The following is a 72089-nucleotide window of genomic DNA, read 5'->3' as shown; positions in this document are numbered from 1 at the left end:
GGTCCCCTGTACTGGAGAGAGCTGTGATAATTTCAGGCTTTCAACAAGGTACTCAGAATCCTACACTGTATTCTGAGGATGAATTGTTTCTGTACTCCAGAGAAACTGCTGTTTTCCCTCAGAGCTGTATAAAAAAGGAAAATGAATGTTGGTGCTGAGGCAGTGATAAAATGCATTGCAGGCAATTAGAGGCAAGAAATACTGAGTTTCCACTACCTTAGAAGCCATACTCATAGAAGAACCCTTACCTTTACATCTGTTTGGAAACTATGTAAACTCACACACACTTTTGAATTCTCAACCTGTCCCCTCCCCAAGGCTCTAATTATTCTGTATCAGGAGCCTCTTAATTCATGCTCTGGGATGAATTTCCATTTATGTGCCTGTGTCAAAGCCTTAGGTTCCTCTATTCAAGAACACAGCTTTGAAAATGATGGGTTTTTCTATCAACTATTTTAATTTTTCTACAAAGCCACATTTCATATTCATCAAAATAAAACATAATCAAAAGTAGTATTTAAAAGTGTCAGTCAACAGACCTAGTGCTGCAAAAGGTTACTCTCTTTTCCATTACAAATTATTCTCCCTCTTTTTCCTATTTCTCACAGAGGAACTCCATGCAGGTATGTAGAATATAATTCTGCTCGAGTTCTTGCATGAAGACTTCACTTTTTTCTTTCTATGTAACATTAGTTGAGTGTCTTATGTCCTCAGTGTGTCTAATGCATTAAAAATCTGAGTATTTAATGTTGTAATTATTATGAAAGCCTAAAGGAAGAAGCCCATTGAATGCACTTCAGATAAGGTTATCAGCTTTACCTTTCCAAATCTATTCTATAATAGAAGCTGATTTCCTAAAGAGTTTTGTCGCACACATATATCTGGCTGAGAGTGGCTCTTGCTCACTAGGGTATGAATAAATTATTTTCATTGCTCTAATGCATCCTTTTTTTCAGTGGGGTCCTTAGTCTTTCCTTTTCCTTAAAAGCATCATTTGGCTGCTGAATCGAAAACTCTGAAAAGAGACAAAAATGAGTGCCCACATTTGAAATGCAACAACCCATTCAGGTCAGAAAAGAGCTGCAGCAAAGTCTGTCCTATCTCTTCTCTAAACCATCAGTATTGGAACTGCTAATCAAGCTAAAGGTGAGGAATAGAATTTTAAGAAATCATTTATTGATATTCAGGGGAATTAGGTATTTTTGATGTTTTCAATAAAGTCACTTATTTTTCTGTACATGCAGGACCTTAATTGTCTCAGGTTTAAGTATTCTTATGTGTTTTTTGGGGGGATGGTTTGTGTGTAGTTACATATTAACCATATTTTCATATTCACTGGCAATGGCTGGAAGTCAATCAGAATGGCTCAGGTGATGCCAGTTCTTGTAAGGAGATTTTTTTAAACTGCAGTGAGGGAAAGGGTCTTTCAAACACACACACAGCCATTGGAGCGAGATGTAGTCCAGAGAGAGGAATAGACCAATGAGAGCCAAAAGAGGGCACAGAGAGCAGTTTGCATTTCCATTCAGACAGTGCAGAAGGGCAAAAGAGAAAACAAAAGTCAGGGGAATCTTCCTGGTAGCCAGCTCAAAATAAGCGAGGCCATCTTGCTGAACATTGGGAGTTTTGGATGAGATTGATTGCTGCAGTAGTGGCCCCTGGAAGGAATAAAACATTGCAGTGCTCAGGGAAGGGGTGACACTGTGGAATAAAGGAGTGAATTGTGCAGCTGCCAAGTCCATCTCTATTAGCAAGGGATCTAAGCCTAGGAAGAGTGGCTGCCATGGGGCTGTGGCTTTGACACAATCTTCAGTTTGCACTTGCATTGATTTTTCTCATTGCTGGAGATGTGAATAGGTCTGTTTAGAAAACTGGGCATGGAGACCTATCTTCTCTAAGGCCTGCCCAGCAGGTCATTTCCCACAGGCCAGAAATTATTCTCCAAAGTGCAATGAAGAAGTATTATTATTATTATGTTCCTCAAAATATCAGAGAATAGTTGCTGGATACCTTGAATGGCGTTTCTTTTTATCTGAAGTTGTACTTACTTAGAAGTCAGTGAAAAATGCTTCATTGATCATGTTCTTAAGTGCCATTCCTCAAACCATTCAGGTTTGAGGTTCATTTTAGGCAGTATTGAGCCCTGAGATAAACATTGAGGTGCTCATGAATAAACAAGCTCCTGGGGAAATGAGCAGCTGAAGGTCTAGTAGTTGCTCATGGCAGCAGGATGCCTGTGAGATGCAGCATAGCATGGACAAAAAACTGAAGAGTTGTTTCCCCTGGAGTTGTGTGCCTGGGCAGAGAGCCGCAGCTCCTGATGGAGAGCACGGGAGTGCTGAGCTTGGCAGGCTGCTGCAGTGAGCTTCCTGGTGCTGCTCTCTCTCTGCTCAGTCACTGATACCTAAATCTTTGCTTCCCAACTTCTATTCAGCATTTACAGGATCCCCCTGGCCCTGGATAACTCCTACTTTACTCAGCAATTGCTAATGCAGAGTGAGGCTGACTTAGGTTATTTCTTGCCCTTTAAGTGAACTTTGGTCCCTGCTATACAAACAGGTTTTAGCAAAGAATTAATTTGGGTTAGTTTGTTCTCCTGTTTAGAAGTGGCTGTTAATATATGTTGTTTTCTTCTGAGGGATCCAGTATGTGCTAGGAGGGGAGGAGAAAGCAAACTTTCATGATTTGGATTTGGGTGTTAAGATTCATGACTTATTCATCTTGCTGGGCCACTGAAGACTGTAATTAAACCTGACAGCACTTTTCAGTGATTAAGTGATAAGCATTACATGACATGCATTAAAATGAATATTTTTATTTCTTATTTTGAGATATTCAGGTCCCAGTATCTCTTAAAAAATAATTAAGAAAATGTGGGTCTTGTGTGATTATTTTCTTCACCTCCCACTCACATGCTTAAAAGAGCAGATAATAGGCTTTCTGCACTTTAGAAATGCTTTAGAAATGGCTTTTTATTCAGGTCAGAGTTAATCTTGCTGTAGTTAAAAATGGATTATCAGACATGGAGCCCTCCCCACCACTGGCTGGGAGTCAGAGCTCATCTGGCAAAACTCACCTTTTTTTTTTCCTTTCTGCTGATCCCTTGGGGTCCTGTTCCTAGCTGTGAGCAGCAGCATGCCAATTTCAATTAACATTTCCTTTAAAACAAATGTTATCATCTGCTTTAGTGCTTGTGACTTTCCATTTGTAACGGGGATAACAGGAGAATGCGGGGGATGGCTTTGTTTGGCTCAGGATGATGTCACTGCTTTGGTGAGCATCATTAACCATTATCCATCCATGGCATTTCTTCAGGTCCCTTATGATTTTTTAAGGTCAAGCCAAGGCCTGGGAATTCTCTGTGTGACATAAGGACAGTTCTTTTCCCATAACAGAATAAAAGCCCAAGTCCACTACTGTTAAAATCTTGGGCTGTTTTCTCATAGTGACCACCAGCCCAAGGCTTTTGGAAAGTGCTTTGCTGTTGCAGGTCTGTAGACATACAGACCTGTGTGAATAAATTATGTTGTTAGATTGCTGATTTTACCAGAGGAGAAGGCAGCAAGAAAGTTTTGCTGAGTTATCCTAAATGGTGTTTTCTCAGGCACAGGAAAAGAGAAATAATTTTGAAAATCATTTTGGGTTAGCAGAAAATACATTTCCCTCTGACAATCCCCATTTAACTCTTTTAAGTCTCAAAAGAAAGCATTTGGATTTTTGTTTTAAAATGCATATGTTTATATGCATTTTAAAACAAAAATCCAAATGCTTTCTTTTCAGAATTTTGACAATTCTGAGGTTTTCAGTGCTTACGTTTCTTACTATGTGGAGTCTTGTTTTTGTCCTTTCCATCTCCCTCCCAACACGGCCCTTGCAATTTTGCCTGTAATTGTTTAGCTCTTCTACTCCTGTCTTTTTTAATGACTCTTTCACTGTACATCTAACACAGAGATGTCTTAAACAGTTGTTGTGTCAGTCCAAATAATTGTATGTGCCCACATGTTAAAAACCTGGGAAAAAAAGACAGAAAAATAATCAGTTCCTGGTCCAAAACAAATAAGTACTGGGCTTCTTCCTTCTTCAATGACAATAAATTTCCAATTCATTTTGGCCTGAAATGAAAGTAATATGTCTGGGGTAGTGAAAAATGGGAAAGCCAAGACTTTGTTCTATTTTTTTTTAAGAACATAAAGAAAATGGGTTGAGGGAGACCACAGGCCCAAAATATACACAGAGAATATTTCAGTCATGTATCGCATTCCAAATAATCCTTTATTAATGGTTCTTGTCAGTTGATAATTTTTCATGGTTATTTATGCTGCCAGAGCTCTATGGAGAGTAGTGAACATCCAGGCAGGTCCATGGTGCTGCATTATGGACAGTGCACCAGATGTTTAAATGTGGTGTTTGAATTATTTCAGAAAGAGAAATTGTGGCTCTGCTGACCAGGAGCTGGGGTTGGATGGTATCCCTGTGCTGCCCTGGAACCTGTTTTAAACAGATGCACTTTCCTGATGCTTTGGAGATTACCTGAGCCTCCATAATAAATAAAACAGAGTGAAAAAAAATTGAAAATAAGACAAAGTGACCAGAATTGAATCCCTCTGAATTCACAGCTGTATGTGGTCAAGGGGTACATTTCTTGTCAGCTGTTGAAAAAGGCTCAAGAGGGCTTAAGAAGCTTTTGAAGTGGTAATGTAGTAAGATGAGCAGGTATTCAGGCACGTTTTTTGAGAAAGCATCACTCTTCAGCTACATCTTAGGCCCTTCTCAGTGTCTCACTGAATTTAATAAATCATTCTTGATATTTTTGCTTTGTATTCTTCTTTTTTTTTTTTTTTTGCAAAATTAGTGTCTATCTCCATTCAAGTATTCCTAATTCATTTATTCTAAATTCCTTTTCAGCTACTTGAGGAAAATTGTATTTTATGTTGCATTTGGAACAAGAAACATAGAGCACTGGGGAGTGAAGGCTGTTATCTTATTCACATGACAAAGGCATATATTATTCATACTGTAATACTCAAACTGCAGGAATTGATAGATGGGGCTTATACACTCTCAAGCAAACTAAACTCTCAAGCAAACTAAAAATATATTTTTTGAAATAAACTGCTTTTTGAGTGGTTAATTCAGAATCAGATGGATTACTGCAAGACATGCCATGTGATTATTTTTACTGTAGGGACTCAAACTACCTACATATATTTTCTCACTGAGACTGCAAAGTCTTAATGCATTTATTTTTCCTTCTGTTCAGGTGATTTAAAATCTGAAAAAGGGACCAGTGGATCAATAATTTAGTGCAGTCAGATGAAAAGTGTCTTAACTTGTTGGTTCAATTGCAGGATATTGCAGGGTCTTACATACTGTACAACTGCATTTAGATTGTATAATCTATATTCACAATAATGTTTAGTGAAAGGAAAATTAGCCTATGCGGAGGAAGTAAACATCTGTGTCTGCTCCTTTTATATTGCATAGAAAGGTCTGATCAGCATAAAATAGTATTGTGGGATTATTCCTCACTCGTCCCTCACCCCGCTGTGTTAAGGTTACAGTGAGAAGAAAAATTTTTTGAGTTAAAAACACAAGGTTCTTAAATTATGACTGTCACAGAGATATTTATGGAAAACAATATCCCAAATCAGTCTAACTCTCCTAAAATATTTTCAGTCAATGACCTTATTAATGATTTAGGAAGAGATTTAGAAGAGGCAGTGCTGCAGTAATGTACCAGGTAGAGTGAAATGAATTTATTTCCTGTGACAGACGTTTTGTCCCATAGTCACAGTGGTGACTTGGTACCTTTGCTAGCAAAGGCTGCTTATATCTTCCTGCATGGTTGAGGCTGTCTGTGTGTTGGAGTTTTTCTTCTTCTTCACAAGCAGACCACTTGTGCGTGTCACAGAGATCAGGTAGTGATGACTTTTTTTTTGATCTGTTAGGAAATTAATTTCAGATTTTTCTTGTTTTTTCTTGGCAGTTACAGAAAAGAGCAATCAAGAACTGGTCAAATTCATATTTTCTAAAAAGTAATTGTTTAAAACCAGTTTTCATTTAACTGTTGGAATATGGTATCCTTAATAACTGACTGTCCAGTTCTAGATCTATTTATAAAAGGAAAACAAGGAGATTATTCCCTTCTCTTCTTAGTTTTATATTAAAATTTCTTCATTTGGAAATGACAGCAAATTTGGAAACACGCTATTCATGTTTCAGGAATGCCCTCCTTGATATCTGCCACTTGCCAGGGTCTTATTGTGGTGGGGTTTGAATAATTTGGTTTTCTGATAAATGGCAAAAGCAATAAGAATGGTTCTCACTGAAACTTCTGTAAACCTGCTTGTTTCAGTGATGGTACATTTAACTACTGGTTTAACACAGATGATATTCATGTGTAACTTCATCAAGCATAGCAGCCAAGGAGATGACAAGTGTGCTGTACAAACCAGTATTGATCTGTTCAGCATTTGGTTTTAAGATCCTGTGCTAACTTCGATTACAGCTGTTAAATTCTCACTCCCCTTTAATCTCTTTTCTCTCAAGTGGAGAGCACCTTTCTTATTTCTTAATTCTCAGAAAACTATCTAGCCCAAAAGATGGAGCTTGTAAAAAATCATAGCATATAGTGTGTTTTCTGAGCATTAAGCTCAGAGATGAACATGACTGAAAATCAATACCGTGCTTGGCCTGCAGCCTTGTCATTTATTGATTTACATGTCGTTTGTCTCCATAGAAAATGCAATTATTGCTTAAATACAATACAGTATTTTTGCTAATAGGATACAAATGTCACCACTGAGTAAAAAAGGTCACACTTGCATGTAAATGATTGTCAACCCAATCCCACGCTTGCTGCTGCTGGTGTTTTGAAGAGGCTGTCAAGAAAGGGGAGGCCTGGGTGTAATTGTGCTGGCATTAATGGGGGCTCAGCTGTTGGTTTAAGTGGCACCAGTGGTCCCAGTTCTCTGGACTTACACAGCTGCTTTGTGCTTCTTTAGGTTTACAGAGCTCAATCAGGTGGGATTGTCTTTTTTTTCTATAACTTTGGAGCTATTGAGAAAAATCCTCACATAGAAGAAATAGAGGACAAAAAAGGAGTAGGATTGCTGAATTTGGTGGAAGAGCTGAATGACCAATGCCATGCAGAGAAACAAACTTTCACCTCTGTTCTAGCAGGATGTGGAATGGCCTTAACTCTTTAACATGATAACATGGTTATCACTTGATAATGTGCCCAGGTCTGGCACACCAGGTTTAGTAGGGGAACTTAGATACTTATGGAACACATGTACCATCTTCTAATAAAGGAGAGCAACCTAATTCACTTTAAAGCTTTGTGTGTCCTGAATGAAATTTCCCTTTGTGAATAAGAAGTATATTGACATTAATAGCAGTACATTTATATAGAGCTTTAGGAATTTGCTCCTGTTTGCACAAAGATCCTTTTCCCCAGTGTGGCTAATTTAAATAATCAGGAATGTCAAGCTTTGTAATTTAATGTACCTATTTTAATATTAATTTAAGTTCTAAAGAACTAGGATTTAATATCCTTGGAGGTCTGTCTGTTGCCCTTGTTGATTAAAGATTCAATATCTATATGTTAAAAAGCACTGAAAGCTGATTTTTTTTTTTTTTTCTTAGCATCATTAACTTCTTAGCTACTTTGCTCTGCAGAACACTCTTGACTACTCAAGCATCAGGAAAATCAGTACTCTTGGTAACCATGACTTTTTCTTTTGGCCAGCTTCCAGGATTCCCTTTGCTAAAATATTTTAGATTGCATCATGAGAGATATTGGGCTTTTTGCTTCTGTCTGCCTTAGCTCAGTCGTATTTCACTGATCCATTGACAGTGTGGTCCATGGTCATGTCCATTTCCAATGGACCTTCAGCCCAATCCTCTTTGTTCATCTGCACCTCCTGGTCATGGTCAGAGCAGGGACAGGATCCCTGCAGGGCAGCAGATCCGAAACCCTCCCAGCAGGCTCAGGAACCTGGGCCTGAGCTCCAGCTGCAGCATTTGCAACGTCAGTGGGGTGCTCTCCTTTCATTTTCTTTCTCAAAGGTATTTGATAGGTGTGCATTTGAGATTTCACTATTGAAATAAGATCTGAACTTCTACATGCAAATAATAACTGTGCAAAATGATAAATTGATGGGCAGTTAATAGAGTCTGCAGATAATTTCAGTGTTCTGACTATCTGGGCCTTTGAGGGTAAGTTTATCAGTATTCAGCAGCCTCTCCTTAGCTTTTTTTATGGTAACAGAGCAGACTCTTCATAAAACCAATTTATTCTATTTTCTATGTTCTTTTTTCTTTTTTCTTTCTATTTTATTTTTTAATGTCTTCATTTTCCACATCAGATTTGAGCTAATTCAAATCAAGGAGCAAGGTGGCTGAGACCCTGAAGTCAGTGATTTCTTATTTTCTTCTCAAGGGTGGTGTTGTTTGAGTGGCTGTGATTCTAATTGCAGCAGTATTGCATGCTGTGAGAGCAGATTCAACCCACACAGGACCCAGCATTTAAAAAAAAAGAAAAAAAGGCCCCAAAACAACAAACAAATAACCCCCCAACACACACACACCTCAGCTGCTTGGTTTTTCCAAAGAAATGCACAGGCACTCCTGTATATATCCTGTAGCACTGATTCAATGGACAAAGGATTTTCTTTTACAAATTTGTTGCCATATTCTGTTTTGAATTCAGTTTCCAAAAGCATGTCAAGTGCTAAGGAAAGTAATTCCATGCAAAAAATATCAAATTCTTTAAGAGATTTTCATGCCAGCTGTTCTTTTTTTCTAATTTTCCTTAAAGAGAACCAGTCTAGAAATACTCTCTCTACCCATTGGCTGCCTGACTGTCGGTAATGTGAAGCTGATTAAAAAAATAAAAATAAAAAATAATTCCTCCTCCCTGCAGGCAGCACATGCACACACACACAGAAACCCCTCAAAACTAAGCAAGTGTGAGCTTTTTTCCAAGGCTTCCTCCACCGGTATCTTCTAATTATTAGTATTTCCATTGCACCTGAATTTATTTAGGGATAAATATCTTTCTCTCTGTGTGCCTTTCCCACAGAGCCTTCTGGTGAGCATAAGCCTTAAAAACCTTAACAAATAGAACCCCATATCCCACACCTATGTATCCTGAAGATCACCCCTCTGTCTCTCTGAATTGATGGCAAAATATGTCCCAAGGAGAAGTCTCTGGTCCCCTTTATTGGGGGAATACACAAATTCACTCTCAGGTTTCAGTGCAGACCAGCCCAGGGTGCAGCTGGGAGCACTGGTTGTACTGGTGGGCTGAACCTGCTGTGTGTTCAGCTCCCACAGGGTGCAAGAATGAGGTATCAAAATTGCAGGTTTTTTTTTTTTTTTCTTGATTTATCAAACAATTTTTTATGTATTTATGTATGTTTGCAGCTCTAATAGGGGTGTTTTAAAAGAAACTCATGCACACGTCTCATAGCTTGTCCTTCATTAGAATAAAAGGCCAAATCAATATAAAACATGTAGTTTTATTGATGGTACAGTTAGATTTAGAAAAAAAATATTTTGCCCCAATGAGATTTTTCTAGTCAGGTGGCACTAAATGTAATTCTTTTTGAGTAAAGTGCAGATTTTGAAATCAGTTCTAATAAGCTGCTGATAGAAATCATCTTCCATGGATCTAATTTCATACCAGTTTGTTTTTCTCAACTGTATGCAAATTCAAATGGAGGAAATAAGCAGAAGGGTAGAAAGCAGGGAATCCTTGCAATATATCTCAAAAACCCCCTTTCTCTTGCCCTTTGTCGTGGTGCCATTGGGCGCAGCTCTTCTCTGACTGTGCGCTCCAGCCCTGTCTGAGCTCCCACCACAGAGCCCCAGGTTTGTCTAAGATAAATTATCCACTGCTGTGTTGAAAACAGAACTTAAAACTATCTGTAGTGTGAAGAACAGGCTCTTACGTCTTAGAGTGCTTGGTGAGAGCTGAGACAGTCACAGAATATTGCAGACAGCTCACAGACATGAAAGATGTGTATTGTTCTCCTTCATTTGAAGCTGTAAGACTCTGCATTTATTTGACTTTATCTTTGTTTCCCATTAACTTAAATTTCCCATTTCATGAAGCTCTAATTTCTATTTCAATTCCTTCTGGTTGTTTATTTTTCCTTCTTGCCTGTCCTCCTACCTACCCTGACTAATTTTCTGTTTTCTAGTGCTTGTGATTTTCCCCCTGCTCCACTGTTGCAGTGTGGAGAACCTGTTACCAAACTGGCCAAGGGGAGAGCATGGGGGAAGGAGCCAGGCCATGAGGCTGAGCCAGTGGTTAAAGAAGTTATTTTGGCTTTGGAGCAGGGGCTCCCTGCCAGTGGCAACTGCTGGTAGATGGCAGTTCAAAATCCAGCTAATGGAGCTAGAAAAGTTGGTTTAAAGCACTGTGCATCTGCTAGTCTCATATCATTCATTTGGGTGTCATGTTTGTGGCTGGCAGTCTTTGATGAAGGTGGAGAGAATACAATCAGCAAATGAAGATGTGCCATCTTTGAACGGCACCACAAAAAAGATTGGGTCTTTGTTCTCTCTCTTTTTAACGGGCATTGGAGGTGTTTGGCTCACATGAAGAAAGGTATTAATGTGCTAAAGAATGCCTGTTTTGTAGAAGAATAACTTTGGCATTTTAAGGGATTTTTTTTCTTGTTTTCATCATATTCCCAAAAGGTTTTTACCTCTTTATAAAAACAATTTGGTAAGTGCCTGGACCTGTTCTTTTTGAACAGCATCAAACACTAGAATAAAACTGAATATCTTCTTTTGGGTACTCCTTTGGCAGCATAAAGCTCTACTATATCAGTATTCCTTCACTATTTCAATGGGGATGTTTGCTTCAGTCCAAGTAATGGAATTTACATGGGGGTAGTAGTGCAGTAGCAGTGAGAAGAATCAGGCCAAGACACTTAATTTGACTCTAGCCAAGCACAGACATTTTTCTACCTTTTGGAGCTTTGTACAAGTTTGTGAGCAATAATTTAGTCCTTACTTAAAAAAAAAAAATGATATGCCACTACTTTGTACAGATTTAATATATATGAGATATACATCAAGGAAAAAATTGTATTAGACAAGTACAACTCTCCAATTTCTCAACACTTAACATAAATAATTGCTGTAGTGTGAAGATTTAAATGGGGATTGCCACTTTTATAATTAATACTTTTTTGTTTCATTCTCCTTACTAATTGAAAATGGGCTTTCAATGCAGAATGCTTTGAAATTGTGTGAAGAGATGGAATTGGAAATGAACTTAATTAACTACAAACTGTCCAAATCAATCAGTGTTTCACAGTGCCTTTGTAATATACAGAGTTCATAATTGACTTGGGACTTGCCATAATACATATGCCATAATTGCAAAGTAATCATGCTAAGAGTGTCCAAAATTTAGTGTTTTGCTCTGATGCTCTACTGGAATGAAATGTCTGTGTGTTCACACACCAAAATGGATTGGGGGCAAAAGGGTGTGCTTTTCCATTAACCAAACTGAGAACCTCTGTGAATTAGGGCATTTCTCCAAGTGTGGCAGGGCTTTCAGGTGTTAATAGTTAGAAAAAATCCTTTGACTTCAATGTTCAATCAGTCTAGCATTTCAAATGGTAGTGTTCTTGCTACACCATCTGTGATGTTTGCAGCATGAAAACCATAACTTTATATAAGAAGATCAGGGAAAATAAATCCTATGGAAAAACATTTGGCAAAATTTCTGTAAGTTTTCAAGAAGTTTTTGCAAGTAAAGCTTCTGCAGACTCAAGGCTATTGAAAATATCTGCCTGTTATTTTCTATTGGGGTTGAAGTTTGTCTACAATTTTACAGAATCTTTTTGTACACAAATTTAGTAACTCTTTACAAAATGATATGATAGTTCTTGCCTTTGTACCTTGTGAATACCTTGGTTCTGCCTGAACAGTCACTCTGCTTCTGTTTTTGGTGCTTCTCCTAGAAACTTTGGCCTTCTTCATGCAAGTCTGTGTTACTCAGATGATTCACTTGGTAATGTAGCCTGGGGTGGGTATAACTGGCTTTCCCCATCAAAACTTACTTGATTTGAGCAGTTTTGAAGGCTTGAAAATTCCTCTTTGTGTTGTTCCTCTACACTTCACTCACTCTTTTCTGTCCTTATTTTTCTCTTGCCTTTAAATCTCTGATTTCCTTTAAACAAATCTCATGTATTGGGGACTTCAGAAATTCCAAAATTGTGTGTCTGAATTAAGTCTCAAAACCTCTGTGTTTCCAAAGTTTCTCTTTTAATTTCTCATCTTGAACTGAGATCTTCTGGAAAGTTGATGAACAAATTTCTGATGGGCTGGAAAAATACATTAATTCTGAATGCTCCAAGATTATTACAGTCAGAAATCCTTTTGACTGTTACGCAGCTGTTGGTGACAGTCTCTGGCCATAGGATACAGGACTACCAGGAGTCTGGGACAGTGCTGACCTCTGGCCTTTCTGAATCAGACTATTTCCAGTTTGCATGTGAGTTATTGTTTAATCCTGACACTGATGGTGTAATGAGATTATTCTGATGTGATAGGTTTGCTATTTGGCTGGTGTGAAACCTCCCCTGTCCTTCTCAAAGAGAACTTCTGAAAATGGACCCATAGTATATTTATTATAGCTATTTTATGTATTACTGAAATACTATGTAAATAAAATGTTGCAAATTTGCAGAACCGGAGAGACAATGCTCATTAGTGATAGCTGCCCTGGATACCAGGTCCTGCCACATCCTTGTCACACCTCAAGCCATTTTTATTATGGTCAGCTGCTAATGTCTGGGCCTTTTTCATATGTTGTGGAGTTATGGGAGGTGTGTTATGCTGACACTGTGGAATTTTTAAGTGATTCTTGGGTTTATTATTTGAAATTCTGAGGGTGACAGGACTGCTAAGCCTAATTGAAGGGGTTTTTGCCTGATTAATTTTATGGACTATGTTAGAAAGGTTTGATTTTTTTTTTTTTGGTCTGGCTTAAAATAATCAGAATATAGTGTTTTGCCCTTGTCATTTAGGGAACAGGGAGTGCTGTTTTATTCACTTGTGTAGATTGCTTGCTCTCTTTGGTATTGAAATAGAACATTCTGATAATGACAATGGCCTTCTTCAATGTGTTCTATTAACAGGACTTTACGAAAAACAGAGAAACTATGAATAATGTACTCAGACTTGCTGACTGTTTACAGAAAATAAATGCTTTCGAAACTATGGTACAATAATATAAGAAAATTAACTGACTTGTGCTGCTATAAAAATGCTAATTGCAAGGCTAAAATTTATCCTCCTTTCCCATACCAGGAGAACTATTAAGCATCTTCTTTTCCCTTCCCAAGTTTTCTTTTTTATGTGTGCTCCTGGAGCAGATATCTAAACAAACAGGCTGGTTTCTGTGGCACTCCTCTGTACTCAGTGTTCACATGGAAAGTATCCTGACATCTGCTCCCTGGAGTGTCTCCTTCCCTCTCTCCTCCTTTTGTTCCCTCGTTTGCCTCCCATTAATTTCCCTCTCCAAAAGGAGACTGCCAGGCTGTGATGCATCAGTGTGAATGCAGTCAGTTGCAGATGTCAGGAGCCCCACCTGAGCAAAATTCCTGCTGTGTGACACAGCATCCCCTGTCAAGGGTGGGAAAGGATCCAGGAGAAGGCTAAGAAGCTAATGAAGTAAAGCTTGTTTGATTAATAGCTAGAGAGCAGGCTGATGCCCTGACAGGCCCCAGACAAGGACAGGCCAGTCAAACACATCTTTTACTTCCCCAGAATGTCACCCTTCATGGATAGAAAATGGAAACAAGGTACTTTTCCCCTCCCTTCCTCCATCACTTCTCCAGAAGTTATGCTTTCTGCTGGTGTCCATGTTCTCTATCTATTTACATGAACAACACATTGCTCAGTTCATATTCCTTCTTTTTTTTAGCAGAAATTCTCCCAGGATGCAGTTCTTGGGATGAAGCTTTTTCTTGCCTCCCTCAACATCTGCATTCATTTCCAGGGATCACAAGAGGGGAAAATGCTGTCTGCAGATATTCCAAAGATATTCTATAGAGCTTGTTGCTTGTTCCATGGACAGGCATGAAGAGTGGTTTGTACCTCTACAGGAGATGTGCCTGACATTTTTTTCCTTGAAGCCTGTGGTAGGGAAGGTTTTGATGTTTGCTAACTGGCAGGTGCTGCCCCTCTAGAGAAGGGGTGTAAAGCTGGGCACTGGTAGAACTCCAGCTCGTGTCTCCTCCTGGCAGTGAGGGCTCTGTGCAGTGCTCTGGGCATGCTAAGCTGGCCTTGAAAACATCCAGTTGAACAAGCTCTTTTTCAAGTGGTACAGTAGATAAGCACTTCCCTGATCCAGCCAAAATCATTATGCTTGGGCCAGTCCCTCCAGACATCCACCAAAATCTGCCTGTGTCTCCTTTGCCAGCTCCCCGTATGTCAGGTATCTTCAGCTTGGCCCAGCAGGGATTAGCTGGCAGGATGGAGTCAGCAGGAGCTGGGCTGGCTGGCTGGAGCAGCGTGCTAGGAAAATGAGAAGTTAAATATCCAATAAGTGGGATCTAAAGTGGTGTCCAGAGAGCAGAGGTCAAAGGAGCCAGCAGGCACAGAGAAGGGATCGTGGGGCTGCCAAAGAGAGCTGACTGTTCAAGGTGTGTAATTCATATTTATGTAGAAATCACTATGCAAGCTGTCTGGACAGGGAGGCCCGTGACAGCTGAGCAGACACATACCTGGGGCTGAGCCCAGCCTGCAAGCTCAGGGAAGTTTCCTGGGAAGCAAGTAGCAGTCCCTGTTTTGGAAGGATGATAGGATGGCACTTGCTGCAGTAGGGACAGCAAGCTGCCCAGTTATTAGGAGCTGCCAGCTGTCTTCAAGTGTGGCACTGCTGCCATCACAAATAGAGGAACTTTGCCTCTGATACCAATAAGCCTGCAAACGTGAATATTTGGATTATTTAGTGTCCCTGTTTACTACAGTGCTGAGCTAAGTACTTGGACAGGTGAGTGAGTGTTCCCTCTGACAGTCAGTGCAGCCAATAAGAGATATTTTGATGAACAGGCAACTGAGCACTGCTGTGCATGGGCAAGTCACTGTTGATTTAGGTAATCTCATGCCCATAAAGGATTTTTTCATCACTTGCTAAGAAACAAGAAGCAGAGGATAAAGATGAGTCTCATCAGGAGAAGGTCATTGCTGGAAATCCTTTTGCCTTTGAGTCTAATGTGTGAGAAAACAGACAAGTCTGCCTAAACAGAATAAACCAGAAAGGCAGATAATACCCATAAAGCTTCCAGATGCTGCTTTTTAGTCCACAGAGCCCCAGAAACAGATGAAGGGCAATTCAATTGCCCTTAATGATACTCCACTGAATACATGCTTTATTTCAAAAAGCCACCTGCTCTAAATGCCATTGACAAACACAATGTAATGTACTAGTGTCAGTGTCTGTGTAAAACAGAGCACCATTTCAGGCATTTTGTGGCTTGTAAGCATCAAATATTTCACCTTGATACACAATGGAAAAGCTCACTGGGCACAACAGTGATATGGAATACTTTCCTCAAATTTGTTTTTAATTCCAGATTTATTGGTGTCATACAATTACAAAGATTAATAATAGTGGTGTGTTTATTTATTTAAATAAGCATATCTATGCAAAAGTATGATTCTTTGAGGTTAAACTAGAGATTTCTGTGAAATCTTACCCTGTGTTTATAGTCAGCACTGGTGAGGCCATGCCTTGAGACGGGTCCAGTTCTGGGCCATTTATTTCAACAAAGACATTGAGGGGCTGGAGTGTGTGCAGAGAAGGCCAATAAAGCTGAAGGGGGTAGAGGGTAAAGCCCTCTAGAGGGTAAAGCAGCAGCTGAAGGAGCTGGGGGTGTTTAGGCTGGGCAAAGGGAGGCTCAGGGCAGACCTTGTCACTCTCTGTGCTCCCTGAGAGGAGGGTGGAGCAAGGTGGGGTCACCTGTTCAGCCAGGCAGCCACTGACAGGACAAGAGTTGTGTGACAAGTGACAGCACTGTCCTAAGATGTGCCAAGGGAGGGTTGGGCTGGGTATCAGGAAGTATTTGTTCACTGAAAAGGGTGATCAGGCATTGGAAGGGGCTGCTCAGGGAGGTGGTGGAGTCACCACCCCTGCCTGTGTTCAAGGAATGGCCGAGTTTGGCATTGGATGCTGCTGACAAGGTGGTGACTGGCCAAAGGCTGGGCTAGATCACCTTGGAGGTCTTTCCCATGGTTTGGAGGAGGATGGATGGAGGTTTTAACCAGCCTATGTGTCATGCTAAGCTGATGTCCTGGGGGGATTTCTTCAGGGAAAGAACCCTGTAAGGTGGGGCAGTGTAGTTGTGAATGGGTTTGTGTTCATTGTTGTGCTGTAACACATTGATGTGGGAATATTGACAGAGGTTTGAATGCGAGGTTAAAAGGAAAATTTCTTGTCATTGCATTGTTACTAATAGGACATTACTATTTTACATAAACTAAATTGGCAGCTGCTGTGAAGAGCTCACAAAGAACGAATAATGAGGCAAAAGTTAGGAACCCCTGCACAGGGATGAGCTTCTTTAAGTCTATTGCTAAGGAAGTGCTGCAGATTAGTGTTTTGGTCTCTCTTTTGGGTCAATAATATTATCTAAGCAGGCAGGGCTGAAGCCTTCTGTTACTGCAAAAGTGCTGGGAATGTTTTCCTTGGCAAAGGGTGTTGGTCTGGGTGAATTTCTGCCCTCCCAAAGATTGTTGTCATTCTCTGAGAAGGCCGTACACACAACTGAATCTCATAAGAACTGTGAGAGAATTAGCAAAGAAGTTTGTTTTCATTATTTCACATTATTTCACTCATTTTACTTTATCACTTCATTATCTCAGTAATTGTTCTCCACTTCATCTAAACTAATTAACTATTTGTTACGGTCATTCTTACTATAGTTCTCTCTAAGGAATCCCTGGGTTCTTTAAGATATTGAATTGATCTAAATGTCTGGAGTAGCAAGAATGAAGGGAGAAGAAGAGTTGAGGCCAGGGAATATTCTTTGTGTGTGCTTCTCTGGGGCATTTATGATTTGTAACTTCCACTGAAATTAGGTGCACTCTGGAATTGAACTGCTAGGAATGAATGACTGTGACGAGGGCAGAGAGTGCATCTCAGGCACTCTCACTTAAAAGCCTTATCAGCCCAGAGTGTAGGATGCTGGTGACTCTTAGGGTAGGTAGAATATATATATGTGAATGCTGCTCCCTGTTATCTTTAAAATAGAGTGGGTTTGACTATACTGATTTTACAAGAAGTATATTGCATCATTTATTTGGGAGTCCAACATTACTGCATGTACCATTTTTGAAAATGAAAATACAGAGAGCCTCAGAGTGCTCTGCAAGCAAATTTCAGTAAATCAGTACATCCTCTGAGTATGACAAAACAGTTAAACTGTTGTTTCAAATTCTAGATCACACTGTTTTCATCACTCTCTAATCTCATATTCTCCTTTAAATTATAAATTGCCCAAGTGGCTTGGACTAAGCCAAGGGAACTTTTGGGATGTATTTAATATGGTTTTATTAGCTTTACTGGAGGCTCAGGGTATGATTTGGTGTGTTGGAGACATATCTACATTCAGTGATGCCTCCCTGAGGATTCATTCCTTTTTAATGAACAGTGAGAGACAGTGGCAGTGTGTGATGTACGTTTTAGCATGGCTGATGAGTTTCTGCAGTTAAAAAGTATGTCATTGTTATTTACTCTGTGTTATTTACACTGCAGGCCTCTCAGAGGCCCCAGCCCCATTGCACTAGGCAGTGTGAAAAGTGCAGAAAGTTTTCTGTATTTTTTAGCTGCTTTTCCTGAGAATTAGAGGAAAAGGTAAGACTTGAAAGAAGTGTGAGTCAGGACTCCTTTCTCCTCCTCAGGTGCAGTTAATGTTCTGGGTCATGGCATTGGCCGATGTGTGATTGATGGTGGGGTGTTTATTTCAGGGATTCTTGGCATTCTAGGAATTGTAACATTAATGGGATCTTTGCTGACTTTGTCTTCATGGTCCCATTTTGCTGTTTGGCTCAGGCAAGGGGGCTACGGAGTAAATTCGATACTCATTAAAATCACTAAAGCCTCAGGAAACAAGACTACAAGATGAAGGAAGAGTCTCTAGAACAGAGTGGATCTGAGATCTGCAAAGCTGATTTTATTTAATAATAAGTTTAGGTTTGAATGTTACTATTGGAAATTTGGTCTACTATGACTAATGTACTTTTGTGTAGCCAAAATCAGTCAGTTTAGTAAATTCTGAGATGCATTTGTGAAGAAATTAAGGACATTTTGTAACAAAAATGCTGCCCAAGGGCATGTAGGGTTTTATAAACATTCTGAGTTTTCCACCACTGTCATAGTGAGAGATGCTGAAAGCAAAGGCCCATTAAAACATCCTAATTTGGTTTCAATGCCAAAGTAAGCCATCTTCATAAGGCACACTGAATGTAACTCAGTAAGAACAGATACCTCAGAAGAATACAAATGCATCACAGTGCTTATTTAAAAAAAACAAAGTTAGTGGGGTGGAATAGCATTTTATGTACATGACAGAGTAATTATGTCTATTTAAGTAGATGCATAGGTTTTGTCTACGGTGGTAGAATTTTTAGGACTTTCTAAGTAATGATCCAAATTAATCAGTTGCTATGGCTCAGTATTCCTGAATATAGATTATCTTCAGGAACTGTAACAAATGAACCCCACATAAGACAGAGTTTCACTAAAGCATTTTCTGGTGTTCTTAGTTTTGTGTTGCTAATTTTAATTGGCTCCAAGGCAAAGTTTAGCTTGAAATGAATTATTTCTAAATCATAGAATATTTAGACTAAAATGATATTGAACGTTGGAGCAAAACACCTTTATGGTGCTCTGCTTTATAACATTGAAACCCACTGAGATTAGCAGCTATGAAAAATTATAATTGAAGAGCTTGACTTCGTGAGTATTATAAATTTTATGTAAAAACCTTAAAAATTGTTATGTATTTCTTGCTTTCAGTAGGTACAGAGAGGACTTAATATCCAAATGTTCATACAAACTGAGAGTCTTTCCACAATGGATTCAGTCCAAAGCTTTCTAAGATTAACCACACAGAAAAAGTTAAAAGTGACTGAGCTACATCCTCTCCCCTTTCAGTGGAGGCCTGCTGTGCCATGGAGACATAAAACCAATAACTGCTAAATTACTGTCGTGCTTTTAATGCTTTCTGCATTTATTAATAGGAACTGCTATCATAATGAGACACACCAAAACTCTACTTTTGCATGATGTCTCCTTCTTTTTAATATTTTCGGAACTTTAAATATAAAGCTTTATTATGACAAATTTTCCTGTTATATTTTTAACAATCTTTCTAATAACTAATTGAAGCTTATCTGAAACCTAATCTTTTTCTACTCTGCTCTAAGAATTAGCCTCATTTCCTAAACACACTGAAGTAGTGTTTTCTTTAATTGTTCTGCCTGTGATAAAATGGACTATCTGAAATTCTGGAATAAGTATATGAGGCTGTACTTTAATGCTACAGACATAAAGACTCTTAGAACCAGAGTTCAGAAAGGGAATTTTATTGTGGCCGGTGAAATTTATTGTCTCTTTAGTAAAGCATGATTAGCATGCTCTGTAGGCACAGAGTGTGTGGTGATTGGAGTGGGGCTGGCCCAGCCCCATCCCCATGGGCACAGCTGTGAGCAGCAGGTGAGCAGCACTAACAGCAATGAGCCATGGAGTGCCCAGGGGCACTGAGCACCCACCACAGGGAGCAGAGGGCACAGAGGGGCAGGGCATCAGCAGGAGGGAATAAAGGGTTGGGCTAAAGAGCAAGAAAGGCAGATGGTTGCAGCCTTCTGAAGTGGTGTGGTGTTACTCTGTATGGGCTGAAGCTTTCTGAAATTGTGTGGTGATACTCTGTGTGCCATGGCCATCTCAACTGTGACATGCTCTGCCCTGGGATGAGAGACAGGTACCCAGAGAGTGATGAACATCCTGCCATGTGATGTGACTGACTCCTGCCATGTGGTTGGCCTTATCTGCCTTTCCTGAGGAAGGAAGACCAAGCAGGTTTGGGAAATGCAAGAGAGCAGCTGAGAAGTGCAGGCAGCAGCCCTTCCTGCAGAGGAGATATTTTGCAGCATCCTGAGGTAGCTGTAACTTTCCAAAGCCCTTGCAGATGTTTTCCTGGTACAGCACAGTGCTATAATGGAAGAGAGAGTGTGCATACCTTTATCCAGGTGGGAATCTTCTAGCTTGATGGGGATATTTATTTTTGTGGAGATCTCAGAGAAAGCAAGTATTCCATGAGCTTTCCTAGAGGTGTGAATCAAATCCTTCCATTGCTTTCTGGTGCCAGCTCTGGAAATCATAGCCTGTTGTTTTGTTAGGCTCAACTTTCTGTGGTACCTTCTGTTTCTTCTCCTTTGCTGTAGGTGAAAAGACCAATCATCCTTGAACTTAAAATAGGATGTTGTATCTTCTAAGAAGGCAAAGGGAGAAAAGTGAGAAAAGAAAAAAAAATCAAAAACCAAAATAACCACCAAAAACTCCCAGAAAATGCAGTAATTCTCATGCAGATACAGCCAGAGGAAGGTGACTACCATGGGTCAGAGTGGAGTGAAAGGGTCAGGGATTGATGGATGCATGTAACCTCAGTGGCTGTTATCTGTGCCTCTGTTCATTGATGAATTGCATAGAAGACAGGATTTCTCAGTTGTTACTCTGCAGGTCTGTGGAATTCTTCTATAGTAAACCCTGCAATCTTTGTCCTTTCCCTATAGCCTCCAGTTCCCAGAGATCTGCAGGACTTACTCTGGGTGCCTGTACTTTCTCATTTCACTGATCAACTGATATCCTTTCAAGGATAAAACAGACTATTTCCTTGATAACATTTTTCTTGGAACACCACAGGTATTTACGTACCTTAAAGATTTAAATTAATTTGTGTACATCTTTAATTATGACTCTTAAAATAGTTATGACTTGCACATCACAGTGGAAACCTCAATGCCAAAGGTTTATTGGTGTTTGGTGCTGCTTGCCTATTAAAAATGCAAGGAAGAAATTGGCATTTCTTATCTTTTTGCTGTACACTTCCAGATAAGTGGAAGCAGTTTAATCTTTGTTTCCTGTAACAAGGTATTGGATTCTGACAAAAGGGATGATTCTAGAAGCTTAAGCGTCCCTTTCCAACAAAATCTTTTTTTGGTATAGCAGATTTTTTTTTTTTTAAATCAATACAATGCCCACTAAAAATAATAATAATACTTATAAAAATTAAATCGAACAGTAAGCATGTAAGCTCATGTATACAGCCACATATATACATTTGCATATCAATGTACTCAAAACCAACACTGACTATAGATAGTTCATTTGCATTCGCTTGAATATGTCCTGACTTTTGGACTGTGAGTAATAAGATGCGCCTGTGCCATGCAGAACGCAGAGATTAATGCAGACAGTGTCCTAATAATTTGCTCATCCCACTGAACGTTTTGGAGGTGTCCCTTTCACTGTCAGGATTGATTGCAGTGCTCATACCCTCCCAGCTGTGTGGCAGAGATGCACTCAGACCTGCCAGTTAGGCTGTTACACCACCAATGCAACACAGTCACTGTCCTGCCAGAGGTCACCCCTCATCTTCATTATCAACACCCTTATTTTTCCTTTAGTTAAGAGATTGATTCCTTTAACATTGCAGAGTGGAAGAAATAAACTTCTTGCAGATCAATAGCATGGCATTCTTTCTTTTCATACCTCAGACAGTCCTGGACAAAGCAGTTCTAAATTGCTTCTCTAACTGACTTAATGGCTAAGGTAGAAAGAGCAGAAACCTATGTTTTTATTTTTTACTTATTTGTTTATTTTGTCATCTGAATTTGGGCTGCCTATTTGCCATTAGTTGCTCTAAAATCCCCCAGTAAGCATCAGTTTGGCCATTAGAGCCTTGCTGCTATAATTTTTTTCTGTGTTGTGTTGACATTACGTTCCAGTAGTTTCAAAAACAGCATCAGAACACCCCAGGTTCACAGGTCAAATTAATTTGAAAGTTGGATGGAGCACTGAATGCTATTAATGGAAAATTGATCCTGAGAGATAAAGCTCATTACCTAGGAATGCATAACTGGAGTATTACCTCAGCATAGGTCTCTCTGTCCTCTATAGGGGTAAAGTTACCAAACACACAAGAATTTTTTGTTTATATATTTTCTCTAGGAGGACTTTTAGAGGAGATTGCAGTGGACCTGTGTGCAAACTGTTAAAGAATCTGTTTAGCGTTTGAAGGAGGAAAAGAAAATCCACCCAGAATTTTCTTTAAGTATGAATTTACCAAATAAGTTTGAAGTAAAAACTGATTAAATGGCCAGTGTGGGGCCTGAGTGGTGTATAACTGGATATCTGGGGAGCAGATATCTGCTAGAAGAATTGGCAATACTTGGAGCAGAGGGCATCACTTTCAAATCTCAATTTGAACTACATAGTTCTGGGATTTAGATGGTGTGAGCAAGTTTCTTTTCTGCTGTGCTTCTCTGTCAGCATTTCTGCTGGGTGTGATTTTGTTGGTGTATCTAAACCTCATCCCAGATGCAATTGAGAAGTCCTTTTGTGTTGGGCCTGTCACTCAGAAGATGCCATTGCATGTCATTACCTCCAAGGGTGTCCAAGCAGCAGAACGAGTGTCTAACTGGAGTTGCTTTGTCTGGGATGCTCACACTAACAAAGGATGAGCCATTACAGCCTATTACAAGGGAAAGGATCTTTCCCTGGTCTCAGTAAGTGGTGCAATTTGTTTAAGAACTCCAACAGAAGTGTCCTAAGTGTGTTCTTAGTGCTGCCCTGTTGACTCTGGATGGCTCCCCTGCAGTGCCCCTTTGTCTGATGTTCATTTCAGTTAAGTTATTAACATCATTTGTCTCACCTCTGCCCCGATCCTTTATCTCTGGTTTGCTTGGAAAAAGGAAGCATCCTCCTACCAAAAGAAGGGTCTCTGTGGAGTTATTTGATTTTAAATTTGCTGTAACTTTTTCAAAGTCTTCTTCACACCTGGGAATTAAAACTTACTGATTCTGGTAAAAATAATTGCACTTCTGCTGGTATTATGAATGTCTGCTATACATAGTGGTAATTCCCTGCTGTAAATTGATGTGCAGCAACCAGTGTACCTCTCCTCTTTTGACATGAAAATCAAGTTGATAAAATTCAAAACTAGAAGACAGGAATTGCCGTAAGCTGTTCACCAGAGGTCCAGACTCTCCAAACAAGATGCCCTGGGCAGTCATGATAAATGTGGACTCTCTGCCTCTTTTTGCCCAGCAGGGTCATGTCCAAATCCTTTCACCTCTAAATCACGTTGCCTCTTGCTTCACTATTGCATCTTGCCCTTGTTTCGAGTTTGTTGCTGCCTTGGAGAGTTCTGTTGTTCCTGAGAGGAGAGAGGAATACTTATTAAGAGAGATTTATTTGGAAAGGTCAGACTCTACATTACCTCAGCATTAGGTTCAGTCTGCAGAATAATGATTTCATTTAGAACACTGAGGTTTTTCAGATTTATCACTCATTTTAAAATATGGCTTTGAGGAATCAAGCATATGTTAAAGTGTGGTAAATAAGTGAATCTCTGGTCAGTTGAGGGCTTCTGAAGCCCTAGAATCTTTAATATTTTGTGAATTCATTTGTATTCAATCTTGATTTAATTAAATAATGCTGAATACTTTTGATATTTTAAAAACAGAGCACATCGCTCCAAAATACTTTCTGCTCCAGATTAGAATACAGGTGGCTTCATATTTCCTGTTTTAGCAAGAGAAAGAATAATAAACATGTGATAGCCTGAAAATACTCATTTCTTATAACTGTTGATGTTAGTTTAATCATATAGAAATAATACCAACAACTTTGATTATGTCTCTGTGTTTTGTGCTGCAATTCATTAGTGCTTCCCAATAAATTCAGTCAGAGCTGCTTCTTCAGGACTTAGACTGAGGCAGTAATAGAGCTGTTGTAAAAGTCCAGGTTTTGAGGCCAGTGGTTTCAATTTTGGTTCCATGGACAAGGACCTCATTCTATGTGTTATAGGGCTTTATGCTTGCATGATTTACTGAAGTACCTGTACCTATATTTAACAATACAGCACACAGGAACTGTCTCTGTGTACTAACATCTGGAAATTCAGATCTACACCAGACATGGTATGAACACAGGTCCAAAAGACTTCTCCTTTAAGTATTTGACAGGATACAAGAGATTAGGATGTACAGGGACATAACAAACCATATTAGCTGGCTGTGTACTTATAAAACAAGTGACTTATGCACTGTTAAAACTTTTGTGGGCATCATAGTATGGTTTAAAGAGCTGTTTGGAGATGTATAATGGAATAATATAATGTATAATGTGGTGCCTGTTTATGGGGTATCTTCCCAGTGTTAGAGCAGCTGGGGAGAATGTGCTCTTTAAAAATGTAACAAGCAGATACAAGATGCTGGGGTCATGGCCTAACCTTAGGTGAGGCTTAACCTCCTGATGTTCTGTGAGAGTCAAGGAAGGCAGACAGAGGGTTAGAAGGGCTTTGAATGTGGAGATGAGCAGCTCATGTTTGAGGCAACAGGGAAAGGAGAAAGTGTCTAAAGAAACTGTTTTTCCTACAGACCCTTATGTTTGGAAATTTGTTTTTTTTAAGAGACTAGTATGAAAGTTTGCTTAATTAGATACATATTTTGTAGAAAAGTTCTGTGAGTGTTTGGTGTGCTCTGGATGTGAGGTACTAGAGAGAGGTTGGATGTCTGAAGAGCAGCCTGAGCCCCAAGAAGAGGATGGAGAAACAATGCTGGGAAGATTGTAGATTGTTTTATGGGAGAGAGAAGGGGAGATGTTGGGGGAGATTAGGGTTTAAGGTCTCTCTCCTAATCGTGCAGGTAAGAGGAGAGGTCACAGATGCAGATCAGTCTTCTAGTTTAAGAAGAGGGGTAGATCTGGAGTATGGAGAAGAATGGCATCATAGCTAAAGCCTGGGTGGTGTTTGTGCAGCAAACACTGGGGGCATGGGGGGCAGAAGAAGGGCAGAATGCTGAGACACTCTTGCTAAATTATGTAGAAAAGTGGAGGGTGTGGAAGATGAGAGTGAAGAATAAATATCAGAAGAGTTGAATCAGAAAACTGAAAGACAGGATTTGAGAGAAAACAATGTTTTGTGTATTCCTCTTTCTCCTTTTTTTACCTCTCTACTTATTTTACACACTGTTGTCAGCTCTCTTTTTCCACACTTGCTTCTACTGCCTGTTCTTTTCCTTCAGTCAAGACTCATGTTGCCAAGTTTTCCTTTTCCTCTGCATTTTTTTCCCTGCATCCCTTCTTTAATACCTTCTTAGTCTGTATTACCTCAACAGCAAATCCAAGTTTTTTTACGCATTTCAGAGTTCTCTGGCATATTTTCTTCCTTTGTCTACCTGTGTGTATTTGACCAATACTTGGCTTTCTTCCTCTTTGGCAATGTCTGTATTTGATTTAACATCTCAAAGGTTTCTTTCTTACTGTCTCATGAGCATGGAGAATCCTTCCAAGGCTGATGGATAACTTAATCTCTTCTTTTCCCTCTGCTATTACCCATAAGCAGCACAGAAATTACCTACTGAAAATAGCCTTCTGCCTTCATTTTTGTAGCAGTTATGGGATGCTGGAGATGGGATGTCTGCTTCAATCCCATCTCAGGATACTAAAATGAAAGCAAAATTACAGTCGTAGAACTATTCAAATTTCTGTATCAAAAGCTTGCTTCTTCACTGTCTTAAACTGCATAGTCTTATTTTTCTATGTTCAAAGTGAAAAACCATAACATAAAGGAACTATTCAGGATTGAAGTTGATGGAAAAATTGGGCATGAAACTAAAAAGTCCAGCTGCCCTTACTATTAGCACTCAAAAGAATGTGTCATTTTGTCAGTGGCTGAAGGAAACATTTTAATAAAAAATAATCAAGGAGATGCACATAGCATGTGAATGACAGTTGAAAGTTGCTTGTTTTGAGACTGACCCTTGAAACCTTAATAAAGACAGTGCAGGGTTTTCTATTCCAGTTGGGATTTTATACCCCTCCCACCACAGGGGTGTTTGGGTCTCTGCTTTGCTTAAGTCCTGCAGTGTGATTTACAGAGATTAAATAGACTTCAGCAGACCTGCATTTTTTACAGTGTATTATGCTTAGATGAAGTCTGACACAAAAAGTGACTTGCCAAAGGCAACATAGAGATCAATGGTTTAGCTTAAAAGTAAAATTTGGGAAGTCTCATTGCCAGGTTCCTCTCTACCCACTAGACGCTACTTACCCCATAAATATGTGATCAAAAGATTGCTCTAATGCATGTCTCTACTTTAAAAAATAAATAAATAAACAAAAAAGAACCCTGGGAAAAAAATCAATCTTCTTGGAACCATTTAATAACAGTGGGGTGACAATTTTTTAATTGTAAGTCAAAATGAATGAGTGTGTGACTCGCGATCGGTGTCAGATCTGTTTTCGTTCCTGAAACGTGACCTGTCACAAGTGAAATATTTAGGGGACAGTCCAATGAAATCACCAGTTATTTATGGGAACCTGTGAACTCTGATCAAAGAGGAGAACTGTTGTCCAAATTGGCACTGAAATGAACACAGAGCCTGAGAGTCTGTTTTGTGCTGCCGCCTACCATTTAACCAGCCTGAGCACTGCCTGGGTTTAGTGTCTGTTCTCTTCTTTCCCTCTACATAAAGTGGCTCTGTATGCAAGAAAACCAACCTAGGATCCAAAAATAAGGGGTGCTTGTGCTTATGAAGAATTTTCTACCTGAAAATTAAATCAAGGTTCTTTTAATCAAAACATTCATCTCTCAGACACCTATAACAACAAACCTGGCTGACATTCCTTCTGTTCAGTCATTCTGAAAATTATTCTGAAAAGCCATCAGTGAAAGGTCTTGGTGAAGAGAGGCAGCACAAATGCTGAGAAACAGTTCTAAACTTGATGAACGTGATATATTTTGTTGATCTCCCTCTGTGAGTTCAGTCCTTTGGGGAGGCAATGAAATAGATTTGGGCAATGCTAATCGATAAAGTGGAAATCACTGTAAAACATATGCTGGACATATAACAATGAGAGTTATTCACTTGTACTCAAAACCAGGTCTGAGTTTGTTTTTATTTAAGGGAGTTGCAAAGCTGTAGACGGCAAGATCTAGAAAGAAAAGAGCAGTATTCCTTCTTGTTTAGGTGCCTGAGGAATTGATTGTAGATTGCAGGGAACTTTTCCTAGAGCACATTAGCAATGAAATCATTCATATTCCAAGCTGCTGGTTTGCTGCTGAATGGAAGCAGAAAAGACAGGGATATCAGTTCTCAGTATTTTGAGGGCATTATTTGGGCTGTAATTACAGTCAACACCTTCAACAGGCTCTAAAACATTCATTAGAGCTCATGGCACTGCTCTGTTCACTAGAATGTCTGCAGCCATTTTTAATATGTTGACCTTCACAGTTGCAAGGTCCAGTGTAAGTGAGGATGGGATCTCTCCCCTCAGCTTCTTTTTCTCTTGTGCAATTTTGATTTTTCTTATGCGAGATGTGTTTCTTGCCTTCCTTTGCCATAATTTTTCATTTTAATATTATATGACCTTTTTCAATGAAGACTGTGTCCAAATCTTTTTCTTTCCAAGCTAAAATTGTGCTGGCATAACAAAGTGATCTCCTGTCAGTGACTTTATCCAGAATACATTTGCTCTCATCATTCCTGGACATGGTGTTAATTAGATTTTTCTGAAGCCTATCTTGCAGCAGATGTTTTAGGCTTACCCTTTACTGTGTATTTGAGAGGTCAGAGACGAACTTTCCTATGAACAGGGCTGTTTGTTGTGTTGTGGAGATACAGTTTGTTGGCTTTTTAGGCATTTTATATTTCAAGATCAATGAAACACTCATGTTTAGCTGCAACGTCCAGCAATTCATCTCTACCATTAATAACATGGTGCAGTGATATTGTAAAGCTCTCACTGTTTGATGGAAAGGATAAAAATTAGGGTTTTTTTCCTTTTTCCTGTATAGCAATAAACATCTGTGGGCCATAAAGTGTTGTTTACAGCCAGGAAATGTAATGTCTGGGGCATTCAGTGCTGCCTAAGTGAATATTTCAAGTTCACATGCTCCCAAGCTCTTGTACACTATTTAGAACAGTTTCTGGTGCCAGAGCCCTGTGTTGAGGTTGGTGCAGCACTGCCCTCCTTGCTGTTCTCTTCCTCTCTTTAGTGAGATGCCAAACTCACCCAAAGAGTAGAATCTGCAAAAATAAATTGGGACATGTTAAGGACAGAGGAAAAAAATTACACTGGTGAGTGTAAGTGAATTAACAAACCCTAAGTAAGCTGGCTGCAGCCAGGTCTTTGCTCCACCTTGGTTACAGGCTTCTCTCAAGCTGTTTTGGCAAAGCCAACAGCCCTTATTTGCTGCTGGGCAGGGATAGCAGGGAGGTCTATGCCAGAAAGCCACTTGTGTCTGACTGCAGATGGCTTCTGGTCAGAGATCCTTGAGGCCACACTCTGTACTACTAAATAAACTCTTTCCTGCTTAATGAAATGGGGACCTCTATGTGATCCTGACATCAGCTGGCACAGGCTTGCTGTGCCTGCCCTATGTAGTGCTTGACCTGTTCCCATTAGAGCTGGATGGGGGCACCAACCCTGGGAAGGATTTTCACCTAAACCTGCTGCCCTCTGCCTTGCCTTCTTTTCTCCTCCCAATGGTTATGCTCCTAAAATGTGGATGTGATGATTGCTGATCCCTCCCACATGGCCGTATCTTACCATCTTCTTTACAAGGAATTAAAATTCATTGAGTGCCCACTTCATTTGCACAGTGCACTCCATGACCATCCCCTCTTTGCCCTGGGCAGTGCTGGCACCGGCTGCTTGTGTTCACCCCACACTCACGGTGTGGCTGCTGCAGCACAGAGGCCCTGATGGCTAGATCTGGCAGTGGAATTAGCAGTGCCTGGCAGAGCTGCTCTGACAGCTCCAGAGGCTCTGCTAACCCAAGGGGAAAGGACAGAGAGGGCTGGCATGAGAGTCCTGCTACACTTGAGACTCAGCTGCTTCTTTTTGTGTTTGGAAAACAGTACTGGGAATGGTGCTGTGACAAATTCATAGGTTTAAGGACAGAGGGCAGCCTTCTTCCAGGAGAGAGTTGATTTATGCCGCCAGACAAAATGTTCTGATTTTGTTCTTTAATACGTGAAAATATTGTTTTGCTTAATAGGTAGTGATAAGGTTATTTTGCTGTTTTCTGCCTTTCTTTTTAAAGTGCCTGAGACAAAGTGGTGGCTTTTTTTTTCCAAAGAAGGCAGTGATATTGTGAATAATGGCTCAAAAGCACTTCTTTTTGGTGGAGCATTTCTTGTTTATAACTTCTGTTTACTGGAAGAGTGCAGAGAAAGAATAAGAAAGAAATGGGGATCAGGGGAAAGGAAAAGACAGCCCTGAACACCATTCTATTTACACTTAACAATGTTGCAATTGCCAGTCTTAACATATTGCTGTGGTATTCTGCTACTGCAGACATTTCTTCTTCTCTTTCATGATAATGAAAATGAAATACTATTTCACCTTGAAAGCTTTACTTCTGCAATGGGATTTCAATCATGGTGCATTTGTCCAGAAACCACCAAACCTTGAGATGAATAAAAGGTTTGACAGCTGCACATCAGTAAGCTCTTGTGACCTATTTTCCTGTGCTCCTACCTGCATTATATTGTGAGAGCAGGCTGTACTGAATGTGTGATTATTGCTACATTTATAATATGGTCCACCCAGATTCACAAATAATGGATTATAAGAAAAAATACCTTGTCTGGGGGAATCTAAAGAATAAAATTATTAAAAAAAGGAAAATTACTGCCAGTCAACTTGTAAGTCTGCTCAAACAATTTTAAATTAGCTCAAGAAATTATTTTTTTAATGGCTTACTCTGCCTTGGAAGAAAGGAAAATTTGGTAACCTAGCTCTCACACCAAGCTCCTACAGCAGAATATGCAACCTGAGAAAGTATCATATGTAGTATAATTTATTAGTGTACAGGTTACCTACAATATGTGAGAAATCCTCTGTATAACTTGTTAGTGATATGAAGATTTTGAATTTTTTCTGAGTACTGGTATTTTCTTTTGATTTGTGAACATGTGAAGGCAGATGTTATTGGTGTCACCTCCTACAGAGTAAAGGTACATTCTGAGGTTGGGGTGCACAGTCAAGCTGAAATGACAAAATCCCAGTAGTAAAGTAGCTCCCTGTGTAATCACAATTACACTCCCATGTGTAATCCACAGGATCTACAGCTCCCTGTGAAATCACTGTGGAACACACAGGCACTTGTGAAGCTTCTGAGCATGTAAACAGCAGCTTTATTACAGCATCAGTAGTGACATGTCTTTTCCCATCACTGGTTCCTGGAAGGTGTGATCTCCATGAGCTGCTGTTTTGACTAATAGTGAATAAATTAATGACTAAGCAAAATGAGGACAGACTTTGAGTGAGTCTGGTTTCTGCCAAACAGTTCAAATTTAGCTGAACTTTAAGCATCAATCCACAGTCTTCAGTGAGACAACCATAAGCATCCACTGAGCATGGCATTGGCTCTGTATGTACAGGAGGAGGAGTGAGTTATGGATGGAGCTGCATCAGTCATAACCCAGGATGAGCTGTTCTCTTCTGCAGAACATGTGCAGGCTGTGCAGTCATCACTGACAAACCCAGAGTTATCCCTGACTGCCAGAACTGGGCATGTGGAAAAGCCCTTCCTCTGACACTGAAAGAAAAAGGCAGGAATGGTCTTTGCCTGTAGGAGATGAAAAGATTCCCACTCAAAAGGGTTTCAATGAGAATTTGTAAATAACTGTCTATTCTAACAAAAAGACAAAATCCCCATTCTGTTATTTTCTGTCAAGGGCTGTAACAATGATTTCTTCAGGAATCATCAGTCACTTCCTAATGGAGAAAAAGGTAGTTATGCACTTCCCAGCTTCAGTTAGTTAAGTTTGCACAAAAGAAGTGCCAGTGCTGTAGAGAGGTGCTATAGAAAATTCCTTACCAGCAGTTGAACTTCTTGAGGCAGTTTGAAAGTGAGTTGTAGCTTGTTGATTTATCATCAGAGGGATGGATAAAGGGAATGACACAGCTTTGTAACCACTTCTGAATGCTCTTAAGGTTTGTGCCAAGAAATGGAACTTTGAGCTTCAGGACAAAGTCCTAAGAAAGAAGTGCATAGACTCAGCAGTGAATTCTAAACACAACAGGTCAGTTGTTTAGAGAGGTTTGTTCTGAAATTTCATTTTCTGAGGATGACTCCCTTCTCTCAAAAGTACAATATAATGCAAATGCCTGATGGTCACAGTGCTTGGCACTTTATTATTTCAGTATGTTTACTTTTCTCACTGCCTTAGAAGTCAGTGCAGATCTCATTTAAGATGTTATTGGGCATTATGTTAGTGAGAACAGGGGAATGATAAGAAGAAAACGGAAAGCTTTGAGAACAAAGAAGTTCTGGATAGCCTGGTGGGCATACAGTAAAGTCTAGTTAGTCCTGTGTGCAGTGCAGGGGTGTTGCCGCTGCCATAAACCACATTAAAATCATGCCTCCTGAACCAGAGCAAGCTTCTGAAAGATTCAGAGGTGCCTTATTGTGATGCAGTGGATGGTGAAGTTCTGATTTACCATCTCTTTCCCCAAGGGTAGTGATAACTGGGAGAAAAGTCTTATCAGAATAGATATGATCTTATGTTTTAAAGTAGGTCAACAAAGGAATCCCGTTCTTTACGCTAAAGAAAGGTTGCTGATTCAGACGCATTGCCTAGCTTGTAATATGTGCTGAACAGATATGTAAGTATTCTGAAATCGAGAGACATTCAGTGAAGAGTTCATTCTATTAATTCCATGTATTCACACTGCAGAGCCCCAAAACTGTAAGACTGTTTCTGTGCAAGGAATGAGGCATTGGTTTTGGAAGGGAATTAGAGAGCTCTCAGATGTCATGGAACACCTAGAGAGAGCATTGCTGAAATGTGAAGTTGAGAATTGGAAGTTAATTACTGTTAAGAGAGACTCTGGGGTTGCCAACAGGTGTCCTTCATTGAATGCTGTGCTGAGCACAGATGCTAAATGTGTTCAGTTTAAAAAAAAAAGGATGTAAAAATAATTCAGATTACTTGGGACCTTAAATTCTAGCAAGTTTCAAGGTGACTTTCATTCCTAAATCTCTTACCTGCAAGGAGAGAGAGGTGCACTTTGGGGTTTCCTAAATGCAACATCGTGCATGTAAAATAGAGATATTACTTGGGAAAGAAAGTGGACTTTGTGCAGTGTTCAAAAATAATTTAAAGCTCTTGACAAAAGAATAATAAAAACCACTAAGGGAACATTAGGATGTTGATACCTCTGGGAGCTGCTGCTTCACAGGTGGCCCAACACACAGGTTGAAATTAAGCCCTAGATAGCATCATAAGTACATTACCTAAGGTGATTGTGAATAAGCAATTTTCATATTGATGGCTTTCTTGCTGTATTAGTGAAAAGATGATTTACCACTCTAATGGGGACATCACTTACATTGCACCAGAATTACTAACATAGAAGCAAGCAGGTTGTTAATAAAAGTAAAACTGTTGTGTGCTAAGAACATGCCTGTTGGGTAAATAATGAATCTTATATTCACAACTGTTGTTCACAAGAAGGGAGCCAACCTATTACTGTTGCAATGAGGTTATTTATAAACTAGAACCTGTCTGGTGTATCAGAAAATGCCTGAGAGCTTCAGTAGGGACAGTGATGTCCACATGACAGAAAGTACACTAGGTGGTTTCTTGTGACTTGTGAATATGTTGCAGTCTGGAATTTCAGCTTTTTGATTGCTAGCTAAGTTCTCTAATGTGAGAACAAAACTTCAGTTCTGGAGCAGCACATCTTAAAGGTCTGTAAGATTTGAGTGGTTCTGCTCTTTAGCCATTACAGCAAAAACCCCTCACAGACAAATGTAACATTTTCTTGCATGTTTCCTTAGAAATTGTTTTTGTCAATAATCAAAGAAATGAAAATGTGTTGTCCTAAATGGAAATTTTTATGTAGTTTAAACACACGTATACATCGTGCTGCTAGCAAACAGACACACAAAGGTAAAACTGTTCCTTGAGAAAAGGCTGTTTGCACAGGAAAAGATAAAAATAAAAAATAAAGTACTTCAATCTCACAAAGAAATGCAATCTTTTGTAGAAGCTGTAGTAAGAATACAAAAAATATAAACAGAAAGTATTCGATAAGCTGGCTGGTCCTTTGAAGAAATACTTTCTCAATTATTGTAGTACTTGATATTTTGTGAATGTTTCCTGAAATGGTACATTTTTTGACTGTGGAGAGACCACTAAATATGAAATATCAAAAGTGGCTTCTACAAAGAACCTCTTTTCAGGGAGGGCAAAATACAAGTCTTTGGCAGAGTAAGTTGTCTTTTATGTTTTCTTCTGTAGCTTAGTAGGGAATTTTGTAAACCCAGATTCACTGGTCCCATGTGGTAGTTTGTTACAGGAGCTCAGCTTTGCATTCAGTAAAGTTCACATGAGTTTTTCAGTAAACATAATGGGTTCATGTTTTCTTACAATGTTAGTGAGTGACATTTCAAATGGGCAAAATAGGCAGCTGAACTGCATGAAAAGTACCTTCAGGTGTAAAGTAGTGTTTTGTCAGGTTTTAAGGACTGTAGGAAGATGTTCTGTGCTGTGGGTTTTGTTCTGTCCTAACCCTTGCACTGCATCTCTCACTGTGGTGTTTGGATCCTACCAGCAGTGCACAAGGTGACATGTGCTTGTTCTCCCATGAACAAAATTTATCCAGGGGAAAGCTTTATTTGGAAAGGACCTGTGTGCATCTGTTGGAGAAGACGAGGTCAGAACCCTCTCATCTTCACCTGAAGTGGTGCACACAGGTCCTTAGGCCTCTGGGAGGTCTCTCACAGCTGTGAGCTGGGCTCCCCACAGCTGGCTGGTACGTGTTGCAGTGTGCTCTGTGAAGGATCCATACAGCTTCATCCAGCTACATTTCACTGGAGCCAAATATCCTGTTAGTCTCAAGTGTCTCTTTTAGAAAAGCATGAAGCATTTAAAAGTAGACTGTCCATCATTTCCAGAGGAGATGGATTCTAATGGAGCACTCCACAGTGCAAATGAATGCATTCCAGTGAAAAAAGAACTCTTAATATTTCATTATTAGTATAAATAAATATTGGGGAAATCAGGCTGCAAGAGAAACTGGGTAATGTTACTGCAGAGCAGAGCTGATTTGATAAATATGATACAAAAAAGTGTGAAAGCTTTGGTTTGGTTCAAATGTGTAACTGTTTTACACGCTCAGCTATGTGTCATAGGAGCTCACACTGACCTGTTTATTAAAAATGCTAATGTTTTAAACTGATGATTAAGCGTTAAATTAATGTTTGTTATTGATTAAATCAAATATTTGTGGTACACTATCACACAGATCAGTTAATGCATTTACTATCTCTTTTCCTCATTGCAGCTCATTTATACAGAACAGACTGCTGCTTTTGTGTTTTTCAGGACATCTGATGCACTCCTGGTAAGTAAGTTAATATTAATTTTCAAGGATAAATGTACTTTTGACTTCTAAACTGGATCTTGTTCACATCTTTTAATGTGTTATTCCATTTTTCTCTAGTGTAGCTGTACTCATAATTGCTTTCTAAGAGGGAAAAACTGATGAATTTTTGCCTCACTAAGCTCTCTGCTTCTCACCACTAGAAATTGAACGTGCTTCAGAAAAGATGTATCTCTTATGCCCCCTTTCGTTATTATTACAAAGTTTGCTTTTTGGATTGCTTGTTGCGTTCTGTCCCTCTGCCTCTGGTGTAGCTTAGAGGTCTCTTTGGAATCCATGTGCTTGTTGAGCCAGGCTATTTCAGATATCAGTCTCCCTTTAATGATTATCTTTAATTTCATTTTGCTGTTCACACCTGTAATACAGTGAAGCCATTTGGCGTTTAAAAATGTTCAGAAGAAACACGATCCTATAAAGACTGTAATGTGTCTGAGTCACTTGGCTTGAGACTGTGGGACTGCTCCCAAAAGGGAGCAGGGATACAGATCTTGATGCTCTTAGAACCACTGTCTAAATTATCCAGCCTCACTAAAGGTACAGTGCCAAAGAAAAGAGAATTTAAGGTTGTTGGGATTTGATTTTGTTAGTATTCTAAGCTGGGAGTATGAACGGGCTATAATCTGATTTCTCTTAAAGCAATGTGACTGAGGAGTTCTCCAAGGTAAGCTGGAGAAGAAGGCAGCAGCACCTCTTTTTTGGTTTCCATTGTAGTCTGGGGAGATGTCCAGCAGAGGATGAAAGCTCTACCACGCTTGCTCCATTGTTTTCTTTAAAATTCAACGAGACTGAGATATTGTTTCCTTTAGAAATCAGTGGTAATTGGGTACTTAATTCTTTTAGGCATCTCTAAAAATCCCACTGTCAGGCTGGGGGACCTAGAAGTGCACATTTTATCAGTGTGTCTTGAACATATCAAGATATTTGTGGGATAAATAAATAGAAATGACTGTGTATTATGCTACATGCATGTTTAAATGTTGCAAATAATTTCTTGGTTGCTCAGCAATTAATGTGACTTCTATGCACTCTGTTACATTGTTTTTAAGATCACGGGTAATAATTTTTTTCCAATGTTGCTACGTAACCTTAGAAGTTAATTACTTGAGATAGCTGGATTATTTTTGCTTATCTTTATTCAGCTGGGATTACATACAATTTGAATGTAGCACCGTGGTAGGAGTCCACTTCAGATACAGTCAATTATATAAGTCTATCAGCAGCTATTTTATTATGGGAACAACAGAGACAGAAGGCTTGTGTTCTGTGATGAATGTAGATTAGAAAGAGGTCACCCTGACATACATAATTAGTTTCAGAATTTTAAATTAATAGGTAGTGTGCCCCCAAGGCATCCATACATTCAGGCTGAGGCTGCAGGATATCTGGTCCAGCTCCTGCCTGCTTTTGTCAGCAATGACATGGCTTAATGCACTGCTTGTATAACAGCAGAAGATATTATGGCAGGGCTAAATCATTGTAAAAACAACATTTGCATAATACTCTGGTCATACTACATATATTTCCCTTTGGAAACATTTGCACTGTGAAATTATTATGCAGATTTTCCAGGAGATGGTTGGCTCAGCCTGGTGTGTCTTCAGGTGCTTTATGAGAGCTAAGCAGATGCTTAAGCAAGTTTCTGCCAACAGTTCATTGAGGGGACCTAGAAGTGTATGAAATTGTGGTCTGGCCTGTTTTGTGAGCTGCACTGGCTTCACGTGACTGAAATGAAAGTGAATGAAAGGCAGGACCCAGCAAGAGCTGAATTACAGCATAGAGTTCAAGCTTCTACCCCAAACTTTAACAAACCAAACCTGAGAATTCCATTTCTGGTGAACTCTGCTGGTAACTCCATCTCTGACAATGGATAAATCTTTTAAGGTTTCTCTCTGCCACTGGCAAGCGGTTATAGGCAGGATCCCACATCCCTTCCCTTTCTGGTTTATAGGCTTAGATATGATACCTAAATTTCTTGAGCTTTTTGAGGTGCTTTGGGCTTCAGTTTGGGTTACAAATTAATCTTGGTGTTCCAGGAGTTAAAATTCTGAGCAGCACATGAAATCTGTTAGCATGTGACAGTTTTAAATTAATGTAACACAGGTAATTTTAAAGTTCATTCAGGAATCAAACTGGAAAAAAAAAGGTAATTCGGTATTTCTCAAAAATGGAGACAATGTGTGCATGAACTTCAAGGGATTGAAACTACTGAATTGTAGTGATGCTAGAGAAAGGAAACTAGGAAAGGATTTTTTATTCTGTGGGTTTTCTGTATTTTTGTTGATGTTTGTAATCAAATACCTCATAATCCTAATGAAAAATGTCTCAGATATGTTTCTACACCACAGCAAGCTTTAGTTGACATGTAAAATATTAGTAGCCTATTGTACATTTTTAGATATTCTTAAGAAGTGTTTTGATCTTATATGAGTGATACCATTCTAAAACATAAAGAGTCCAGAAATCTGCAGGTGAAGAAAATTGATAGTGTTAATTTGCTGTCTCTCTGTGAAATTATTTGTCAGTGGCTCTTATGAAGCCATTGGTAGGTAGAGTTGGGTTAGTGGAATGTGACAGACACATCCACAACTACTCAACTATTTTGTTTTCTTTTTTTTTTAATTCAACATAATGTTGTTGAAGTAAAGTCACAAAACAATGGTTTCCTGCTCACACTGAAATGCTGTAGTAAAAATAATTTTTTATTTTACAATTAGCTGTTTTATGGAAAAGAAATACTGGAGGAATCCCCTGATATTTATTTTGAAAGTAGAAGACATGGATCCTGTGACGGCCTACTATGATGATGTATTTGCTTCTCTTATTAAGGTGAATGATTGATGGATTGCAAATGGAATCATTTTGTCTTATGGGAACTGGTGTAGCTGAGTGATTTTCACACAGTAGTGGTTTTGTTGAGTTCCTGTCTGTCCTTCCCTGTGGTCAGTTCAGATTACCTTTCTGTGAAAAAGTACTTGATTTCCTGTCTGAGACTATTTCTCTGAATGTTTCCCAGAGCTGTTTTTACATTCCCAATCCCTTCTCTGTGCTGTTCTGTAATTTGGCAGTGAGGGCAATGCAAATGCTCCTCTTTAGTTCCTCTTTAGACCCCTTTCTTTAAAATTTTACTTCTAAGTATTTCTATCTTCTGATAGTGGTATCCCACAGCTCCCACAGAAATGTTAATTTCATCCCTGGTGGATATTAAATTCCATGGATGAGAACATGTGAGAGGACCAGAGAAAAGAATGGACAAACAAGGAAAGATATTTATTTATACTCCATATGAGGAAAACACAGGGAATCTGTAATTGATACAGGCAGAAGCGCTTCCCCTAAAAGTGACTGGACCTCCAGAAACATTTATATTGGTTTCAATTTATGCAGTTTAATAAGATAAATAATAGCAGAACTCTGAAGACATTGGCATGAATTTGGAGATATATTTCTGTAATCTTCTCCTGAAGATAAGTTTTGAAAAGTTCAGACATATGCTCTATACACAGCTTTTTTTTTCTTCCCCATTATGAAGTAAGAATATATAGAGGCAACTAAAGACACTTCTTCCAAAATGGGTTAGAATGAGGAACTGAAATATAAAATTCACTTCAGACTTTGACAAATTGAAAATGCCATCATTTTTCTTTCATGTTATTAAAAAAAAAAATGTGACAGGAAAAATTGTTATAAAATTATAAAAAACCTGTGAAGTGTAATAGACTTTATTAATACGTTACTGCTATTGTGGTAGTAGGAGAAAAGGCTGCATTTCTTAGTGTTGCTGCTGTAGGTATGCATTTTTAATTTCAGTCACAATTTCCCGCTGTTCCAAACATGCCATATAATCTGCAGGGATCTGGGGAATTAATTAGGTACATTTCATTTCTCCTCTAACTAATCCCCTCAATTCTCTTACTTTAGGGAGCTGAGCACACCAACGACTGATAAGCCACAAGGGCCTTATTTACTTTACAGAAGGTTCTGCAAATCCCTGTGAGATGCTGCCCTGTGCTTAAATTTTCTCCATTTAGTCCTTGGCATCGTGGCAATTCAATGTGACTCTTCAAATCCAAAGCATTATTGCCCTTGGAAAAAGTAAATGAGGGTAGATTAATGAGAGTAAAAACCATAACAGTTTAACAATAAACCTTTTCTATAGCCTCAGAAAGGATACAAAACAAAATCCATGATAAGCAGAATGAGCTGTGCCCACTCCAAGATATTCCATAGAAATACCCTCAGATTGTCTGAACGTGGTTACAGTTGATTCCACTGACTTTGTTGCAGTCTGGTTTTAAACTGCTCTTTAGTTTCCGATTATCTTTTGTTATCAGAGAATGGAAGAAATGATGGATCTGAATGGTGTTACTGCTGGTGTCACAGCAAACTCAGCTCTTTCTGTCCAGCACACTGAAGATGGTGAGAGCAGGCTCACGCTCAGCTCTGCCTGGGCACCTCAGGGGCCAGGGAAGGAAGAGGGACGCATTTGGGAATGGACACTAAAAGGAGACAGGGGCTCAGAATCATTTTGTTAGGCTCACTTGGGGCAGTTTCTTCACGGCTGTGAACTGGAACTATTTGATTTTGGGGAGGGCGAGCTGGCTGAATAATCCCATTGATTTTGTTGAGTCTTGATTTGCTGTGTTATATTTTAATCATTTCAGGACAGGGATTATTGAGGAACTATGTGTATAGAAACTGTAAATCCATTCTGAGGTTTTCTCTTTTTTTTTTTTATGTCTGTTTTTGTAGTTCTGAAAAGCTACAAAAGAAATAAAATAGAATATTTTCATTTGTTGCCCATGATTGATGACAAGAACAAGCATGCAGTGTATCCTAGCTTTTTTGAGTGTCCCACAGTGGTAGGGTGACTACAGAATAAGGCCAGTCCTTGCCAGTACAATCCCTCATCTCTTACCCCCACTGGTGCTGCATTCAGTTCAGGTCAACACAGTTGTCTGTTGGGTCATTTTATTTATTTGTTCTTACATCCATTGTGTCATTTATTAGCATAGAATCCCAACTTGCTTTACAGCAGGAAATAAACATTGACTTAAGATGCACACATGGTTGTATGAGGAGAGGGAGAATAAAATCTCCAAAATACTTTTCTTGGCAGAATCCTTGCAACAGGGAAAACTACATTCATAGTAATTCCTCTAGGCCATTTCTTCCCGAGATTTTACCACTATAATTGTGAAATTCTAGGAGACTCTTTAACAGCTCTGAAGCATTAATATATTCACTTTCATCATTAGAGTGAAACACAACAAATTTTTAGCAGTGAAGACTTCACATTAGGATGTTACAGGAGACACAACTTAAAAAGAAAGATTTGTAAGCAGTTGTCTCTCTTTTCCTAATTTCTGACATTGCATATCCAGAATAGTTTGCCTAATGAATGTGCAACACTTGCAGTGTTTATGATGGTTCTGAAGGTTGTATGAGGCTCCTTTGTCAAAGCTGGAGTCTCATTCTTAAGTCAATTGACTGGTTCCCCACAAATGAACCAAAGAGCTTGCATAGCATCTCTTCTCTATATTGATCTTTCCACAGAGCTCAAAGGAGCATCTTCATCCTGTGGCTCATTAATGTGGCGGTTCTGAGAGCTTTATCTGGAGAGAGTAATGATGTCATCTGCTGTGCTGTAAAACCACCAGTTCAATATTCCACATTGGAGATAATAGCTTCTCATTGCCTTCTCTTACCTCAAGTAAGATCAGAGCTAATTAGGCTTTGCTAATTTCCTTTGTTTTATTAGTTAAATAGAATAGTTCAAGTGTACTATCTTCTCTGTTAGTGCTATGACTACGCTATGCTATTAGACAACTGTAAAAGTGCTGAGATTTAGAGAGATCAGCTGGCATTCAATAGGCTAAGATCCAAATAAATCTGCTGGTTTATGGTGCTTTCAGTGATATTCTGTAAAGTTCACTTTAATTCAAGTAAGCAGCCAGACATCTTTGAAAAAGTCAACTGCTGTGCTGGAAAAACTGGAGTATTTCCAGGTCTGCAGCAAACTGCACAGCACATAATGGTTGGGACCCTTCTGAGCATCATGGAACAGTGCTTGTTCTGCAATCCAGGGCTGGCAGTGAACTTCAGAAGCCTCTGCTCATGGCCCCAGTTGAAGTGCTGAAGGTAAAAACAAGAAGCACACACTTTGTGCAAGGCACCAGTGGGAGGCTGTGTTGGTGGCATGTGCACAGATATGCAAAGGGACAACCCCTTGCCTTTTAATCATGGAATTTTGTCACCTAGCTACCTAAATCTTCAGTGAAAATTCTAGTCCTAATTTCTCCTCTTCTACCAAGATATTACATTACACGGTAATATATGCAGCTCTGAATAAGGGATTTTCCCCTCACATTGTAACCAAGAAGCATTGTTAGCATGTCAGAAGGTGTCTGACACAAGAACAATGGAAAGAAAAGAACCTGCCAGGAGTGTTGTGACCATATTGATTACTTGGAGCTTGTCTTCCCTTTATGTTGTCTCCTGTCTAAAATAATGCTCTTCTTTTTCCTATGAGTTGAGTAAAAGCAGTTTAGCAGTTATATAGTGGAAACCCAATTAAAAAAAATTCCTCTTTTTAGCTGTAATAATTTAGTTCTCTGAGGTAAAACACATGCTTCTTCAATGATATTCTCATTTAATGCCATAATCAAAAAAACATTTCAGAGAAATAATCTATTTAATTTCACTGGCTTTGGATGAAGTCTTTATTTTTCAGATGAGGTGTACATGCCTGGGGAAATACCTTTGTATCATTGATGTTGGTTTACTTAACTGTCAAAACAAGTTGTTTTTTTTTAATGAAAGACTGATATTAATGCTGTTATTTATACTGCTGATAATTTTTTTTTTCAATTTTAGTACTGGTAATATGGACAAGTTATTTAGAAATGTTTCTCTGTCAGTAAATCAACTGCAGAAGATTTAACCAACTCTTCTTCCTCCCTGAACTTCATAATGAAAAACAACTTACAGTCCAGAATCCCAAATCCCTGAGTACCCACTCATCCCCATCAGTGTCAATAATTTATAGTTTCAGGATTTCAGTCTTCACACCAAAATCTGATCATTGTTGGCTTGTGTTTAGGCTGAGAAACTGGGCTTTGTAACTCAGAACTGGGTGGCTAAGAGCTCTGAAAAAAGACTTGGCTTTCTAAATTGCAAGACTTATCCATATTATTTTAAATAAAGTTTACCTGGAACACCATGTGAGTTGCTTAAAATTACGCTTTTGTGTTTCTCTTCAGCAAGAATTCTTCATGTCCAAGAAGTGGAAGTGTTTTGGTATTTACAACTTTTTTTTGAATGGGAATTCTGATATTTTGAAAAATTGAAAGAAACACTTTCAATTTTACAGTGTGGGGTGATAAACCCCAAGTTCTTATGGGGTTAAAACTACTCCATGTTCTCAGCAGCTTCGCTCCTATGAGGAGATACCCTCTGTAAATGTTCATAGCTTTCAAATCAGACTAAAACCCAAAATTTAGCGTAAATAGATTAATTTAGTGATCAAGGTGTCACTTGATGGGATTGTTATAAATAAGAAGGTAAGCCTGCTTAGCCCTGGTACAAGAAGGTGAGCTTTGAGGGTCATAAAAGTACTCTGTCAGGTCTCCCTATCTGGTTCTGTACTCTTTGTGTACCAGAAACAAGTTGTGTCTCTGTCAGTAATCCTCTTTGCCCAACACACACCTCTGTAATGCTTCTGTGGTTCTGTAGTTCTCAACTACAACATCTTTATTCAGATTTTGAATAGTTTCATTTTCTCACCTTAAAGTTTCAATAATGCACATATATCCTTCCTGTTTTAAAATCCCAGATATGAACACCACAGCCATGAAGCATAATTTAAATTATACAGATCATTAAATTCTCTAGACGTTTCTGAAATTTTCTAGCTGAAACATGAGAAACTTAAAATATTTAGTAAATTTAATTCTTGCATCTTGTAGGTAGAGGTAGCAATCTCATCATGAAGCATTTCCTAAAGATTAACAAACAAATGGAGTTAATGATGCTGGGCTGTATTTTGGGATATCAGCTCCTCCCAAGAGGTCATTAATTCCCAGGAAGCCTCCTGCCTGTCATTGCTTAATTAGACCATTAGGATACTGCATGTTGATTGCAATATTACAAAAGGGAGAAGATGATCAAAAGCTTATGAGGATCGTCAGTATCAGAGTGAGATGATTGCAATGTCTGTAATAGTTTTAACCAGAGCAGCCCTGAAATCCTGTACCTATATTCCCTGGATGAAACATGAAGCCAACAATCTGACCAAAGCAAGGAATACAGAAGCTGATGGATTTCTGTATATATTTATCTGAATTAAAATGTGTTTTTGATGCCAACCCTAACTTAATGTAATAATCTTTTGAGATGGTGTTATAATTCCATCCAGTAATGTTTTAGCATGTTCATGTCCTGTATAATCAGAAGTGATTGCAGATGTATCTTAAAATTCAAGTTTCACAGGTGAGGCTACAGAATTTCTTTCAAGGGAGTGTCACCTGCATCAGACAAGCAGAAAACTGGGAATTAAAGCTAGAATTTATTATTTTTTTCTTTAAGAGAAATATAAGCTAGAAAATACTTCCTTTTCACTGAGGCATGGAACTTTTTGTGTGCAAGCCATATAAATTTTATTGCCTCTAATTTTCATACCGCTGCATAAAATAGGCAGTAGCTCAGTGTTTCATTTTATTGGAACCTGCCTAGACATGTTTTTCTATCCCTAAGTGTGTTACTTTTTAGGAAAGGTCTTCTCTAACTGTTGTGATGAAATTGCTGAAAGACAACAAACTCCTGGTTACTTCAGGGTTAACCCAGGGAGTGTGGGATGGAACTGGGAGTGAAAGGTGACCAGTGCAGAAGCTGATGAGCTCATGAAGATGTTGCTTGAAGTGAATAAATCTTCAGCTCGGTTTCAGTCAGGAGGAATCATAAGCAGTGTAGGTACAGACAGCTACTGACAAGAAGATAATGCATCTACATGTAAACTATTAATCAAATTGCATAAACCCAGGGGTGTTTGTAAATCAAAAAGCTAGGAAAGCAGGCTGGGAAGACTGTAGTCACATTTTTGCTTCAAAAGACAAAAAACCATTTTGGTTGCATCTTAATTATTTTCATTGAAAATCTGTACTTATGGCCTTTATCATTGAAAATCTCTTTATGATCTGTCTCTGAATTAGAAAAGATTATCTTGTTTTTCTAGTTCAACTTGTAGCTTATTCTAGCTTCACTGTACCTTTTCAAATCTGTAGAATTTTCTTTAGGTAAGCCCCACCGTATTTTGAATTTTAACTTAATGTGTCAAGAGATGATGCTTACTGCCTTCATAATAGAATTATGTGAATAAGTAAAACTCTTTGGACAGGGCTAATATGTTGCCAAATTAAGCTGAAGTTTATCCCCCAAAAGATTCTTCCTTACCAAGAATCTTACTCCGATCTTTCTTACCAAGAATTTTTCCCCCTTAGCCCAGAATGTTATACTTCCTTTATTTTCTTCAAAAATAAGATACACTATTTAAGGCAGAGATCATGTCAGATTGACATTTATACAGTTTCTTTTTAATCTTAAATGTCTTGGGTTTTTTTTTATTTGAAAGTGAGTTCTGCCACCTAATTTGATGTGTTCAAACATAAATCTGTTTAAAAAATTGCCATCTGTGTTTGCATCTCTTCTGGTAAAATATCTTGCCCAGCTCTATTTCATATTATGATCAGCTTAATGGTATTTAATCTCTATTCTTTAGTTTGACCATCTGCTAATTTTGGACAGTATTTCATATGTATCTCACAAAGGTATTGTGAAGCCTGTTCCATCCAGATTTTACAGCCAGTCCTTGGGGCAGAATAAGCAGAATCAACTGAGTACATGCAAAAAATATTAGAAATGTTTTTTGCTCCTTAATGCGGTAAAATGTTATTTACATACAGATCAGTATAGCACAGGATAGCAGAGCAGTCTGTTCTGCATATCCAGTGTGGAAAAAAGGACTCCATGCAGAGATTTAGTAGCAGGTTTTGTGAACTTATTCCCACAATCTGGCAGTGGTTTTGGTTTTTTTGTTTGGGTGTTTTTTTTTTTTTTTTTGTGTGTGGGTTTTTTTTTTTTTGTGTTTTTTTTTTTTTGTTTTGTTTTGTTTTATTTTGTTTTTTGTGTGTGTGGTTTTTTTTCCCATGGAAGGTTTCTCCTTCATTAACTTGACACCTTTCTTTCCTATTCCTTTAACTTGGTAAAGCTAACTATTTAACTGTGGACTACCCTTTCTGAAGTGGCTCACATTCTTCAGGGTCTCGACAGTCTGTCCAAGTACTTAGCCATCCTCATTATGATTTTATTGTTTCCTTCAATATTCAACTGGCATTTCCCTTCCTCTATAACTTTTGCTGTGCACCTGCAGCTGCTGTTGTTTTGTGAGCTAAATGAAATTGGCTCAGTCACATACGCATCTTGTTTATCCTCTTCTTGAACTCATTTTCTCAGTTGGGTCTGGGGACAAAAAATGGGACAAATTTCTCCAGGTGTGTCCTGAGTGCTCAGAAAGGGGGAACAGGCACTTCCTTCGACTCTCATAAGTTCATTACTGAAGAGGGTCATGTATTTGGAGCATTTTTTTTTTCTTTTTTTGTACTATATTACTTCACCTAATGATTTTTTATCATAGATTCTAATAAATATAAAACACACAGACACACAAGCAATTACATTTGAGTAATAAACTGACTTTCTGGGAAAAATACAATGTAATTAGGCAAATACAGAGAAGGGTAGGAGGACTGTTTTCTCCTTATCAATACAGACATTTCATTGTCTGTCTTCTAGAACTGGCCTTCCCCAGATAGAAAAATAGAGAAGGAGGATAATGAGAGAAATAAGAAACGTCTCAAATTTATTTCAAGTCATACCTTTCTCATTTTGATGGAAAACATTTTTCTCAAATGAATGGGTTTTTATTGATTTTCCTGTAAATAGTGTACTTGAATTACCCTTTCTGCAATAACATATTGGAAAAATCTTACAATTTATTCAATATCTGAGTAGATCTGAACGCTCTGTCTTCTGCTTTGACTAACAGCATCAAGTGTGGCACATTCACACTGTATTTCAGGCATTGATTTTTTTAGAAACTAAAACAATATTCGGAAATTTATTTGCATTTAGGAGGTAGCTTGTATCTTCACAGTGATGCTTGCAATTGCTGTACTCGAGTTAATTTTGATTTAATTTTTTTTTTTCGGTATAACTTGCATTTAAAATGAATTGATGGAGTTCTTTGACATCATGTATCATAAAGTCCTAAAGTATGTAAAATTTGAGAAAGGATAGATGTGATGTAGCATTTTACAGTTGCATCTGTAGATTAAAGCTTGCCAGCTACTGAATGTAATAATAACATTGAAATTCATTATGTATTTGGATCTTTCTGTAATTGTGATCTATGTATCGGTCTTATGTCTTCACTGCAAATATTACAGTACGAGACCAAACAGTACATGGATCCTTGTTTAGATTTCACCCAGGGTCCATACCAGTGTTTCAGTGTATAAATAGTTACTTGAAGTAAAGTATTTTTTCTAAGAGTGACTGATGCTGTAATTTTCAAATTAGGCTCTGACTCTGTGTTAGCCTTCAGGTTAATTCATTTTTTCTTATGACAATATTAATATCTTTTCTCCAATGGCTCATTTTTCACATTTTCAGCACTGATAGAACACTGCTCTATGTTAAAAATCAAGACACTTCAAATTTTGCCTACTAGATTGTATAATATTGATAGCATGACACAGATTTCATTTGCACGTCTTACACAATTATTCAGCAGAGAGTGGAGTTAAATGGTTAATTCAGGGCAGGTAACATCTCAGGTGGGTTACACTTCTTCAGAACTATGCTTTTACATGCCAGCTGAGAAACTAGACCTGCAGTTGTGGCTTGGTTTTCTGATTCCCCAGCGCCTTGTTGTATGATCTTTATCACAGCGCTTCTGTCTCATTTCTGCATTAGTTTAGTCCAAAATTTTGTTTTTCTGATGTGTTTTTATGTAAAGAACAAAATAGTTGAGGTACTTCAGTAGAAACTTGAGGAAAGAAGCAAATGAAAAGCAGTTATTAGTACTTCTGTGAACTAAAGGTTAGTGTATTAGCGCATATAAACTAACTTAAAGGTTTTATGTATAAAGCAACATGCATGCATTAATAAGGTATCTTTAGAGTCAAGCTTTTATTATCATTTCTTACCCTTACAGATTTAAATATCTTAGAAAGTTAAATATAAATAAATAAAAGAAAAATATTACATTCAAAACAATTTAGTTAAGTGATGAGGTGGTCTTGTAATGGAGGATCAAATAGGCAGAGCTTTACTTGCATGATAATCCCAGAGATTTTATTAGACTGGAAACAAGATATTGCTCAAAATCAAGTCAAGTTGGTGGTATGGTAGCCCTCGGTCCTGGGCACCTGTTATTGTATTTTAATAATGCTAATTTAAATTTCTGTAGAATATATATCCAGACACCTTTTTAGATATTTTTAAGTTTCTGACCATTTTTATTAAAAAAAAAAAATCATCAGAATCTGAAACAGATATCTGGCTTGGAATGTTTGGCTTCTCTTCTCAGAGAAACTTGATGAAGTTGGATGGCTGTCTCACCAGGAGAATGGATTTATGCCCCCACTCTACTGTTCTCCAGCTGGGTAGAAGAGCCTTCCATGATTTCTAGGTGGCTGAATGTACAGTACAGACTAGCTAAATTTTTATATGCTTAATCACTTGAAAAAGAAGCAGGAAGAAATGCTGGTATTAGTTTCTTAACAACAGGTTAAAGGGTTGCTGATTGTTCTGATCATATTCAAATGAAATCAATTAGGAAAACCTACCAAAACAAAATAAAAAAAAACAAATCCCAGGTATTGTAGAATTTTGCAGTCAGAATTGATTCCAACAATAGGGAAAAAAGTGGAAAATATGTGTTGTGTGTGGATTTGGTTTATCCATTTCCAGCTGCAAGCTCTCTGAAGGCATTCCCCAGGAATGTGTACGTATCTCAAATGGCATGTTAAAACTGACCTCATAAAAAAATTGAAGAGATTGGTATTGAACACTCAGAATCATAACTGGGTCTTCAATTCTGCTTTCCTTTTAATATTTATTGTTACTGCATAAATCTTGTTCCATTTCTTTTTATTAGTGTAATGCTTTCCACATTTCCATTTCCATTAAAAGCACATTCAGAGCTATTAGTGCATTGTTATTATCCAGTTCTGTATCAATTGATGGAGCCAACATGCAAAGAAGAGGATGTAGATCAATTCCACATGTGAGACATTGGCCTTGTGGACTGATTTTCTTATTCCCTAAAGTCTTCACAGAGAAGTGATTTCTGATCAGGAGGTGGAGGGTTGAGAAAGAGTTTTGAAAAGAATATTTGGCAGAAAACTTCAGCAAAGGCACAAATTCACACATATCCGGTACCTTAGCAGAATTGAATCAGATTAGTTTGACGCATTTTGACTTTTAATTTTTTTTTAAGGAAAACAAGAAATTTACTATTTAGTTGCTTTCAAAATCATCTAATGATTTCCTTTTGTTATGCACAAGGATGGGTCTAGTTATGGCCAAGCACCTAGCTCAGCATTTTGCATTTTATAATTATTTTTTCTCTATCTTCCACTTTTTTTTGTTGAGTTGCACCAGCAGATTTCAGACTTTTTTGGCAAGTCGTTATCCAAAACATGCAAAGTGTTTTGATGGAATAAATAAGTACCTGTTATAGCATACACAACATATGGAGAAAACAATAAAAATCTTTCCTGCTCACACCTGTTCTCCTATAAAGTAAGAATAATTACAATGAATCTACTGGAATTCCATCAGTGCAAGGAGGAGAGGAAGCAGCTCAGATGAGCACAGTGCCTGTTAATGTTATAATGAAATGCTGGATATGTTCTGGCTGTTATTCTGGGAGGGATGCAAGTCAGTGCACCTTCAATCAGCTGACTTTATCTACAGCAAAAATCTACAAGTAAACAACATTTCCCCTCATTTTCCATTTAGAGTTTCTGTCCTTTGCCAGAAGAGTAAATTTCTCTCAATTAAGACCCTTTATCTAAGTTTTTCTTTGTGCCATGGTTGTGATTTTCTACTGTTATCACTCAGCATTATTGTCATTAATTATTTTGCCATTCTCATGTTTTATTTTTGTATTGAAAAATTAATTTTTCCCACTTAGTTTGTTACAAGTCCTAAGGCTTCAGATGTTATAAGGTAACAAAGTACCTGCTCCAAAACATTGACTGTTTAATTAAAAGCTGCCAGGGGGAGGTGAAGGATTACTGTGAAGGTTCAATTGATTTCATCTTGGATGGTCCACAGACATGAATAGTTGTAATCTCCCATAAACAAATTCATGTGCATGCAACCAGCTTGTCAGTCATGTAGGAAATGCACTGACTACCATGAAGAAAACTTATTTAGCATTTTATGTCATTTCATATTTTATGTAATATCAACTCATAAGATGTAATTTCTGGTAACAAAAAATAGCCTTTCCTGTTTAATAAGTAACTATACTCTACATGTAGAATATAGTCCTTTATTAACCTGGTTCTTTTCTACTGGTGAATACTTGTGTGTATAGATCAAGTTAGGGCAGATGTTCTATTACCAGGAGTTCATTCTGAGCAACAATTACCTAGGTAATAGAGGCTCAGTGCAAAGGTAGAAAAGCTCAGAATAATAAAGGCAAGCAGTGTGTATTTTTTCTTTCCAGAGTATAGATAGGAGACACATTGAGTTGACAGAAGCATACTGCAAAATCAGTGAAAGTGAATTTAATGATTTAAATTTCCATGCTGCTTGTCTTTTCAGCCTAAGGATATTCAGAAATTAGAATCAGCCCTGATTATCAGCATACTTTGCCCCGCTAATTTATATTACAAATGTAACATTATTTCAGTAATGTATCATATACTTTGGTAACCTGGGTGAAGAAACAGTTTGAGTCATTGCTTAGGTTTCAGATGTGAGCTCAAATTCTTTGATCTCCTGAGCTTGGGTTCATTACCTAGATCTGCAGCATTACTTATCCAGGGCAGCCTAAATCTCTTCTGTCTCTTGCTGTCATCCTGTGGTGGGATTCTAACAGAGAAATTAGTTCTGTAAACTACAAGCCTTGCAGGGAGATGGAAAACAAACTGGGCTATAAAGGAGATTAAAGATTTTCACTGAAAGGTTGGTGTCTAGAAAACAGGTCTGAACCTACCGGATCACTTTATTTAAGCCACTGAGCTGTGGTAATTAGAGTTGGGAGGAAAGAGCACTGACATTTCAGGAGGCTGAATTTGCTGACTGCAGTTTGCCTCTGCAGGGTCTGAGCTCACCCTGGTTCTGCAGTGCCCTGGTCTCCAGGGTCCATCTGCTCACAGCACTGCAGGCCACAGCTCAGAGGTGGATCAGGGTCCTCCATTCTGCACATTGTCTTCCAGGAAAGAGTTTAGGAGATGTAAAGCAATGTCAGCTGCCTCTGCATGCAGTACCAGTCATTAGCAATGGAAATCCCAGGTGTTAAATCCTTTCAGTGGGTGATGTAGTCAAGTGGTGCCCAGGACTTTCACTTGTGGTGGTGCTTAGGGCAGGAAACAAAGTGAAATGTGACCTTTTGTTGCACCTTTCCTCTTTTTTTTCTTTTTTTTTTTTTTCTGCAGTAATTTTCACCTGGCCCAGGAATTTGCTTTTATTGGCGCTTATTTTAGTTTGCCAAAACAGATCCTTGTCATCTTACCTGCATAACTTGTTCATAGTTTTGTTACAGCTGCCTCTGCCTGACAATTGAGCCTGGTACCTGCTCCTCCAGGTTGTAATTATTGCAAAATTTCTCCTGAAAAATGCCAGGGGTGTACAGGCTCCCTAAATAAATCACTATTATTTATTGCTGCCCACACTTGCTCATGGCCACGAGCAGCCTTCTAGAGCCCAGCCTTATTTTAGAAAAGGAGCAGGCTCTCTTTGTTTCCAGAGCAGAACACCAGGAGATGACTTGCACCCAGTTTCTGAGAAGAAAGCAGTTAATGCAGATCAGCCTGTATTGTCAGACAGCTAAAATAGCTAAACATAATATTCCCCAAACACATACCTTATTTGCAGGTGCAGAACATTTGCTAAATCACAATCTATGGAGGCATCTCCAGGCCTAATTAATGTGAGCTTTGAAAGCATTTAATTTTGATCTGCCTTGCAGGTCAGGAATCACACTGATAAATGTAATTTATGATGCTGTGAAGAAAGTCCCCTGTAGGGGGAAATTCAGGCTGCATAAGGGAATATTGTGCTGTCTGACAGATTTCAAAGGGGAGGGAGGAATGGACACCTTTGGTTTAGTCTTTACTTTTGGGAATTTTCTTTTCCACAGTTTTAAGAGCATAGCAAAATATTTTTATATATATATATATATTTAGTTGCTCTTCCTAAAATAAATGCCTCGTTTAAATTGGTTTAGACTCTTTAGAGCAGGTGATGCAGGACTGGTGTATTTCCTGTACATGTAGCCATTTAAAAAAGGCACCAATGTGTCTAGGTAGACAATTTGGTGGCTATTCCAAAGGTGTGTCCTTTGTGTAATGGTCAGGAATAGGGTTGTGAAAGATGCAGTGGAATTCAGCAGCCTCACTCGCTCTGACCCAGAAGGAGATTTGCCATTTTCTTTTCACTTCACTGTGTTTATCATCTTCTTACATTTCTCAACATTTTCAAATCTATGTGCCTTATAATCACTCAAAAAATACATCCTAAATTTCCATGTGAATTTGACAGCACCTGCAGATGTTTTTATGAATATGTATTTCAAGGTAGCATAACTGATTCAATAACCTTTGAAATTCCTGGCTTTGTGTGCCTACGTGTTCATTGGTTTTCTGTTTCTTCTCACTGAGGCAATTTCTTGGTAGATGTTCCTCAGCTCATACAGGAATATGCTCACCAGAAACTGCTCCACAGCACACACTCCTAATTGAATCAATCACTGAAATGGGCACCAAGAAGTAATGTTAAGTGTAAAGCATATGAGGCAATAAAAAACAGATAATGCCACTAACTAACTTCATTCTCTACCTGGGATATAATTCATCTAGAGGAAAAAATGCGCCTCAGCAATGAGTGAGAAGATGCTGCAAAAGTTTCAGAGCTAATTCTGTCAGTCAGCATTGACAAGACAAGCTGCCACTTTAAAATAATAAATAGTAAACTTGCAGACATGGGCAGAAATATGTGGGTGGCCCAAATGTTATTTCAGGGTGACTGGATTAAATTATTTTCTCAATTTTAGAGTTTATGGCTTTATATTTAGCACATTTATGTATAAAATGACAACTATCATATTTGTCCTTTATTGGCTACGTTTATTTTGTTAAACTCAGAAGAATTGGTTCATCACTTTCTCTGGAGATTCACAATCTGAATCACTGAAAAGATGAATGATAGGTGGGTAGGTGCCCATGGAGGAAAGACAAAGCAGTTCAGAGCTCTCGACTCTTCTTCTTTTGTCAGAAAAGAAATATTTGTTTCAGAAAACGTGAAGTTAAAACTGTAAGATTAAGGCAAGATTGTTCATTCATATAATTAAAAAAGAATATGGACTTGGACGTAATGTGTCCTTGGAGCTGGCAGGCAGTGCCTATGATCAGAAATTTGCTGTGGGCCACAGTTAAAATGAAGGTAGGTAATCTTGACTGTTTGGGTTGGTTGTCTTTTTTTCCTTTGCCTTCTTAGAAATACCTCACAGTGACACTGATTTGATACTTTAAACTCCCAGAGCCCTTTAGATTGTGAGGATAGAATGTAAGAAATTTTGCTTGGTGTCAGTAACTTCTGCTTTTGTACAGGTTAGAAAAGGTGATTGACAGGAGTAGCAGTGCTGCTCAATACTGCAGTTCAGATTGAACAGAAAATTAGATTGACTTGCATTGGATATTTTCTTTTCCTTTTAAACAGTTGAAAACAATGTCAGTGAGCAGAATGCAAAGTGTTCTTGATTGACCTGCAGAAGGATATTTTTTCAAAAAAACCTTAGATGAAAAAATATGTTGTAAGCTGAGAATGTGAACAGAATCTGCTAAATGAAATCATTTGTTCCCTCTTTTCTTGCATGTGTGTGTATAATCTCTCCTGGTGAGATGAAGGAGATGGTTGCGAGTCAAACACAGCAGTGCGATATTTGTGTTGTGTTTTTGCCCCCTCTGTTGTGTTCCTAGTGGCAGGCAGGTTCACACAGTGGCAGGCTTTGTGTCCCACTTGTCCCTGTCTGTCCCTGGATGTGCAGCCTGGGTTATTCTCAGCTGGCTGGCAGCGCTGTGCCTGAGTAAGGAGGGCAGGACTGCTGCAAAGAGAATTTTAGGAAAAGCTTCTTTGTGGAGCCTTTATAGACAGATGCTTCACTCTTAAGATTCTCTGATTATACCTGTGCTGATAGCACTTCCCTGCAGCCAGGACGAGGTTTGGAACCTCAGGCTGAAGAACAGGGAGTGTGTTGGGGTGACACTTGGCAATAAGGATTTATTTGGCTGCCACAAAGTGGCCAGGAGACAATTTAAACTACAGATGGTGCCTGCTGATTTCTCTTTTTAGGCATCTGTGTCTTAAACTTAGGTGACTGAATAAAAGAGAATTTATTTCTTTCTCTTTCTAAAAAAGAAATTAAAATTTGGTGTGTGGATGAAATATGTAGCAATATTTGCAGCCAGGGCTATTGTCCACAGCTATGAAATAACATTAGTACATGTCATCTCTGTTCTTTTGGGGGGTCAGACAATAGAGATCAGTCTTTCACTGGGACTCCAGTGTTCAGTATCTGTATTGCTCTTGATGTATTACATTACTCAATGCACCAGAGGGAATTTTTGAGGTCTCAGTGGGCACCACTGGTAGTGAGCAAAGACCCTGAAATTTGCCTCTTTGATATTCCAAAGGAGTGTTTCAGAGGTTTGTCAGTTGTCTGTGGGATCAGTTCTTAATTTAGAAATTTTTCCGGCAGATTTTGAATTTCTCACTAAGTTATTGGTTGGGTGATGCAATGCTCAGCTTTATTTTAGAAGGAGTTTATTCAATTATTCTCTGTCCTGTTGAGGTAAGAGCTGAGCTCCTTGAAGGATTCATTGTTGGGTAACTGATGCCATTGTTGGGAACCTGATAATGTTCACACCAGGTTGTGTTCAGGGTCTCTTGGCACTGCTCTGAAATTCTCAGTTCTGCTGGAGGTGGAACTTTTTGTAGCAACTGCCTAAGCAGTTATTATTCGTATTTTTCTTGCTGGATATCTGCCCATGTAGCTGGAGCTCTACAGTCAGAAAAGGGAAGGTTCATTTCTGTTCCTGCATATTAAATCAAGGCATGGCAAAGTGAAACTCTCTTAACAGACAAGTTTGAAAAGTTTGAGCTGATCCTGTTTTGCATACAGGTTCAAACTGCTCTTGTAGAACCAAAATAAAAATACAGGTCTCCACTGAGCTGTGGAATGATAGGGAGATGATTGTGTCATCTCCTTTTAAGGTTTTGGGGTATTTTTTAATGAATTTTATCCTTCCTGTTTTTCTTGCAAATGCTTGAAACCACCTGTTTTCTTCTGCTTGGCTAGATACTTCTGTTCAACACATATTTTTCCCTTTATTACAAGAGCCACAGGGTTTCACAAAAATGATAGGTTAAAGACATAGTCTTTAGCAAATGTAGTGAGGTATGAAAGGAAATATGCGAAGCACCTGCTGAAAGACAACAGGAGCAGAGGCATTGTGCATGGACAGATGCATACAATGCTTCCTGCCCCCTGTGAAAATCTTCTAAAATGCACAAACCAGCCCTTGATTTAGCACAGTAGGCAAAAATCATGTGGGCAGCCAGTCTGCCTTATTTGTCATGTAGCAGTTAAACCAAAGGTGACTGTGTCCAGCTGAAAGAGTTGCAAATGTACCAATTAAAAGTTGAATAATGCCTAGGGAGCGGAGCAAAGAATTATCTATTTAAAATGCTTGAATTGATAAAAATTATGTTCAATTCTCTACTGTATAAACCATATCTCCATGTCCTTGGGAAGTCAGACAAAAGAAAACTCACACAGGACAGGCTGCATACTGCAGGCTGTAGAAGTAGAGACAACTTTGATTCAATGAAAGTTTTATCAGATTAATGAGTCAGACTCCAGTATTTGTCCTGAAATAATTAGTGTGAGACTGCATTCATCTATCTGCACTTGTAAACTGAACATTGCAATTAGAAGGAGAAATGTGCACTTTGTGCATTGTTTTTGTACAAAATTATTTTCTGGGGACATCACTGCTGTCTTTTAGTCCAGCCTTCAAAAATTCCTGGGTGTTTGAACTAGAGTTGTACATCATTCCTTTGGAACTTCTAAATCCTTAGTACTCTGTTACTTCTTTTACAGGCCTGTTTCATTTAGTGAGCAAAGCAGAAGAGGAAGTTTTGCTCTGGTTTTTTTTTTTCCTTGAAGTTCGCTTTCTGTCTCATGTTATATTTATTGCCCACTGTTCAAACCCAGCTCCCAAGTCAGGGTTGCTAATTTTCTCATGGGCTTTTAAATGGTGTTTATCAAATTTATCACTAAGGTATGTAAGTGCTTCAAAAACATCAATGAACTTTCATAAAACCTCTTTGAGATGAATGGTATTAGCATTATCTGTCTTTTGAATTGGGAATGGGAGTACATAGAGATTCATTCCAGAACTCACTATGGGTGTTCTATTACAGATATTTAACACCTTTCTCTTGTCTACCCCAAATATTTAGTGTTCTGTAGCAATTTTTACACTTAAAACTCATCTCATCATCTTTGGTTTGTCGGAGTACCAGAAAATGTGCATAGAATTTGAGCATTGAACCATTTCCAGGAGGGCAGAAAGCCTTCAGATGAACTGTGCCGTTTTGGAACAGTTTGAACAAATGGAACTAATCACTCCCACCAGCACTGTGGGCAAACTGTCAGAAAAGGTAAAATACCTCAGTTCCTCATAGTACTCATCTCTTCCCTGAAATCTTAATCTTTTATATTCTTCTTCTACAGATAAAATTTAAAAAGGACCATGTCTGTGATCATTAAGTACCTTCTGTAGTAAGGGAGAAAACAGTAGCAATGGAAAGGAGTTTACATGGGATTGTAGAAGGACAGAATATAAATACAGGACTACAAGCACATTAGGAATTTTCAAAACAGCCAAAGGACCTGTGGTTAAGAATGACTTGACTGGTGTATCATATGCAGATTTCCAAAGCTTATGATTTTTTTTTTGCTATGTGCTTTAAATCAAGCTGTAATGTTAAAAGAATAATTGCTCCTATAGTGTCTGATTAAAAGCAAAGGAAAGGCAATGGGCATTTGAGGAAGATTTCAGGTGGACTCTTGCAAAAATCATTAAAGGCATCTTTATTCTATGTTTTAGGGAACAAATAGCAAGGTGGTAAAGTTCAAAAATATGAAATAACACTCCGTAACAGTGAAACTAGACCTTGCTGGTATGAATCCCTATGCAAAAAATGGCTGATGAATTTCAGTTACTAATTCTGAAATGATACCTGTATGTAACTTTTTTCACTACATAATTCAGGGATTTTTGACAACTATGGAATATCCTGCATAAATGTCCACCTAATTAAAAAATGACTGAAAAGAGACATTTTTAGAAGGTGGTCTCCCTCTTTAATTTGGCAAGGATATTTCAGACCTGGAAAAGAGATGGAGAAGAATAATGAAATGATAAGAAGACTGGAATGAATTCCCTGTGTGGAAAAGTTAAATGGACTAGAACTTGGAAAAGAAACAACTGAACCAAGCACACAATAAAAGTCTCCAAATGAATGCAAATAAGGACTGATTATTCATCACCTCTTGTAACAGAAGAGCCAATGGATAACCACTGAAACTCCTATAAAGCAAATTTGAGCCAAAATGCTGTGTTGTACATGCCATGCATAATTCAAGTGTGTAACTTGGGATTTTATATATATCACAAGTATAAAAGGAGCATTTATCAATTAGAGAAAATCATGGACTCATCAAAGGCTATTAAACACCATGATGTAGATGCAAACTCTATCTCATGAGCTTACTTGCAGAAATATTACCTATATTTGTTTGTTCTATGCTTTTCCTGCACATATAAAATGTTTTCCATGCTGAGACAAGATAACAGATTATGCTTCTCATCTGACATAATCTGTTCTTATTTTCTAAACCCCTCCTGACAGAAACACAAAGCATATTTTCCTGTGCATTCAATAAGGAAAAAAACTGAAGACTGTAATGTGTAGTTATGCATTATCTCAAGAAGCCAAATTTTGTCATCTTTTCACAAAAATACTGAAATATTACAGCAGTGGTTTTCAGAGGTAGTTTCTAACAGCGAACAACAGGTCTTTAGCCAGGACTTTTGCTTTGTATTCTGGTCCTCAATATCTCTCTGATATCCTTTTTCTATCTCCTTTTCCCAAAGCTGATTCCATCTATCAGTTTATATCTCTTCAATTTTATTCCCTTAGACATTTACTTCTTGGTTCTGACATTTAAGTTAAAACCATCAGTTTCTGTTCTGTTTCACACCTTACCCTAATAGCTCTCCACTACTCTGCATCATTGTTCTTCCCAGTTTCCAAAGCCAACCATTGGAGGTCCACATTTGATTTATATTTATTCCCTACAGTCCTTTATTGTAACAGACTCCAATGTGAGTGTCTGAAAATCCTACTAAGGGAGGTAATTTTTCTGATAAATTCCCTGAGGGGCAGACTCCCGTAAATGAATGTTATTGCAAACAGCTCAAGTTAGGAAATATAAACAACTGAAAACAAGGCAATTAAAAGCATGACAGTTTTTACTTTTATGATTATGAATGTAGGTGCTGTTATGTATTTATGTGTGACAGATGTTGTGGCCAGAACGCTGGTAACATACAGCTGTTCCCAGCTCATGGAGCATGCGGAAAATGGAAACATTTCTGGTGTGTTTGTTACAGCTGTGTGGGGGTAGAGTCAGCCTTGCCTCTTGACATTTTCTCTCACTTGGGTGAGGAAATATTCAGGAGTTATCTTCTTCTCCAACTGTGATTCTGTCTTCTCCAAATAAAAGCTAGAACTACATTTTTTTTTGAGAGCAGGGCTCAAAGAAATCTAAAGAACTGAAAGAAGAGCAAGACAATAGACTCTTCAGTTTTCTTCCCTGCACCATGTCCCTGCTGCTATGCAGAGCTAAAACCAGGGGCAGGGGTAAGGACTGCTCTCTGATGCCATCAAACCATCTTACATCAGAGAAAACCAAGGAAACAACAAAGGTTAAACACCATCCACAGATATGTGCTGTCCATGCTGTGTTGGCTGAGCTTTTTCAATCCCTGCAAGTGTTTTTCAGAACCATCTGCACAGGGAAGCGTTGTCAGGCTTTTCCCCACCCACACCATTCTTTGTGCACCTTAGGGCTGTGCAATTATTGGCTCTGTGACACCCCCAGCTCTCAGGGGGCTTCCTCTTCCATCATGGAATTGGTTTCTGCTGTGCACAGTGCATTTCAGGAAAGGTGACAGGGGCAAAGACACTCAGCTCTCCTGCTGCTGTGTTCCTGCAGTAGATGAATGTATTACCATACACCCACCGTAACCTGCTCCAGAACATTCCATTTGCAATTAAAGAAAAAAAAAACCAAAAACCACCTTTTCATACTGTTACTGCTGTCTGGAGTCAAGTTGTTTTTCAGTCTTAGACTGAATGTACTTTAGCTGAGCATGTAAAGCAGGCTCAAAGGGTAGTGCTCCTTCAGTCAGGTTCTGGTGGCTAAGCAGGGTAAGAAAAAAGAGAGTTCCTTTTTTCTTCATATGCATTTCTTAGGCACATATTTGTGTAAATTAAATAAATTTATGAAATCATTTACAGCCAGGAAAAGTGAATCCAAACCTTTTTTGGGGGGGAGTGAGGTGGGGTGGGTGTGGGAGGAAAAAGAAATTAATAGAATTATTCTCTTTTTAGAATATTTTTGGTTAAAATTATCCTGGTTTTCTTGTCATTGAATAAATAAATGTATACGATACAGAGCAATCAGGACCAGTCTGGGACCTACCCAGACATTTATCCTTCTGTTGAACCTGATCAGTTAAGAGATGAAATTAAGGTGAATCCAACCAGCTGAGAATAGCAAGGAATGAGAAAGAAAAGGTTTTAAAGTGTGCCTGTTGATTTCAGGAGAATATCAGTTTGGAACCTGACAGTCAAAGACCCAAAATGTTTGAAGTTCCCACTCTGGGAGGAACATCTGTGACTGGATAACCCATGTCAATAGTTTCTTAAGCAATGATTGGTTAACTCATTAATTATTGCTGTTTCAATGCTTCTGGGTGGATTAAAGGTGACTGTCTAAAACACTGTTTAGAAAAATCAATTTTCTTATCATGCTTGTTGGTTCTGTTCAAAATTCAGCACAAAGGCATCAGACAGTGGTGTCTCCAGGATAAGGGAAAAAGCTGGTGAGAAGGATGAGAACTCAGATTTTTGAAACCCTGTGGTGGGTTGGGTAGCAATGAAACATCCCCCCAGTGTCCTGCTCACTACACTTGTTGCTCAGCATCTTTGAGCTAAAATTCTTTCTAGGGAAACAAACCAGTAAGAGAGTAAGGCAAACTCATATGTTAAAAATTATCTCTGCCTATACCACCCTGTACATAGAAACAGTTGGCTGTTTCTGTTTCAAAAGCTTAAATTTAGCCTAAGATACAGGAGGAATTTTGAGAAATTGTTTGTCAGCTAGCCTGAACATTACAAATTGTTTGCCAGACACCCAAGATTAGTTGCTTTGATACTACTCCTTGCTAAATTGAGGGATGGATTTCAGTATTTTCTACTGGTGATAAAATTGGGAAGCTCTGTAGAAGGTACTGAAAACTAATGAAAGGCTGAGAGCAGGGCTGGGCTGTCCAAATGCCTGGATTCATCTCCTGGGTAAGGTAGAGCTGACAGCCTGATTGGGCACCAGCAGCAGGGAAATCCAGGTGGAAAAAATGGGTTCACCTGCTATCATTAGCTTTCCATTAGTGTGGCATGGTTTGATTTATTACATCACCTAAAGAGCACAGCTACTCAGAAGTGGATAACTCTAAAGTTTAATGGCCAGATTAACTAATGCTGATGCACAGAGGTTTAAATTAAACCTCTCTAAGCTATCTTGGGCTGCTGCAGGATTCCACAGGAAGGATGCCTGTCAGACCCATCCTCTTCTGAGGTTATGCCTGGGCACCTTGGAATTTCACTTTCCAAATGCTGTAAAGGAGGTGTGTTAAAATGCCTTGGTTAAGGTTGCACATAATTTTAAGCATTTATTTTTCTTTTTAATTAGTTTTCAATAGAATATCTAGTTTCATGAAGATACTGGATATTGTACCTCTATTTTCTTTTGCTGTAGGATTTCACACACAATCTTCCAACGGTTGGGATTTTGTGGCTAATTTTATTCCTATTTGATTGTACAGGTTTTTGATTCTGAATCATCTCTAATTTAAGATATGCCAAAGTCACCTGAAGTTTGCAGCTGCAAATTAATCTTCATCTCCATCTTGCTTTACAAACAAGAGAAATTGGTTTATTTGCATTTTCAGACTAAAGGCAACACTTTTGCATACATTGTTTTCCTGTTCACTATGCAGATATGTGAGTACAAGTGTTGCTTTTCTTCACTTTTTATTTCCAGTACAAAATGTCAGAAGTCCCCAAAAGCTACAGCACTCCCTTGGGTGCGGAGTTATCTGAGCTAATACACAGATGATTTAGATAGTAATGAAATAATGATGTATAATGAGTGTATTTAGCATTTCATGCATGTGAAGGATCCCAGTAGCTCAAAGGCAGAATTGATCTTGATTTTCTTCTTTTACTCTCTAGGAATAACCAAGCTATTACAATGTTATCTGACGGCCAACGTAATTGTAAAAATTTCCTTGCATAGTGTTTCTCTCCTGCCACATTCTCTTTTTTTTCTGTCAAATGCATTGTTCATTATTAAAAGGGAACATCACAAAAGAAAATGACAAATTTCTGTCATTTTTCATTAAGAAACACTTTATTATACCTAGTGTATTTGTCTTCCCTTCTGCTGAAAAACTAGTATCCTGTATAATAGAATTGTTGTCAACTTTCCCTACGCTAAACTTCAGGTTTTTCCATCTTTAGTGATTTTCAAGCTATCATTCAAATCAGGTACTTTAGTATTTGAAGTATATCAAGTGTAATTTAGACAGTTGTTATGCTTTTGACTATTGAATTACATGAGGCTGTTCTTTTAATACCCCTTGGCTTGTTAAAAACTTTCTATGCTATAAGTGAGAAATATTTCATTGTAGAGGGGATTTGAAAGGCCAGATACAGCAGGTCGCATGGATCACTAAATGTACAAAAGAAAGGACTTATTCTTTGTTCCCCATCCATCCAAATACCCTTTTAAGCCACTGAATATTTAATGTACAAAAAGTATGGAGGGTTTGGCCAGAATTTTGTCCCCCTCTCTGTGTAGATAAGCAATCATTCCTAAACTAAAAATTTAAGAGTCGGCCATCCAACTATTTCTCATATATCCCTTATGAACATAACAAACATAAAATCTGACAAAAGACTGTGCACTGGTCGAAGAATGACCTCTATGCTTCTAAAAAGAGCTAAAATATCTATGAATGAGCAGGCAGAAAAGGGATTGTGGAAAGAGGAAATTAAACTGCTCCTGAAGATTCTCTGATTTGATCCAGACGCTGACTAAATGTAGCAATAGCTCTGAGTGGTGTAGAGCACCCCAAGTCCTCAATGAGAGCCTGTCCAGCACTAAGTACCTCTGGGACACCATGGATATGGCTTAATCTGGTCCTTCAGTCTGACAGCATTTCCAGGTGCCTGGTTTGATTACTCAGTAACCCCAAGTATTTGGTATCTGCTGTTCTGGAGCTGTGATGGCAAGATGGCCTGCAGCAGATAACCCAGAGGCACTTTCTGGGGCAGTACTCACAGTAAAAAAGCTGAAGAGAAGAAAGGGAACCTCCTATCTGCCTGCCCTGAGCTTGATTTCATTTTTAGTAACTCTTCAGCTCTGAAAGTTGGAGTAGTGTCAGGCCTTTTTTCATCGACACACAAATCAGTACACTGCTCATAGCTGTCAGAAATCACATGGAGTCAGTTAATTAGCTTCTGAGCTGACATGGAGGCAGAGCAGATCAGAGTCTGGCAGAACAGCTGGGGGTACCTTAACTAGCAATAAACAGGACTCTGTTCCTTACCTTCTACTCTACTCTTAGGCACTCTGTCTTCCTAGTCCTTCTATATGATGGTGATGTACAAGTCAAAGAATAACTGTAAAGAAACATTTTACATTTATAAATGCAGGAATATTAAAGAACTGGTAGGGGCCATCGTGCTGCAGTAGATGAAGGTGAAGATCTAATGGAATATGCAATTAATATATGCAGCATCATTCTTTCATGTGAGAGCATCTGATTAGAAAGAAATGATTTATCCAGCATAGGGATTTGGAAGCAGTCCTGTTTATTGTCATACTGCTGCTGATCATGGGCAAACTTCAAAAGGTGAAAGGTATGATTGTGTTTGTGATGTGAAAAGTAGGTCAGGGATAGAGGTGATGCTTTAGCAGGTGTATTCATTAAGGTTACTGTGTTAGCAAGTTTAAGATACCTTGTCTCAATTACCTTTGACCCATTGCACATCCTCACCATCAGCTGAATACAGTTTAATATTAATGTGACATGGCCCACTCTGTTTGAGCTAAATCAAAATGAAAAAAACCAAAACCAGCAAAACCCAGCTTCTTGGTTACCCTTTAAAACAAATTAACCCCAAAAGTTTAATTTCCACTCATTCTTGTTCATTAGTTCCCCAGAGATTCTAACTTCAGCATCTCCTTTGCAATGTAGGTCATCAAGGAATATTTTGAGCTCATCTTTTCCTCATGCTATAATAACTTGATAGTGATTTGAACTCTCCTGCAGTGTTCCAGATTGAAGCAGCGCCTTCAATCTGAAAATTTCAAATAGAAGAAGCTGTACCTCATGGCTCTTTTGCTAAAAGCTTGAGATGTACAAGTCCAAACCACAGGAAGAAGTTAGGCAGAGCAGACAGCACTGCACAATATTTTGGCAAAACTACTGAAATTTTCACAGGAGAAAACAATGATGCTCTCACACTCACAGAATTTATGACATGAGCAACCTTACTATAGAAATCATATGAGCAATCTTTAGTTGATTGTTTTGTTACAGGTTTTTAGTAGAGTAATTTATGAGTATTAATTTGTTTGTTCTTCAGCAGTGACCTAGCATGGATTTTTTTCCATTCCTTCTCTAGGACTCTTAAAAGGAATCCTCTCTTAGTTCAGTATTTGGTCATTAGTTACTTTGTGAAGGATTAGTAGACGGCTGATTAGAAGAGCTTCTTCCAATGACTGCCAAAAATATTTTTATTGTGAAATGCTTCTAGTATTACTGATGGCTTTGCTTGAAAAGTTTTGTACAGATAATTTTGTGTCTCTGAATATTCACAAATAGGGTGTTAATGCTGCTCAGGAGTGGATATTTTGCTCTGTAGTAGATAATAGATTTATTCTTTTTAGCTTGTCATACAGAATAAAAGAAATTCCAGGAGGAGTTTGAATGTTCTGTGCCACTGGATTTGATGCATTTTATTTTAATAAAAAGCAGGAAACATTTATATAAAGTAATGAAGGCATAGAATAAATTATAAAGTAGTGGTTTTAATAATATTTTGTTTATTTTTCCTGCAGTTTTATCTGCCACCCTTGGGATATTGACTATGTAAATACAGGATTAATGGTGTTTTATGACTTGAGTGTGTTTCTGCTCTGGCTGGGACTCTGCAGTTGCTCAGCAAGGCTCTAAGGTGCTGAGTACTCCACTGAAAGCCAGTGAGAACTGAGAGCTTCCTCTTCCTCCTGGGAATGAGGTGTTAAAAGAAACTTTACCTTTTGTATGTTCACCTCCCCTTCCTAGAGAAATTGATTATTATAGTGCACCATGACACTTCTGTGCTACACAGCAGCAGGAAAGCAAAAGATCACTGATCCAGGCTTCAGGATACTTTGCTCATAGGGAGAAAGAAGCAAAAAGGCTTCAGTACAAGTGCCAGTGCTCAAGCACCCTCAAACAATTTAACTTCTTAAACTTACAGCTGAGTGCCAAGTGCTTAATATTTCCCATAGGAATAGCAATTTCCTCGTAAAATTAGCTTTCCTTTTAGCAAAGACAACAAACTTGCTAACAGCATCCTTGGGAAGATGAGTCGATCACTATTGTAAAAACTTTCTTGTCCCTGATATTCTTTATTGTAGACATGAACACAAAACTGGCATAGGCTGCCACGTACTATTTTTGTTTCCTTGTTACTAAAATTCGTCTAAAACAGTGGCAATAGGATCAACAGCTGGATCCCATTCAGTGTAAATATCAGCCTGGGACAAGTGGCATGTTGCAGTGTATAGCACTTGCTATCATGTTTCTGCTAATTGTGTTCTCAAACAAAGCAGAATTTGACAAGAGTGCTGAAACATCACAATAATTTCTGTGTTAGTCAAACCTAGCTCACAAAGTGACCAGGACTGGAACTGATGAGGGATGGATTCGCTTTCATTGGCAATGGAAAGTGCCCAGGAGCAAAGAGATCTTATTCAACGCCATGGGTGGTCATTGCTGCTCTGGTACAAGACTCTGGAGGTTCTTGTGTGGACAAGAGAGGAGTGGCTTCATTCCTCAGCCAATGCCACTACAAAAATGTGACACCCCAGAGTCATTTTGCTGGAAAGTCGAGAGTTTTGTCCTGTTTCAAGGTTTCCATGTGATGTTTTGTGTCTCCGTAACTGTCCTCTAACCAGCATAGCTCCTGCAGGGCAGTAGAGATGCTGTCAGGAATTGCTTATCACAGCTTCTCTTCCCTAATGTGCCCTTTCTCCCCTCAGTCAAAGAACCTGAGTGCTCAAAGGACTTGGAGATTTCCAGATTTTACAGGCAATAGTGGGGGAGTATTTGATGAAGAAATTCTTGTCATGTTCAGGATGGGTAGGGGGGAACATTCTTTTCAATAACTATTACTTTAAACATATTAAAGAAAAAGGTGGGGTTTTTTTGTTTTTTTGTTTGTTTTTCTGGTTTTCTGCTTTTGCTACTAAGGAAGGAGGCTGATAGGGTTTTATATTGGGCACTAAAGCATAGGATTGTATGTAGCCATATATATGTGTATCTGAAAAATGCACTGTTAAAAATTGCAATTTTTTTAAGTACCTTTGTTTTAGGACTTCCCCACCTGCTAGTATTCAGCATTCACAGACAGTAGTGTGGAAAATAAATATAATCTTCTTAAAATAGCTTCAAGTCCATTGTTTGTGAACTCAAACCAGCACTCATTTCCCACGTATTCAGTAGGGCTTTTGAAATTGGTCAGTTTACTCTTTGGGAACTAGGTAGTTTTCCTTCCTGTTTACTGTCATCTTCACCCTATTTTTCAATAGCAACATTGCTAGTTTCCACTTGTTAACTATTTGATCTAATATTTTACTTACAGTTTAAAAGGAAAGGGGGTGGGGGTGTAGAGAGGACAGCACTACTGTTAATGTGCAAACCTATTTGGCAGGTACGCTTTAGGCCCAATTCCAGGACCAAGCCTAAACCTGAAGTGTTAGTAGGGATTTTACAGGGGTTAATTTGCTATAATAAAAGCTGACACTTTATCCAGTTAGCCATTAGGAGAAACTGGAACTAAATCACCCTTTATGGCACAGAAAAATAAAACCACACAGATAGCCATTGCCAGGAGGCAAATCAGAGCTGTGCCAGCTGCAGAGTGGAGTTCCCCTTGCAGGGGAGGTGTGTGCCCAGCTGGAGTTACTGGTGCAGGTCGGCAGTGGGGAGAGCAGAGCAGGGTGAGCTTGGCCAGCTGCGTTTGAGGCTCGCCTGCCTGCTGAGGAGAGGCACAGCACATCCTTGCAGCTCTCACCTACAGTGGTGTGGTGCACGGGTAGAGGGCTTTGTCTTTATTCACAACACATTCAGTGTGTCTCGGCAGGGGAGGAAACAGCACTGTCAGCCTGTACTCTGCCATCGGCTGCAGATAAACTGAACTCTAACTCACCATTTAAGAGAAGGAAGGAAAGGTAAAGAGAGAAAGGGATTTGTTCTCTGCCTCATTCATACACTAGCTCTCTGCAAAGGCACAAAGCAGAAGGAGCAGCATCAGCAACCTTGCAAGCAGTGACTCTGTTTCCAATTAATATGGTCTGAGCTACTTTGAGAAGCCAATTTATTACTTACACATATCACACTTGAGCTCTGCTGAAAACTGGATGTGCCAAGCACACCTTTGCTTCTGATTTATACATAAAGACTTGCATCTTTCACAGAACAAACCTTATCAGGAGAGACTCAACCAAGGCAGGTAAGAGATTTCTACGTAAGTGTCACCTTCTACATTGTTAACATATGTTAACAAATGCTACTTCTGACTACAGTGCCTGCCTGTCGTTGAGCACTTAGAACTACTGTGTTTGTCCTTATGTCATGCTATCTTTAGGGAAGTTTAATCCCAAGAACATCTGCAGTATACTTTAAAGATGTATTTACAATTTTTCCTAAGCATTAAAAATCATAGTGAATTGTAAACCTTAGAAGTTAAGTTTTGAGTGAAGTAATATGTTCATAGAATGTGTTTTGAGATATATCTCTTGTTGTTTCTGTAGGATGTTTAGTAATCAATTTGTAGCATTAAAAATTAATTTCTTTACTGTTATGTTCTGATACATAGGATTAGTGCACCTGTTAGTCTAATAACACATATTCCCTGGCTGCCCTAAATGATCTGGCTGAACAGTTTTAGGAGTTTAGTCATGCTTATCCAATTGGCAGAAATAGAGTTATGAGCTTTTGCACATGGCAAAAGTGATTTTTTTTTTTATTATGGTCAAGTGAGTTGTTTTGCAACGTGCAGTTCAGTAAAAGCATTGTAACAGGACAATAATATTACAAATATAATGTGTGCTCAACTTTGTGAATCAAGACAAGACTTGGTTATAGTTTAGTATTGTGTAAATTACAGCACTGCTGATTATTTGACCTGCTGGTACCTGGCAGGTCAGATAATAACAAAGCACATTTTTGGGCAGAGAGTTAGAACCAGTCTTCTCTGCAATCTTGACACTGACTGGTACTTGGAGACAGAGACTAAGAGAAAAATATATTGTCAAAGGTTTCATCTTTATGAAGTTTATAGGATGATAATTTTTTTGGCTCTGACTGTGTTTAATCCTTTGTAATAGATCATTTTTGGAACTCAGTGCTTAGCATAAAGAATAGTCTAAATGAATCACTCATATAGGATGAGAGAGCTAGGAAAACTGGAGGAGGATGGGTAATAAAACCTGATCTAATGACACAACATTAAATTTAAGCACAACTTTCTCTAGTAAAGTACATAAATAAGTCTTTTCTCAAATACTTTTCAAATACTTGCTCCTGACCTCTAACCTTATTTTCTATTTCACCTGTTACCAGTCCTTTACCATACAGTTATGCTTTCCAGTTATTTCATGTATACAAGATTTTCAGTGCTAATAGAATAAGGACTTTTGATGACATTTACTGTAGTTTTTAATTAAATTTTATCCAATTACTTCTAATCAAAGTGGAACTCAGACCAGTGCATTGGTCATGGCTTTTATCCAGTAGTGACTTATTGAAAGATTCTGAGGAACTAAAAATGAACAAATCTCATTGTTTGCCTGAATTTTTGGAACTTTTTTTCATTTGTATTATTTGGGTACTGAGAATATGTGGCTACTCCATGTAGAAAATAAGCTTTTGCATTAAATATTGTGAGTTTCCGGACTTGTGGGAAGCCAAAGACTTCCTTTAGTACTTTTTCACTTGACTTTTCATATGGCAAATGTGGTGTTGTTTTGTAGGGAGGAACCTGTGGCTCTCCATTTCTGGGAGGAAATGTTAAATCTGATTAACTCAAAATAGATTAAATATCTGCTACAGCTTCCTATTAAGTTATTGCCTAAATTCTACAGCTTCAGAATTTTTACTTGTCCCAAAACAGAGGGGAAAAAGAGAATAGTCAAAGCATAAAAAGTTTGAATATGTCTGATAGTTGTTTCTCACAATTCTGGATCTCTGGGCAGGAGATCACTTTGGGGTGCAGCCAACAAAATCTTCAATTAGAGCCCTAGGCTGAAACACATCAGTGTGGCTCCAGGGGCATGCAAGGAGAAGCACCTGGTGAGGATCTGGCTTTTGGAGAGTCACCAATATCCACGCTGGGATGCTGATGCTGTCTGCACGTTGGCCTCAGGGGTTCTGGTGGGGTTCTGGATTGCAGCACAGGGCTGGAGCAGCTGTGGTCAGGAAGGAGACTTGAGGCTGAGGATAGCAGGGGGTAAATGAGGATCCTGGGATGGCAACCAGAAGTGCATTTACACTTCTGGACACTTTGAGTCATGTTCTGAGCAACTTTATTTCCTTAGGACATTGATGGAGAGGGGCTGAGGAAGCTTGAATGTACCTTAACAGCTACAGCAATCTCAGGACTGATCTTCATATGCCCTCAGTAGGTGATCCCAGAATGAATGCAGTGACACAGGAGCTGTGCCTCATGGCATTACAGTAAAATCCTGTCCAAGAAGTGAATCAGACCAATCTGGTGGAAATGCCAGTTTGCTGTGGAACTGTGCCTGCAGGAGAAACTTCTGGTTCATGGTTATTCCTGGAGCTTGTCTGCTGAGTGTCCTGATGGACAGGGCTAGCCCAGCACAAATCCCAGTAATGTCTTGGCAGAGACACATTTGCACAGTGAGGGAAATTCTTATCTGCTTGAAAGCCCTTTTCTCTCCTTAGCTAGGTAGCCCTAGAACAGTGACAGCTTATGCCAGGTTATTGTTTGGCCCAAAATCTTATGGAACCATACAGAGAACTGTGGTTTGTAATAATCTGATCAAATTTCATTTTTTGTGACCCTCCTCTGTGATCTTTCTGCACAGTGCAGAGCAGGGTGTGTATCCAACTAGTTTTTGTGCCTTGGGTGGGGAAATGAGCTACTCAGAACAATTTTGTCAGCCCTGCACCAGCCAAAAAGCCCTTTTGCCTAATAGAGAATGAGGGTTTCTTGTTCTCTTTTGTCCTCTCCACTCGTGGTAGGAGTAATGCCTAATGTTGTAGCCTCTGAGGAAATGCACATTCCTCATGTGCACCACTTTCATCCCACCTCCATGAGTTATACCACTATTTGTCACTGGCATTTTTCAAAGTGATGAGGTGCTTTGTTAGTGAGCTGACACCTATTAATTCCTGTCACTATAAGTTTTACACTGGGCATCTTGAGAATACTTTTATTTTTTTTCTACACAGCCCAAGTGTGGAGGTTTTTCTCCTGCATTTATACAGAAAAATACATTTGTTACTTGCATACCCAAATGAGCAGTTTATGTATAGGTAAAGAGTTAAGAAGCCTTGATATTTCTCATCCAGACTTTCCATTGAGACAGTAAATATCTAAGTTTCCTGATCTACTGCTTCTGTGACATACAAACCACTCTCATCTGTCTCTGTGGCCCTGTTTGTGGCATTGCAGGCCCTGTGCCTGGTATTGTGTAGTGTTTGGAGAGCTGCAGCTCATTCTTTGGATAGTACCATGTGTTTGCCTGCTCTAGTGCTTCCAAGTTAGACAAAGGACAATAATAAAACTTCATACTGTGTTCTGCACTCCTTCAGTTCAGATCTGATGCTTTTCAGGAATATTTAAACAGTAAGGTCAATTGGAAAGCGTGTGTATTCCAAAACCTATTTTGTTTTCACCCAAAGGAGTTCTGACTTAGGAAACATAATCTCCTATTTCATCATGAATTAGATTCGTTCTTGAAGAAAAATACCTTTTAATTAACTGATGTATATTTCACAGAATGGATTAATTCAGGCACCTTCAAAGCATAATTAATACAAATATCTGGCAAAGGGCAAACTCTGCTGCAGTCACCAATGCTGATAATTGTTTTTGTAAAGACAAAGGATTATTTTGGAAAACAGTGCATATGGCTTGCCTGAAGCATCAAATTCAGGAAAGTCTAAACTCACAGGTTACATCTAAATTTTTCCCTAATGCAGTATATTTGATTTACAGTTTTCTTGGTATTTCTTTGTTGTTTCCAATATTTTGATGTTTTGGAATGCAATGATTCATGCAATGAAGAATGGTATTTATGTTCCTTACATTGGCTCTTACTGCAAGCTGGTCCTGTAGTTTCTCCTCTTCAGTCAGTGGAGAGAGACATGTTCCTCTGAATGTCTAAGACCCATGGTATGAAGGGACTTGGGAATAGACTGCAGTGGCTGCAGGCAGCTACAGAAGGCCCACCTTTTGAGCTAAGATCAGACAGCTGGGTTTAAGCAGTCAAAGTGGTTGTGCTACAGGAAAGTACAAAGTGCTTGAGACAGAATTTAAAATGCTGTGATTGATGCAGATTCACAATTTCAACACAACCAAGTCCTCCTTCAGTGTATGTCTGCTCTATAATCCAGCAGCAGGCTGAGAGTCAGAGCCAGGTTAAACTGCAGTTTTGGCTGCAGGCTGCTCATGGTGACATTAGGGAGGGTGAAAGAGATAAGGTGATGCTCCTTGACCTCAGGAAGGTGCCCAAGAACAGCTTGTCTGACCATGTCTGACCATCCCCCCAGAGTGAACAGTATGCACTGGAGTGGATGGGAGAAGTTGAAAACCTCAGTGATGCATTGTGTATTCCAAGTAATTTCTGAATTTGTCTTGAAAATCTGTATTCATTAAAGCCCAGTTCTCTCCCTCTAACTTTACAGTATGAACTCTCTTGCTATTCCAACAGTTCACTAAACAAGGAGGTAGAATCTGTTAGCTCTGGGTGCATTCACTGATGTTCTAATTGCCTTTTATTAGCCAGGTAATAAGGTGGATCTGCAGTGCATGGTGCACATTGTCATGAAGTGTTCATTGTGCACCTGCTGATAGCCCCAAAAGTGTAGGTGCAGTGAATGTTGTGATATGTTTTGTTAGATATAATCGGTGTGAGGATATTAACAAAGCATTAGTCAGGTGCAGGAAAGGCAGGAGTTTGGGGAGGTACACAGAAGACTTTATTTTAAAACACTGAATTTTGGATGGTTCCCCATGTTGTTTTTGTTATTTGGCTTTTTAGCATTTCTCCATAACTTCTCTTCTTCATAACTCATAGCTTCAACCAGGAATGTTTGTTTGTTTTTATTTACAAAAGTACTCTATTTATGCAATCACAGACTTCAAGGAGGGTGAGACTTTGGACCCCACTACTAATGCTGTGAAATAAAACTTGCTGTACAGACTGTTAGATAATATTTAGATCAGTTTTACTGTTACAGTTATTAGTAGGTACAGCCTTTGAAATCCTGTATTTTTCATTTGGTAACAGTTGCAGTCCATCCTTGACCATATTTTTTAATTAAACTTTTCATCTACAAAAATAATTAAATTTTATCAGTGTGTAGATGTGATAGCAATGAGTGAGGTATAAAAATATCATTGGTAGGTGATAGAAAAGCTTCACTTTGATTTGGGAACATAGGAAGGTGGTGAGAAGTGCTCATGCTGCACAAGTATTCACAGAACTTTCCTCATTTACTTCTTCCTGTTTACCTGGCTGCTGTCTGCCTTTAAGAGCAACGTTGGATAAAGCTTCATGTTCTTGTTTATCCCTGTCTCTGCATTTGTGACACTTTAGAAAAATGATTTGCAAATTACCTGTTTGTGTTTTCCTTTATTCTATGCAGGGAAACAATACTTATGTTAAGATTGTTTTGTAACTGACAAACTCCCAGTTAATTAGTTGCTGTTACCAAATATTTATATTATTAATAAAAATGGTAGAGTTCCTACAGGAACATTGAATACCTAAGAGAAAGGAGGGACTCCTGTGTGTTAGTGACTGTAAGCCTGAATGTTTGGGTGACACAGAATTAGAACAGCACCCATTCCAGTCTCATATAGGAAAATACTTCAGGGAGGGATGTGAGCACAAAATGAGCCTGAAGACTCACTTGGGATCAGTTACCCACTAAAAGAAGACCTAGACTCTTTAATTTCTGGAATAAAATAATTTTGAAAATCCTCTAGTCAGAGAGACATACATTTTTCTTTACAAATTATTTATTTTGATAAATTGGGGTATTAAATAATAATTAAGTATATTGATTGAATGCAGATGGCACTGTTATAGCAGTTAAACTTCTAATAGGTGCAGACCCAGCTGAGCTATGGA

Source organism: Camarhynchus parvulus, chromosome 13, assembly GCF_901933205.1.
Source record: "Camarhynchus parvulus chromosome 13, STF_HiC, whole genome shotgun sequence".
NCBI lineage: Eukaryota > Metazoa > Chordata > Aves > Passeriformes > Thraupidae > Camarhynchus > Camarhynchus parvulus.
The sequence above is the reverse complement of the archived record's forward strand: the minus strand, read 5'-3'. Positions refer to the sequence as shown.